Raw genomic sequence first — 72,089 nt, forward strand, 5'->3', positions numbered from 1 at the left:
CGAAGCCTGCATACGCATATTGACTCTTTTTGTTAGACTCCTGCGAAATTTACTAGATCCTCTATTCGGCTTTTCTTTCCGAACGCCAAACAGAGCATCAGGGGCTACTGTCTATGCGGTAATATTTTTATATATTTTTACTTACCTCGAAGCCTGTTAGAAGGCTAGCGCAAGCTTCAGTCAGTCCGCTCTTGGCGGACTGAACCTTCTGGATCACCGTACTCGCAATAGTACGATGCTCCTCGTCAATGGAGGCGCCTTCAAGCACCTCCAGCAGATTGTCCGGCGCCTCCGGTTGGACGGAGGCTGCCGGCTCAGAAGACTTGCTCCTCTTGGAAGGAGTTTGCCTACCGCAGTCCGGAACTGTTGAAGATTCCGGCGCGGTGTCCGGCATAAAGCCGGACTTGGAGCCCTGGGGGGGTCTTGTCCCCTTTACTCCTGGAGTCCGGGAGATCGCCTTGCGGCTCCTCCAGGACCACCTCCTCCTGCCCTCGAGCTCATTGCGACGCCACTTCGGCGTCATCTGCAGTGCGGGGGGAGACAACGGGCGGAATTGAGTTCACGTCCGATGAATCCAGGGAGCCGCTCGACGACTCGTTGAGTTCTGCCCGGGGCGGGCTGCATGATTATATTCGACATTAGGGAAAGATGTGCAACAAAAGGAATATCATGAGTTACTCTGGTATCCGAACACTTACGATTTCGCCGGACGCCTGGCCCTGTCCGGCCACTCCTCTTCGTCCTCGTCGGCGCCGGGGGCGTAGTCCGGCGGAGGGGTCTTCCTCTTCTTGGACCCTTCGGCCTTCCCCCTTGCGGCGGCCTTCCTTTTCTTTCCTCCCTCCGCTGGGGGGGGGGGGAATTTCTTCTTCCCCCTCCTCGTTTTTACAGGAGGAGGGCGTCTCGGACTCGTCGGATGACGAGTCCGACAACACCACGTTGCGGGTACTCTTTCGAGTCCCCGTGGTCTTCTTTTTCTTGGCCTTCTTTTCCGGCACCACATAAGGCGCCGGAGCCAACAGCTTCACTAGTAGAGCTGGGGCTGGGTCTTCGGGCAGCGGAGTCGGACAGTTAATCGGTCCGGATACCGCCCGCCAAGCCTGTCAAAGGTAAGGGAGTTTAGATCCCGCATGGAGTTAAACTATGAAAAAACTTAACATCCTGTAAAAGGTGAAAATAGCTTACCTCGCTGGCGTGACGCTGCGAGTTGTATCTGCGGTCCTCGGAAGCGGATGTGGGAGCCTCGGCGCCTTTGGTTAGCACCTTCCAGACATCTTTATACGTCGTGTCGAAGAGCCTGTTAAGGGTTTGGTGCTACGCCAGGACGAACTCCCACAGATTAAAATCCCGTTGTTGGCATGGGAGGATCCGGCGGACGAGCATAACCTGGATTACATTAACAAGCCGGATTGGCTTGTTCACCGGGGACTGGATGCATGTTTGCAATCCAGTCACCTCTTTTTCGTCACCCCATGATAGGCCCGTCTCTTTCCAGGACATAAGCCGTGTGGGGGGTCCGGATCGGAACTCGGGGGCTGCGGTCCATTTCAGATCGCGTGGCTCGGTGATGTAAAACCACCCGGATTGCCACCCCTTTAGGGTCTCCATGAAGGAGCCCTCAAGCCATAGGACGTTGGCCATCTTGCCCGCCATGGTGCCTCCGCACTCCGCCTGGCTGCCGCACACCACCTTGGGCTTGACGTTGAAGGTCTTGAGCCAGAGGCCGAAATGAGGGCGGACGCGAAGGAAAGCCTCACATACGACGATAAACACCGAGATATTGAGGATGAAGTTCGGGGCCAGATCGTGGAAATCCAGGCCGTAGTAGAACATGAGCCCCTGGACAAATGGGTGGAGTGGAAAACCCAGTCCGCGGAGGAAATGGGGAAGGAATACTACCCTCTCATGGGGCCTTGGGGTGGGAAGAAGCTGCCCCTCCTCGGGAAGCTGGTGCGCGATGTCTTTGGATAAGTATTCGGCCTTCCTTAGCTTTTTGACATGGCCCTCCATGATGGAGGAGACCATCCACTTGCCTCCCGCTCCGGACATTGCTGGAGAAGGTTGAAGTGGAAAGTGCGGGCTTGGGCGCTGGAGCTCGAGTGCGCAAGAGATGGGTAGGCAAAGGAGGAAGAAGGCGTAAGTAAAAAGGTGGATACTTATCCCCTTATATGGGCGGATGCGGTTGTGCGTCCCCACCTGCCTAATAAAACTCGCTTGCCTCCCGAGCGCCGTGGTAAATGGCGCGGTTAGGGTTACCCACGTCCGTATTGATGAGAAACCCGTAAAAAGGGCACGCGACCTCTGCTTTGACAAGACGTGCCAAGGAAACCGCCTCGCAAAACATGCTAAGGTGGAAAAGTAAAAACGATTCGAGTAAAGGACTTGTCCGTAGTGTGATAGTGCACTGCGGAATACGTCAGCAGATTTGATTTGTGTCAATATTATTCTCTCTATGGCAATATGTGGAAACTTATTTTGCAGAATCGGACACTACTCTTGGTGTTTACAAATCTTCTATGAATGACTTGGAGGAGGAACCCGCCTTGCAATGCCGAAGACAATTTGCGCGCCGGACTCGTCATCATTGAAGCCTGGTTCAGGGGCTACTGAGGGAGTCCTGGATTAGGGGGTGTTCGGGTAGCCAGACTATACCTTCAGCCGGACTCCTGGACTATGAAGATACAAGATTGAAGACTTCGTCCCATGTCCGGATGGGACTTTCCTTGGCGTGGAAGGAAAGCTTGGCGATGCGGATATTCAAGACCTCCTACCATTGTAACCAACTCTGTGTAACCCTAACCCTATCCGGTGTCTATATAAACCGGAGGGTTATAGTCCGTAGACAATCAACTCCATACATAACAATCATACCATAAGCTAGCTTCTAGGGTGTAGCCTCCTTGATCTCGTGGTAGATCTACTCTTGTACTACCCATATCATCAATATTAATCAAGCAGGAGTAGGGTATTACCTCCATCGAGAGGGCCCGAACCTGGGTAAAACAAAGTGTCCCCTGTCTCCTGTTACCATCCGGCCTAGACGCACAGTTCGGGACCCCCTACCCGAGATCCGCCTGTTTTGACACCGACAATCCTCATCTTGATTTTCATAGGAATTGGAAGAACATGCTTTAATAAAGGCATCTTTGGAAGCACGCATCCTAGCGGTTCTTTCTTTACACTCATCAATTGAAATTCTCATGGCTTTTAGAGACTCATTAATATCATGCTTAGGTGGAATAGAAGCATCAACATCAAGAGCAATTCTATCAACGTTCCTAGCCAAATCATCAATCTTAAGCAATTTTTCTTCAATCATAGCATTAAAATTCTTTCGCGAAGAAATAAATTCTTTAATATTATATTCAAAATCAGAGGGCATCTTATTATAATTTCCATAGGAGTTGTTGTAGGAATTCCCATAATTATTAGAAGGATTACTAGGACAAGGCCTAGGATTAAAATTCCCTCTATAAGCGTTGTTACCAAAATTGTTCCTACCAACAAAATTCACATCCATAGATTCATTGTTATTCTCAATAAAAGTAGACAAAGGCATATCATTAGGATCAGAAGAAACACTCTTAGTAGCAAATAATTTCATAAGTTCATCCATCTTTCCACTCAACACATTAATTTCTTCTATCGCATGCACTTTTTTATTAGAAGTTCTTTCAGTATGCCATTGAGAATTATTAACCATAATATTATCCAGGAGTTTAGTAGCATCTCCTAAAGTGATTTCCATAAAAGTGCCTCCCGCGGCTGAATCTAAAAGATTTCTAGAAGCAAAATTCAATCCGGCATAAAAGTTTTGTATAATCATCCACAAATTCAAACCATGAGTAGGGCAATTACGTATCATCAATTTCATTCTCTCCCAAGCTTGTGCAACATGTTCATGATCAAGTTGTTTAAAGTTCATTATATCGTTTCTAAGAGAGATAATCTAAGCGGGAGGAAAATACTTAGAGATAAAAGCATCTTTGCACTTGTTCCATGAATTAGTACTATTCTTAGGCAAAGACGAAAACCAAGCTTTAGCACGATCTCTAAGCGAAAAAGGAAATAGCTTCAATTTAACGACATCATTATTGACATCTTTTTTCTTTTGCATATCACATAAATCAACGAAGCTATTCAGATGAGTAACGGCATCTTCACTAGGAAGGCCGGCGAATTGATCTTTCATAACAAGATTCAACAAAGCAGTATTAATTTCACAAGATTCAGCATCGGTAAGAGGAGAAATCGAAGTTCTAAGGAAATCATTATTATTGGTATTGGTGAAGTCACACAATTTATTAGTATCTTGAGCCATCGTGACCAACAAGCAATCTAACACACGAGCAAACAAAAAGCAAACGGGCAAATAGAGAGGGAGGATAGAGAGAGGGCGAATAAAACGGCAAGGGTGAATTGGGGGAGAGGAAAACGAGAGGCAAATGGCAAATAATATAATGCGAGAGATAGTGATTGTGATGGGTACTTGGTATATTGACTTTTTGCGTAGACTCCCCGGCAACGGCACCAGAAATCCTTCTTGCTACGTCTTGAGCTTGTGTTGGTTTTCCCCGAAGAGGAAGGGATGATGCAGCAGAGTAGTGTAAGTATTTCCGCCAGTTTTCGAGAACCAAGGTATCAATCCAGTAGGAGCCCACGCTCATGTCCCTCGTACCTGCACAAAGCGATAGCTACTCGCAACCAACACGATTAGGGGTTGTCAAGCCCTTCACGGTCACTTACGAGAGTGAGATCTGATAGATATAGTATTTTTGGTATTTTTGATATAAAGATGCAAAGTAAAAAAGTAAAGGCAAAGTAAAAAGCAAAAAAAATATTAAAGTGATGGAGATTGATATGATGAGAATAGACCCGGGGGCCATAGGTTTCACTAGTGGCTTCTCTCAAGAGCATAAGTATTCTACGGTGGGTGAACAAATTACTGTTGAGCAATTGATAGAATTGAGCATAATTATGAGAATATCTAGGCATGATCATGTATATAGGCATCACGTCCGTGACAAGTAGATCGAAACGATTCTGCATCTACTACTATTACTCCACTCATCGACCGCTATCCAGCATGCATCTAGAGTATTAAGTTAAAAACAGAGTAACGCCTTAAGCAAGATGACATGATGTAGAGAGATAAATTCATGCAATATCAAATAAACCCCATCTTGTTATCCTCGATGGCAACGATACAATGCGTGCCTTGCTGCCCCTTCTGTCACTGGGTAAGGACACCACAAGATCGAACCCAAAGCTAAGCACTTCTCCCATGGCAAGAACTACCAATCTAGTTGGCCAAACCAAACGGATAATTCGAAGAGACTTGCAAAGATAACCAATCATACATAAAAGAATTTAGAGAAGATTCAAATATTATTCATAGATAGACTTGATCATAAACCCACAATTCATCGATCTCAACAAACACACCGCAAAAAGAAGATTACATCGAATAGATCTCCACGAGAGAGGGGGAGAACTTTGTATTGAGATTCAAAGAGAGAGAAGAAGCCATCTAGCTACTAACTATGGACCCGAAGGTCTGAGGTAAACTACTCACACTTCACCGGAGAGGCTATGATGATGTAGAAGCCCTCCGTGATGACGGCCCTCTTCCGGCGGAGCTCCGGAACAGGCCCCAAGATGGGATCTCGTGGATACAGAAAGTTGCGGTGGTGGAATTAGGTTTTTGGCTCCTGTTCTGATCGTTTGGGGGTACGTGTGTATATATAGGAGGAAGGAGTACGTCGGTGGAGCACCGAGGGGCCCACGAGGCAGGGGGCGCGCCCTAGCGGGGGCGCCCCCACCCTCGTGACCTCCTCTTTGATCCCTTGCAGTAGGGTCCAAGTCTCCTGGATCACGTTCGGTGCGAAAATCACGTTTCCGAAGATTTTATTCCGTTTGGACTCCGTTTGATATTCCGTTTATCCGAAGCACTGAAATAGGCAAAAAAATAGCAATTCTGGGCTGGGCCTCCGGTTAATAGGTTAGTCCCAAAAATAATATAAAAGTGGAAAATAAAGCCCAATATAGTCCAAAACAATAGATAATATAGCATGGAGCAATCAAAAATTATAGATACGTTGAAGACGTATCAGCTCTAAACAATGCATTGACGTCCAGTTTCTTTCCCAGTTCTGTCCATTCGTCGCTGATACGTGGATTATTTTGTGCGTTGTATACTCTGTAAAAGTTTGGTATTTGCAGCACCATATGGTGGATCATAGCAGGTAAAGGCTGTGTAGTTTTACACTCTACATTAGTTTATCTAGCTATTTACAGCTCACTCTGATCTAAGTAGGTAAATCTTGAACATAAGCCATCTACTCTTGATGTCCTGTTACACAAGGCATGATCTAATCAGATAAATCTTGAACATAAGCCTCCTACTGTTGATGTCCTATTGGACAAGGCAAATATCTCCTCCTTTCATCTTATATTTATTTGCAAATTCCCCCCACCCCTTGGTAATGGACATCAGTTCGCTCAACCGTTGAACCTTTAACCTGACATCAAACACAAACGTCTTCGCTTCGCCCTCTAGCTGAAGGCAGATGGGTCTTTTTCTTTCTTTTGCATGCGGAAAACTACACACCTTAGTATATTCCTTGCACAAGACCTACTCATAAATTCACAGATCCAGATCAATGGATGATTCAAAGAAAATAGTCCATATACTTCTAATAGGTCGTGCAATTTTTTAGATGAGCAATCAGCGCCGCGCCGCAATGCAATGCAAAAGTCGGTCTTGAAATTTCATTGCAAAATCCACCACAAATAATCTTTCTCTATAAATTATCTATCCAGGTCAGGCACATCTTATAACTAGGTCACTTCCACTGGATCTTTCTGTTAACAAGCAGCTAGACCCAAGGTACTAATGTCCAATCGCTCGATCATTTTGATATTTAGTATCTCAAGATTTCTTTTCATAGTTTATTATTCTTCAAGTTCCACTTTCATTTTACTCAGTCATGTCCAAATGCTTTTTCTATAAATCATTCTAAAACAAGGTGTGTTGCTGCTATGCTCTGATGTATACTTACGTGGTTCGTGCTTCTTATTTGTCCAGCGTGTGTGTATGATGCTGTTGGGTTGTTGACATGGCGTGTTGTCCGGTTGCGGCTCATGCTCAAGCCACGGTTGAGCCTGGTGGTCGTGGCCGTGGCAGTGGGCGGTCTGTTGGTCGTCGTGGACGAGCCACTGGCCGTGGAGGTTCTAATATAGTGTGTGCCCCTGTTTCTGATCATGTCGCTGCTTGCTGGGTTCCTGCCGCTGGAGGTGAGCCTCTTGACAGGCGTAGGGGTGTGAGTCGGCGGGTGCCTGCAGCTGGAGCTGAGCCCATACCCAGGCGTGGGCGTGGCGCTCGGCAGATGCCTGCTGCTGGGCGTGGCGCCATACCTCGGTCAAGTGGTAGGGGTGTTCGTGGCCGTGTCCCTGGTCGTGGTGCTGATTCTGGGCATGCAGCCGCTGCTATACATGTGTCTGCCCCTGGTCGTTCTGCTGGTCCTGGGTACGCTACCGCTCCTAGGCGTGTGTTGGTCCCTGAGATTGCTAGACGTTACGTGCCACGCCAGCCTGTTGGGGGTTCTCCTCGAAGCCGTACAAGTACGTGTGTATCCATTGTTCTTTTGTATTTTGTCTCCTAGGGTATTCTGTTGGGGTTGATGATAATTATTTCTTATTGTGTTGCGACGTCGTTAGGTGATGGCTGGTTTCCTTTTCTGAGCTCGACCGTGGCTGCGGTAAATCGCAGAAAACGGAAAATGTGCATTGAGTTTCGGCGCGCTAGATACGAAGGTGGGTGAAAGTTCTCAGTTTGTTGTTGGTTGTTGTTGTTGGTTGTGTGTTTTCTTACTTGGTTCTGCATGTCCTGTTAAGAACATGTCATTGATGGGCCTTTGCCGAAGGATTGACATGGTTTCTCGGTTTATGTCAGTGCGGAGGTGATCGGGGTAGACCGCAACAGACGGAAAAAACGGAAAGTGTCCATTAAATTGCGGCGTCCTGGATGCGAAGGTGTGAGATTTCTTGGTTTGTTGTTAGTTGTTGCTTTTTGCTATATGGTCTCTTAGTTGGTTTTACGTGCATTTTCAGAGATTGTTGTTCAAGGGCCTTTGCCAAAGGATTGTCAAGGTTTCTCAGTCAAGTTTGCCGAGTCCCTTAAAGGTTTCTCAGTCAAGTTTGCCAAGGCCTTTGTTGTTTTGGCTATGTGATTATTGTCTTCCTTTTATCCTTGGTTTGTGGCTGATAGTTTTCTATTTTCGTGCCCATTTAGCTTGCTATGCAGATAGGTCATACTACGGCCCTCCGGATTTCTTGTGCCAATACTATGGTGCCTCCTTTTGGTTTGCTGAGTGTTCAAAGTCCAGGTCACCCTGGACATAGCATAAGATGGTTTATAATCGCTGTTGTAAAGGCGCTAAGGTATATATCCCTCCCTTTAAGGATCCCCGGCCTATCTCCGGGAGCTCCTTCGATTCGATGGTACTTCTCGTGCTAAAAAATTCATCCGGACTATACGTGAGTACAACTGTATGTTCGCTTTCACTTCGATGGGTGCTACCATTGAACGCTCGTTTGGTGGCAGCCGTGCACCTAAGATTTTTAAGATCAGTGGTCAAGTGTCTCATCATATTGGTTCATTGGTGCCTAGCGGTGATGATACCCCTAAGTTTGTTGAGTTGTATATACACGACCCAGCTAATGAGATTAGACATAGGATGAATGCCTTAAATCTAGAGGATAAGCCTACTAGGGGTGTGGATGAGAGTATTGTGGTTGGTCTTAGAGACATGCTTAATGAGTTTAACCCATTGGTACAGACCTTTAGGGAGGCAAGTAAGATGATAGAGGATCATGGTGATGAACCAATCGAGGATATCTCGATTCGTATTATTGGACCTTCGGAGGGCGATAGTCCACAATTTAGTTTGCCTACAACCACTGGGCTTGCTGCTTTAGTTGTCGGTGGTGGCTTCACGTTAGAGGCATCTTCTTGGGATATTGTTGTTTGCAGTCGTTCTGACGGTTTGCAGCAGATATCTTCTCTGAACACTGCATTCATGCCTCTGCAATACCCATTGCTTTTCCCTTATGGAGAGAGAGGGTTCCAGGTGGATGTTCCTCACTTGATTGTTCCTGAAGAAGATGATGATGATGGACCTATAGATCCTAATCTTGCACCTGGAAGTCCGACCGTTGAGGCGTCCTCTTCATACCCTTATGCGGGTGGTGATGCTTCCACAAATAGTCAGAATAGGATGACCATGCAGGATTACTATCGTTTTATGTGCCATTACAAGGGTGATCAGCCCAATCCATATATATGTTATGGTCTCCTCTCCTCTCAGTCGGTTGTCGATGCACGTGCGTGCATCGATGAAAGTAGACTTTGGTATATCATAAGAAATCAGGACATGCTTAGATCAGAGCACATGCAGGGGATTACTGATGCGGTAGGTGATGGGTGTGTTGATGGTGATGCTCTTGGGAAGAGGACCATTGTACCTTCCAGTCACATAGGCGGTCATCGGTACTTCCATGAAAATTTCCATGATGGCCTTGCCGTTTGTCGGGTGCACGGTCCCCCTGACATATTTGCCACTTTCACTTGCAATCCCAAGTGGCCTGAGATCACCAGTGCATTGGAACCAGGTCAGACACCTTCTGATAGGGCATATATTGTTGTTAGGGTCTATCACATGAAGCTCATCGAGTACTTGGACGAGATTAAGTCAGGCCTAGCTTTTGGCCCCATTACGGCTGGTATTGCGACTGCTGTGCTATGTGTGTAGTCATTGTTTTTAATGATGTTTTACTTCTTCTGTTGGTTGGGCTGTCTAATTGAGCTTTTATGTCCTTTTTCAGTGATGTATACCGTTGAGTTCCGGAAGCGGGGACTGCCTCACGCGCATATACTTGTCTGGCGGAGAGGGGGTAACGGTGATATTGGTGTTGAAAATATTAATTCATTAATATCTGCTGAAATACTTGATGCATTGCTTGATCCTCTAGGATATGCTTTAGTTTCTGAGTTTATGATGCACGGTCCATGTGGTGAAATGAACGATAAATGTGTCTGCATGAAAAAGGGTGTTTGTTCTAAATATTTCCCAAAAGATTTTAGAGATACCACTGTCATTGATGATAATGGGTTTGCCTTATATCGACGTCGTCGTCGTGACGACGGTCGAAGGGTCTATAAAAATGGTCATTACCTTGACAATAGGCATGTTGTTCCTTATAATATGGCAATGCTCAAGAAATTTCAGGGACATATAAATGTAGAGTGGTGTAATAAGACACAGGTGATGAAATATCTCTTTAAGTATGTGACCAAAGGTGCTGACTACTCTAAGGTCATGTTAGAAAGGCTAAAAATAATTGACTAAATCTGGTTGTCGTACGGTAGACGAGGTTCAGGAGTATCTGATATGTCAGTATATATGTGAGTATGATGCATTGCGGCGCCTATTTGGGTTTGAAATACACTTTAAAATGCCGTCGGTTCAAAGGCTGGTCGTTCATATGCCTGGCATGAATACTGTCTACTATCGTGCTGGTGCTGACCTCACGAAAATTGTTGATTCTGACTTCTTGCGAAAGACTATGCTTACCGAATGGTTTGTTGCGAATGAGATGTTCGAAGAGGCCCGATCATTAACTTATTGCGATTTTCCAACTGCTTGGACCTGGGACGCTAAAAGTAATATCACTGCATATTGCATTCAGGTTGTATAAGACTGAATTTGTTTTTTTCTGTTCGGTTCCGCAGATGTCAGTGTGAATTGGTCACTGCTTTCGGAAAGTATAGGTCAGTGGGTTACATTTTAGAAGATAACACAATAAGATTGGTGATGCCTTATGGGCACATCGCTGTTAAGGATAATGCTTTTGCAATGAGTATTGACATTTCTGGTTGGTATAATGCAACACGGTGGAATCTCTTTGTAACATTGCAACTGAATATCTTGCGTGCAATTCAAGGTGTACAGTGATGTCGAGTGCACCGGGTTTGCAGAGCTGCCCCAAGTGCAAGCTCTACATTGACAGTGGATGCTTGCACCTTGCGCCTGCAGGTAGCTATTGGTTCCCCAAGTCTCCTTCCGACGTGTGGGCACTGTATTTGGTACTTGTGTGGATCCACAATTTCTAGGTTGTAGAAACTGCAGGACTACATGGTGATTTGTCAATGATCTTAAGTTGGCCGACTCTACTACATGGAAAGAATTAATTATGCAAATCCAAACTATTTCTGTATAAAGACTGGATACTACTGTTAATACTGATTTGGTTAACAACATTTAGCTCATGCAACTCTAATGCCAGTTTGGCCATCACTATCAGAAGTGACACCTATACAAGCTCTATTAGTAAACATCACAATTCATGAGTGTTGTTTGACATCACATTAGTGAGCTCCTCGCTCTTGTGATCCTGTGTTATGGAGTCATAACCATTTTCAGTTATTTTCATTCCAACACATTCGATGTTTTCTGTTTAATGTTAAATCATAACCATTAATTAGTACATCAATGTCTTTTAGTATGTGTTTTCACTGCAAAAGCTTAACCATTGCAGTTTCCTGTGTGCAGAAGCTTGTAGACAATTTTGTTAACTGATTTCTGTGATTTGTTTTCTGTATGCAGCCCCCACTTATGTGGATGGTTCGGCATATCCATATAAGCTTTGTCTTGCAATGATGGTCCAAAGTTTCAAAAAATATATTATATGAAGTTTCAAATTACTTTTTTAAAAGTTTGATGCATCTCAAGGACAGTTAGTGGTTGTGTCCCGTATCTAAGTAGCACACAATTGTTGAAGGGTCATGACAGAATTAGAATTTCCAGCATTCCTTTTCCAAGGTAGCATGGATTCGGCAACTTATTCATCAGACTAATTAGAGAATATTTTTACCAATCTAGGCCGGATAACGTGGTGGCTCGAGTGACTAGGGGCGGCGCGGCTGCTAGATGCAGAACAGCGGTGGATGCTGGAGCTTGAAGGGTCCAGATCCGTGCGCAGTAGGGGTTGGGGAGGCAGATCCAGAGATGGGCGACGAGGAGAGGGTCACTGGTGACGACGAGGAAGGCCGGAGCACGTCTTCCCAGGTGGATCCATGGCATCCGCGACTCCTGGGCAGAAAGGAGACATGGAGGTGAAGGACAGAAGGAGGCGCGGTGCGGCGACCTTACGTATTGAAAGTTCACTTCAGAAATCTGGAGAATTAGCTGTAACCCCCTTCTCATATCCTTGCACAGGTAAGCAACAAAGTTTGTTTTGGTGATTTTTGCCTTCTTTGATTGATACTTTTGAAGCATCTGATGGGTCTCATCTGTTTGTCAATTCGTCAGTTTACTGTAGCCTATATAGCTGTTGCCGACAGTAGACTATATTTGATTGACAAGCAACACATCATGCACTCCTACATACATGGATTCTGTTTGTACTTGACAGCAACAGACTACTCCAATGTATGAATATGTTTGTTTAAAAATGGCAGAATATGTATGAATATTAACTTCATACATGAAGTAAATTCGTAAAAGATGTATGGGATGAGTTTACTGATAAAAAAAGAATACAAAATGCCTGAATGACCCTAATGTACCTAGCTCTCACCGCCATATAGCTAGCACAAGAGCTTAAAAGCAAAGTGCCAGCATGCCTCATACATGTTCCAAGATAAACTAGAACATAGCTACAAATGTAGTGCATCAACAACGTTGTCTGCTACTCTGCTTCACGTACAGCGTCATTGCACATTCAGTTAGGTACGTGCAGGACCTTGCAACATTCAGTCAAGCAAGTAGCCGCTGTTGTTGGAACGCCGTTGTGTGGGCAGTGCTGAAGGAGTCGGCTCGTCCTCGGATTAGAGCAGTGCCGAGTCCGCCGGGTCGTCCTCGCAGCGGGGAAGTCCCGAGGCTGCCGGGTCGCAATCGAGTGCAGCAGCGCCGCGGCCATCGGGTCGCTGCCTGATAGAACAACACCAAGGCTACCAGGCCATCGTAGCGTCAAGCAGCGCCGAGGGCCCATCTTTTTTTATTTGTACTATAACAATATGAAGTTTGTATTTTAACAATCTTTGATTATTTTACATGTATTATGTCCAGCTTGCTGTTGCGAGTCCTTGTTTATTCTTGTGACAAATTTAACTATGATTTTCAGCTCATGGTGCAGTGGTCAATATTAAGATGAAGATAGAAAGATTTTCAACACTAAAATAAAAGGAGAAGTTCTAATAAAATATGCAATGCCCTTTTACTAGTTATATATTAAGAGTGCATTAAGGGCTAACCAAAAAAAGGAAAAATACTTTGAAAAGTCCCAACATCTAACCATTGATTTCTAAAGATAATTTCCATTAATAAATCTTGACCAACCAATTTCACAAATCCTATCCACCGCCACGGGGAGACTGCATAATGTGCCAATCGAAAAAATACCCCAAAACAAGCCGAAGCACCAATGGTAAAAACATCACAACTATGTCTCTTCCATATCCCCCGCAATAGCCAGCCATCGTCTCTATGGTTTTGCGGCAGCTTGCCCGGGCGATGGGGCCACAAGTGAGATCGATCGAGCCGCTCCTCTGATTGACCATATGTCTTCATCGTAGTAACATAGTTCTCCCCCCTGTGGCATCCCTTTGTTGTTGCCGTCCTCTGTACATATGCACGGGAATCTACCGGAGCTAACATTGGTTCTGCTTAGTGCTTACTACACATCAAAGTAAAAAAACCAAACTTTATATACCAAACTGAAAAACACTTACAGTAAAAAATTCATTAAATTACAATTATTATGGCAAATAGGCACATAAATAGCAAACGTTTTTGCCAAACATATCGATATAAAACTTACCTATGCGTACACCAAAACAATGAGAACTATTAAATTATTATATGAACAAAAATAACAAATCAACATGATAAAATGCAAGAAAAATAACATAAATATAATGTATGCGACACGACTGGTCGTAAAAAAATGATAATATGGTGTGCATAATTAGAAGGTAAATGATAAATGGATAACACATATATCTATATATCAATAAAAAATGGAACATACCTAAGAGAAAACTATGTTCGCAAAAGTATTATATTGCAAATGTCATCACATTTTGTTATAGTTCTTTTAGAAGATCAACTAATATGTTATCATCATTGAACTTCATAAAATTCAAGTCCGCGCATCGAGCAGCCACTTTGCTAGTTTTAAGATAATAACGGCGGTATGTATGTAGGAAGGATGGAGCTATGTGTACCCTTAGGGGGCTGTGCCCCCCCCCCCCCCCCCCCCCTCTGATATATAATCATAGAAGAAGAAAAAATATTTTAGAGTCTTAAATACGAGAAACTATAGTAACACCCGTCTGCTTGGCCATCACCGGCTTGCCGTACGCCTTGTAGCTGCTCAACCCTACAACCCTGTTGTACACCTGAGAAGCTGAGGACGGACTGTAGCTGCTCAACCCCACAACCCTGTTGTACCTGAGAAGCTGAGGATGGACGTGTCAAAATCAAAATATGCAGCCGGCCCAGGGGAGAAGAAGCAGCAGCAGCAGCTTGTGGCAGGCATTACCTCCTCAACTTGTAGGTAGTCCCTCCCTGTGATGAAGAGGTCAAAATTGATCTTGAGGTCGTCCCTGGGGATGCACCAAGGGTCGGCGTCGGCTGCAACACCGGTGGTGGCTCGCAGCAGCACGAGGATGAGGAGGAATGGAACTGAAACCATGGCGCCGGTCGTCATTGGGATGCCGGTCTAGGTACGTACCAACTGGAATAGAAACGAGCTCGAGAGTGGAACAGAAGAGAGTGCACCGAAACCACTATAGGAAGGCTCTGCTTTTATAGCCAGCCAGCAGCACAGCGTGTAGGTGCGTCGGTGCGAGGAGTGATCCCATTCACCCGTAAAAAAAAAAAAGGAGTGCTCTCGTGGCAAAAACGACAAATTTGACCCGTGGATGAAAAGAACTCACAACTGACTGTTTCTGAAAAAAAATCACTTCACTAACATTTTACGTAGCGCCTAACAGTGAGGCGTCATACTATACTATGCAGAGCCTGACTAACAGACACTACACCAACGTCGCATTCCGAACTGCTTAAAAATTACCAAGTCAGTGTTGTAACGGCCGAGAGCTAGTCCCTACACGTGCAGCGCCTAGCGTCTAGCCGCTACACGTGCAGGGATCGGGGGTTTTGATTTTGTTTCGCTGCGCTGCGCTGTCACAGGCCGACGAGAAGTGTCGCGGGTTTTAATACAGCGCGGGACAGGGGAGCTCACGGCAGGCAGTGGTCACGTTGTGCCGGAAGATGCATGCATGCTGACCCAGCTGGCCTGGCCAAAGACCGGATCATATTGAAAGTGCATGCAGCGGATCCTGCGTCTTCCCTGCAACACGCCACGTCGAAGAAAAGAAACCAGTGACGCAGGGCTGCTTGCCGGTGTGAGGGCGGAGTTCAGTGGATGGATTTGCATGCATATGTGTTGGGCCTCGTGACCCCGTGACATACGCTGGTCTCTAACCGTCATCACAGAGCGCGACAGGTCATCATGCATGTATCTCTCGTCGGCTCGGGACAGCGCAGCGAAGCAAAACCAATTCCTATTTACACATTGACTTAACAATTTTCAGGTAATCCGGTGAGCGATGCTGGTTAAATATGTAGCGTCTATCAGTCAGGCGCTGCACAATATAGTGTGACACCTGGCTGTCGTGCCCTACATAAAAGAGTCAGTAGAGTGAAATTTTTTCAAAGACAGTTCAACCTGTGAATTCTTTTCGTTCCAATACCAACTGGCCCGGCGTGAATTTATCTACACTCAGTAAAGAAGAGTTTTGGATTTCGGCCAAAATTCGGCCATTTTGTTCAGGCCCGGTACAAATAAAAATTCAGTAGGGAAAATTCGGCTAAAAAAATTCTTCCTTTGGACGCCTCCTCCTTTTCCGCCAGGAATCTCTGTCTGGTCACGCTGTCGTTCCAACAGATCGGGATTTCTTCTTCTCAAACTCAATCTTTTTGGAAAAAGCTTGGGTGCGGTGCGCCGGGCCGCCGACCGAACTTTCGGCCGGACGCGTCCACGCGCGCAGCGCTTCAGCCTTTCAGTTTGCGACACGTAAGAACAATGGACCCACCCACGTGCGAATCAAATCTCGTGACTTATCCCTTTCTCCTTTGTTCTTCTCCGCCCATTTCTTCCACCTCCAGCCGCCGTGGCTTTGCTCCTCCACAACCTCCTCACGTAGCTTGCGCACGTGTCGCTGAAGGGCACGAGGCGGAGCTCGCCGCAGTCGGCCTCCATCCCAGGCGACAGATCCTCGCAGGCCTCGGCCACGGCCGTGAGTAGCTGCTCCATTCCCTGTCGTGAGGCCACACGGATGCCGCTGTCACACATCTGCTCAGAGCTCGTCGGTGATCCTAGTAGCTGCGTGGCGACCACGGTGGCGCCTTGCATGGCGGATTTTTGGTACGAGCGAGTGCTGTTTTGGGGAATGCACGGCGATGATGCGGTCCTGGCACCCATGGTCGCCGCTGCCGGGGCGTCGTATCCCGGTGAACCTGCAGGCAAGTCATTGCAGAACCTGCTGCAAACCCCCGTGTGCTGCTACCGCTAAAAAAAGATTCAACCTCTAGATGAAAAAGCTTCAACCGCAAATACAGAAAGCTGCAAGCATTCAGTGCTACCGAGGAAAGCTACAACCGTCTACAGGAAATGCTACAACCTTCGACGAAAAAAGCTTCAACCGAACCATAGATGAAGATTTCACCCAGGCGCTGCTCAAAACGAAAAAAGTTTCAATCGTTTACAGAAAAGCTTCTACCGTAGAGGAAAAAAGCTTCAGCCTTTGAGACAGAAAGCTACAACCAGACTCTGCACAATCAGAGAAGTTGCAACCGTTCGACAGAGAAAGCTTTGAATCGAATGTGCGAAGAAAGTTTCAATCGTTTACAGAAAAGCTTCTACCATAGAGGAAAAAAGCTTCAACCTTTGAGACAGAAAGCTACAACTAGACTCCACAATCAGAGAAGTTGCAACCGTTCAACAGAGAAAGCTTTGAACCGAATGTGCGAAAAAAGTTTCAATCATTTACAGAGAAGCTTCTACCGTAGAGGAAAAAAGCTTCAACCTTTGAGACAGAAAGCTACAACCAGACTCTGCACAATCAGAGAAGTTGCAATTGTTCGACAAAGAAAGCATTGAATCGAATGTGCGAAAAAAGTTTCAATCGTTTACAGAAAAGCTTCTACCGTGGAGGAAAAAAGTTTCAACCTTTGAGAGAGAAAGTTACAACCAGACTCTGCACAATCAGGGAAGTTGCAACCGTTCGACAGAGAAAGCTTTGAAATCGAATGTGCGAAAAAAGTTTCAATCGTTTACAGAAAAGCTTCTACCGTAGAGGAAAAAAGCTTCAACCTTTGAGACAGAAAGCTACAACCAGACTTTGCACAATGAGAGAAGTTGCAACCGTTCGACAGAGAAAGATTTGAATCGAATGTGCGAAAAAAGTTTCAATCGTTTACAGAAAAGCTTCTACCGTAGAGGGAAAAACCTTCAACCTTTGAGACATAAAGCTACAACCAGACTCTGCACAATCAGAGAAGTTGCAACCGTTCGACAAAGAAAGCTTTGAATCGAATGTGCGAAAAAAGTTTCAATCGTTTACAAAAAAGCTTCTACCGTAGAGGAAGAAAGCTTCAACCTTTGAGAGAGAAAGCTACAACCAGACTCTACACAATCAGAGAAGTTGCAACCATTCGACAGAGAAAGCTTTGAATTGTATGTGCGAAAAAAGTTTCAATCGTTTACAGAAAAGCTTCTATACCATAAAGGAAAAAAGCTTCAACCTTTGAGACGGAAAGCTACAACCAAACTCTGCACAATCAGAGAATTTGCAACCGTTCGACAGGGAAAACTTTGAATCGAATGTGCGAAAAAAGTTTCAATCGTTTACAGAAAAGCATCTACCGTAGAGGAAAGAAGCTTCAACCTTTGAGACAGAAAGCTAGAACCGGACTCTACACAATCAGAGAAGTTGCAACCGTTCGACAGAGAAAGCTTTGAATCGAATGTGCGAAAAAAGTTTCTATCGTTTACAAAAAAGCTTCTACCATAGAGGAAAAAAGCTTCAACCTTTGAGAGAGAAAGCTACAACCAGACTCTGCACAATCAGAAAAGTTGCAACCGTTCGACAGAGAAAGCTTTGAACCGTATGTGTGAAAAAAGTTTCAATCGTTTACAGAAAAACTTCTATCGTAGAGGGAAAAAGCTTCAACCTTTGAGAGAGAAAGCTACAACCAGACTCTGCAGAATTAGAGAAGTTGTAACCATCGGGGCGCTGTGTCTGGCGAACCGTCGCCGCCGGAGTGTGGCCGTCGTGCACTGGAATCGCGAGCGGTGGCACCGGAGCTACAAGGCTGCAACCATGGGCGCACGCTGCTGCATCCACGAAGGTGAGAAACACATGAAGGCGACATAGGTGAGGGCGGCGACCGGCGATGAGGACGACTGGCGGTGATGAGGCGAGGCGAGGCGGTTGGCGCGTGCGGAGGCGTCGACGCGTGCGAGGCGGGCCTCTCCCTTTTCCGTGCGGGAGATTGAAGATGGAAGAGGTTGGGGACGAAGGGATCTAACGACTAGGGCTTGACCGGCCCAACGATTGGGCCGGTGCGCCGGCGCAGATCGCTGCCCTTTTTTTTTTTTGCGAGATCTTCTCAAACCAAATCACAGTCACAAACGTTTCGCTTCGGTTTTCGATCGGTTGCCCCAACCAAGTTATTGGGCACTGCATGCGTCTACTAGTCGATGCATGGCTTGTATTAACTCAATTCACACTGCCTAGTCTTTTAATCGGGTTCGTTTGTACTAACCAAAAATTATTATTTTGCTATGTTACATATAATAACCTACATAACAAGAAGAATATCAGAATTTAAGACTAGCTAGCTAGCTAGTATGCCATCATAACAAGTCAAAGTGATATCGCTAACTATGCAAGTGCTGCTGCTATTGGAACTTTCAACAACGGCTACAACCTTTCACCAATCGCCCATCATACATAAATTCACGACAAAACAATTACATCCTTTCTTATGTATGTTTGTTTGAGGCTTTTCCTTCCATTATGGAACCACCCAACATCCGAGCTAGTTACCCTTCATCCGAGCATCGCCTCCTCACAGAACCAACTCCTTGAACCGAGTTATGCAGTCCATTGCCCGCTGGAATTCACCACTGTCCAGAGCAAAGCTGAACCGGCAGTAGTCTTGTATCCCCGTCCATGAGCTGCTGCTTATGCAAAGCCCAGTGGACCTAAGAATGGTCTCCCTGATGTTGCACCCGTCGAGCTCCTCTTCGAAGCTGTCCACCTTGAACGGTTTCCCAATGTAGGCTGCCGGTTTCGCCAGCAGTGATATACCACCTTGACAGCCAGCAACATCCCAGCCACAGCTTTCAAGTGTCTGTTCAATTCATCAGAGAAAGATAATAAGAGCGGGGAAATTGCCACAAGGCATGCCTTGCAAACTACACAATGTTCAATTCAAAGCCCTTACAGCTGTGCAAAAAGTATGTCTAGCTAGTTGCAATTATTTATATATCTTTTTAATGTGATAGCAAGGATCAAACTAAAAGTTGGATACACTAACTGCCAACAAGAACTCAAGTCACTCAGATCTGGATATGGTTCTGTCAATCTTTGTCCATGAACTAAGTTTTAGACGGGATCAAACCTCACAAGTGAAATGAAGTACATATGGAGGTTCAGAATGTTACAAAAGACTAACCTTCATCAACTGGTTGGCCTGGTTCTTCAGTGTCTCCTTTTGCTCCACTATTAGATCAGAGAAATGCTCATCCATCTGGTTCTTAAGATCCAATAATTTTCTGAAAGTGTACTTTAATGTGCTATGTGGACGGCTCAAGCTTGGGAAACTATACTTAATCAAGTACGGGTTATGCAAAATTAGATATCCAAAGTCAAGACCAGCCGTAGCTAGCTCAAGGGACAGCTCTCCAAGTAGAAAAACGGTGAGTTTGGGATCTAAATCACAAAGAAACCAATCCAACTCCCACCGACTCCGACCATCAGTTTGGAACTCCAGACCAGAGAAAGAGGTATCTATCACTACTCTAGCTCCAGAACTAGCACAAAGAGAAAGCAAACTTTCTATCTCATTGTTACTGTACACGAAGACAGAAGGATTTGTTGTGGGACCAGATATATAAACCCATGACCGAGATGCGTTCACACTGCGAATTGCATCAGCCAGAGCCAATGGTTCAATTTTGAAGCCTGATTCCACGTTTGTTGGAATAGTGAGCGTACGTGCATTCATAAACTTTGCTGCCGAGACATAGTGACCATTGGTGCCCAAGGGGTATAGGAAAGTACCTCCTTCTTGCATGCAACAAAGAACAAGTTTGCGGAAGAGTGCAAGGCACTACCGGAATCGCCCCCTATGCCGACGGCCAGGGCCGTCGGCATAGGCCTGAGTCCCATCAGGATAGACCTATGCCGACAGCCCCCGTCGGCATAGGGCCGTCGGCAACATATGCGTCGGCACAGCCAGGGAGGCCGTCGGCATAGAAAAGCTGTCGGCGTATATGATACGCCGACGGGGGCCGTACATCTATGCCGACGGCCCCGGCCGTCGGCAACTATCACGCCTAACGGCGGCCGCCGTCAAGTCTGCCCAACGACTGGTCGCCACGTGGCATCCCTATGCCGACGGCCTAGCCGTCGGCTTAGTCAAAAACTATGCCGACGGCTCGACCGTCGGCATAGGTGTGCCACGTGGCGACCAGCCGCTGCTCGTGGACCAGGGGCCGTCGGCATCTCTGTGCACACACGGATCGATGACGTGGCGTGGCACACAGATCGTTGACATGGCAGAGGGGCCTATGCCGACGGCTGTGCCGTAGGCATACCTCTGCCACAGATATGCCGACGGTCGCCGTTACCGCCCGTCGGCGTAGGATCAACACCGTCAAATGGTCAGCGCTGACTGGGCAGGTGGGCCCGGGCTATGCTGACGGCCTATCCTATGCCGACGGGCCCCGTAGGCGTAGCTCGGGCGGTCCCGACGGCGTCGTCAATGCCGACGGCCCCGTCGGCATAGATGGATGTATGCCGACGGCTATTCTACGCCTACGGCCTATCCTTGGCCGTCGGCATAGGTCCATAGATGCCGACGGGGGCCGTCGGCATAGATTTGGCCGTCGGCAACCCCAGTTTTTCTGGTAGTGAGGGAGGTGTGGCCATATATAATTTCAGAACGATAGTTTGTTGGGAAACCATAGCTATCTTTCACTAGCTGTTCGATGCTGGAACGGACAACAGTTTCAGAATCAGTGACGTTCTGCCTAACAAAACTTTCAAAAATGGAGGCTTTCATTGCAGAAGGCACTGGCAAGAAGCTACGATCTAAATCCATATGAATGACGCCAGATTCCTTGGAATCAGGAACAAAAAAGTCAGCTTCTTTTAGGATAGAGATAGCTGAATTTGAAAATCCTACCATCTTGTCAGGTATCACTTCTGCAGGTCGTCTCTGAAAAAGATAAAAGAAAAGAAAACACAGGTCACACAATATTCCATAGGTCCCCATTTTCTGAAGTGGGATATCCCGTAGGTCATTCCACATTAATTCTACGCCAAATAAGAAATAAAGATGGAAATTATAAACCAAGCATTCCCATTAATACATTTAGCTGGTCCTCCTGACTAGGTGTTATCAAACTAAGAGATGGCTAATCCTGTTTACCTTTTGTTGTCGATGCCTCTCACCAATTTGAAAAGCCAGCAGCTCATGGACAAGACAGCCATAATAGTTCTGGCTGATTACAGAGGTACGCCCTTCCAATAGTTCAATAGTTTGTGATAGTGCCTTGCAGACAGCTCCATCTTCAGAAATGACAAAAGCAACTTCCAGATCAGGATATACCTGAAAGTTTTAATCGAAAATAAGATAAAGCAAATGCAAATGAAAACATCTGGAAATTGATTTAAAGCATATATGTAAGTATGCGCAGAAGTTCAAATACAGTTCCATTCAATGGAAATCAAATGATGTGGTTAAGTTACGGTTACCTGATTCTTTACTAAACTGCACAGTATAGCTGTATGGGAAGGTAGGGAGTTTCCAGCAAGATATTTCAATACACCATTAGATCTTGGCAGACTAGACAACTCCAGATGCTCTGATATATCTAGGAGTAACCGAGAACCAACATCTTTCGTTGCGCTTAGTAAATTCACAACAGCAGCACTGGTGATAGCCTCAAATTGAACCATGCCAGCAACAACAACCTGAGGCTTCAATTTCCTGATCAACTCGATCAGCAAATCTGATTGGCGTGGTGCCTCAATTACACCGATAGTGTCTTTACCGTCTGCTCTTTCCTGAAATTTCAAGAAGTAGCAGTAGCATCTACATTATTGTGTTATATAGAATGAGTGTCTTATCACCACCCACTCTTTTATCATAGAACGAACATGCCATTTCTACTGTCCCTCCGAGAAAGATTAAAAAGAAAATGAAAGGATGTGACACTATGAAGTACTAGAGACCTTGTTTTTACCGGAAAACTGTAGGGGAGACCCGACAGTACATTCTATTAAAAGAAGGGTCAATTATCCTTTTGCCCTCAGTGGTGTCCATGTGCTCAGTTTTGCCCTTAGATGCGAATTGTCCTCAGTTTTGCCCCTAGTCCGAGCACAGCAGCTATGACGAGGCCAAACGGCCATATTTGAGTCCATTCCGTCCGCCGGCGTTAGTGGTTGTGGGTCCGGAGCTTACACGTGGGACCGCGTGGACGTGGGTCCGGAGCTGACATGTAGGCCCGTGCAACTAAATCCCCAAATCATTCTAGCTCACACCCATCCGCCCGGTCGGCTGTCCTGCGCCGCCGCCGCCGCCACCTGCGCCGCGGCCAGCACCTGCCCCACCACCAGCTGCACGGCCTGCTCCGCCGCTACCTCCCTGCGCCTATGCTCCACAGCTACCTGTGACGCCCACCACCTTCCTGCGATGCCACAGGTGGGGCGCCCGCCACCTGCTCGATCCGCGGCGCGGCCTCCTTCCGTGCGCCCGGCCGGAGCGCTCAAAGGTGGGGGGCTGCTGGAGCTATTTAAACTAGGAGGAAGAACCCTAGGGAGAAATGGTGAGCAGCGGCGACCCCGGAGTATTTGGCGAGGCAGGCATCGGGCCGGAGATCCGCCGCGTCCACGACTGGGTTCCCGAGGGGTAAGTCTCGCCTCTTGTTTAGATTGAGCTTAGTTGTGCATTTGAACACTCGATTCGAGTAGGTTTGCCCAATTAGTGTGCTGATTGCGTCTCTGTTTTTTGCCGGTTAGGATGGAGTTGCGGTTTGCTTTCATGGTGCACATTAGAAGGGACCGGTACATGTTCGATGCAAAGGATAAGAAGAAATACCAAGGAGGTTTTGATTATCGGTTGCCAATGGCTAGTAATTGGAGTTTCAGACAATTTGGGGAGGTAATTTGTAGCCAATATCCTTGGGGTTTGCTTGATGAAGTGGTATACAAATACTATGATGGGAAAAAGAATTGGGTGACAGTTAGTAATGATGAAGAGCTAGCTACCATGTTTGTTAGGCATAAAGAGAAAGATAATTTTCATGTGAGGCTGCAAGTTGATGTGCTTGAGCAGGCATTTGGACCTAGGATGGCGGGTGCAACACCTCGGGGAGAACCAAGTCGTCGTAATGGCATCTCTAGTCAGAACAGTTCAGTTGGTGCACGACGACGTGGTGGCTCGACAAGTGTGGGCAATAGCAGTAGGGTCCCCCTTGAAATGGAGCCTGATGGCTACAATTCTGGGGTTGATGAAGAGAAGCTATATTCTGATGTTATTCGGAATTTACGACGGGCACCTCGGACTGAAAATCAAGATGAGGCTCACAATGCAGTCCCTGTGGATGATGACGCGATGGGTGAGGACGAAGACCTTGCAGCTGTTGAATGGGACCCTTTGAACCCTCATATGGAAGAAGGTACAATTTTTGCATCCATGAATGAGTGTAGAAATGCACTTGTGACATACTGCATCAAGGTAGAACATACTTTCAAAGTTGACAAGAGTGATCAAGTACGTTACAGAGTGCACTATCCGACTGAAGGTTGTCCATGGAGGCTGCTTGCATCTAAAATGCGGAATAGCACTAATGTTTAGGTCAAAGTGAACCCTTTTAATCACACATGCCAGGAATCAACCCTTAGGAAGGATACAATCAGTAGAGCCAAGTCAAGATGGGTGGCAGAAGAAGTAAAGAAGTGGGTGAAAGAAAACCAACAAGTGGGTCCAAAGAAATTACAGAAGAACATCAAAGATAAGTTCAAGATAGATTTACCCTATATGAGATTGTTCAATGGTAAACAACATGCTATGGATTCTATTTATGGTAACTGGCAGGAAAGTTTTCAATTGTTGTATTCATTCAAAGGTGAAGTGGAGAGGACAAGCCCAGGTAGTATTGTACATATTGATCACCACACCGTGGAGTACACATTCAGGGGAGTGACAAATACCAAGGAATGCTTTAGGAGGGTTTTTGTCTGCTTTGAGGCTTGTTGCCGGGGTTTTTTGACAGGCTGCAGGCCTTATTTGGCTATTGATGCCACTTTTCTCACAGGGAGGTTTAAAGGACAGTTAGTAGCAGCTTGTGCAGTTGATGCACATAGTTTTGTATTTCCAGTTGCCTATGGTGTACTGGAGACAGAGTCTGAGGAGAGCTGGACTTGGTTTTTGCATAATCTCCGCCAGGCTATTGCACATCCCAATGGGTTGGTCATTCATACAGATGCCTGCAAAGGTTTAGAAGTGGCCGTGGACAATGTGTTCCCTGGAGTAGAGCATAGGGAATGCATGCGTCACCTTGCTGCAAATTTCATGAAGAAATTCAAAGGAAAGGTATATACCGGCAATTTATGGCCAGCATCTTTGATATGCAGTGTGAAGAAGCACAACTACCACTTGAGGCAGTTATACATGAATCCCAAAGTGAAAGAATACTTGGAAACACACCACTCCAAGTTATGGGCCAGAAGCCAATTCAGTGAAGTGAGCAAAGTTGACTATGTGCACAATAATCTAGCAGAGTCTTTCAACCCAACGATCCGGAAACTAAAGGGTCATTATGTGGTGGATTTGCTTGACAGGATAAGGATAGAATACATGCAGAAATTTCATTATCGTGCAGGAACAGCCGAGGCAAAATTCATGGGCCACATTATCATCCCTGCCGTGATGAATGAACTGAAGCAGAAGACAACAGGCTTGAAAATGAACATGACTCTTTGCTCGGGTAACACAGCAGAGATATCATATTTGGATAAAGAGAAGAGGGAATGGAGATATCCAGTGGATTTAGAAGCTAGAACTTGCAGTTGTAGGCAATGGCAGATAACCGGGTTGCCATGCATTGATGCCTTGTTTTTCATCACTTCTCTCCTAGGTCCAGCAGGGAACATACAGCAGTATGTGCATGATTACTACTTTGTTGCAAGGTTCAAAGCCACATATGCTTATGCCTTGCCTGCTATGGAGGGAAAACAACAATGGGACATGGTGGACCCTGGATTCAAGCTTTGCGCTCCAATTCTGAAGAAAGCACCAGGTAGACCAAGGAAGAGTCGAATCAGACCTCGCAGCGAAGGAGCTGGACTTGGAGCGAGGAAGCGTAAGTACACAAGGTGTGGTGGGTCTGGTCATTTTGGTAAGTATTGTGCACAGTAGATCCAGCGTTCGGAGAGAGTTTCGATGAAGGCTTCGATGAAAATGTTGGTCAGCAGCCGGTTGCCTCAACAGATGATGAAAATGATGGTCAACAGTCGGTTGCATCAGATGAGGATTTTGACGAGGTTCCAAATGATGATGGTCAACAGCCGCATGATTTTGACGATGATCCAAAATATCCTCCAAATAATGATTCAAGTGAGGCTCCAAATGGTGATCCAAGTGAGGCTCTAAATGGTGGTGATGGTGATCCAAGTGAGGCTCCAAATGATGATCCAAGTGAGGCTCCAAATGGTGACCAACCTTCTGTTGTTATGAGTTCTGCTAGGTATGTAAATCTTGCAAGGGTCAAATACTACTGTACATCTATCACTTGACATGATCTCATTACCGTTTATGTTTTGCACAGCTCTATGGTAGGTTTGAAGAAGACGCGCAAGGTACCGACAACCAAGAGAAGAAGAGAAAAAACAATGAGCACAAGGTGCACGAGGAGCAAAGTGATGGCAAGAAGCTCAAGGAACAGACAGAAGCCCCAACGCTATCTATGAATAATTATGAAACATTATGAATAAGGGATGATGTTGTATTATGAAACATTTATCACTTGACATGTTGTATTTCTATTGGATGATGTTGGACCTATGTTAGAAGTATGTTTGACATGATGTTTAAATATCTGTTGGATGATGTTTGAATGAGCACATGGTTTTTCCTTTTTTTGATTTTTTTGAATTTTGTTTTGCTCATTTAAATTCTAGTCAAACCTAACTTTGACCAAGATTTAAACAAGTCTAAAATATCAAAATGAAAAACTAAGCCCGGATACTTCTTAGTCAATCCAAAATGAAGTTGTGGTGAGCTTTTTGAAATTTTCATGAAAAATGTGTTAAAAAGAGGGGTCCAAAGGTAGGGTAAACGGCCTCATTTCTAAGCAAAGTTTTTTTCGACCTTGTCTAAATCAGCCAAATAACTTTCCTACACATATATTCTATATGTACAGACAATGTGCGCTGGTTTTTCCATTTTTTGATTTTTTTAATTTGTTTTGCTCATTTGAATTCTGGCCAAACTTAACTTTGACCAAGATTTAAACAAGTGTAAAACATCAAAATGAAAAACTAAGCTTGGATCCTTCTTAGTCACTCCAAAATGAAGTTGTGATTAGTTTTTTGAAATTTTCATGTTCATTTCCCCAAAACACTTCTCTTCACTTCATACAAGAGAGTTTGAGATACTCGAGATATCATACAATACACATGAACTTATTGTTGGAAATATGCCCTAGAGGCAATAATAAAAGCATTATTATTATATTTCCTTGTTCATGATAATTGTCTTTATTCATGCTATAATTGTGTTATCCGGAAACCGTAATACATATGTGAATAACAGACACCAACATGTCCCTAGTGAGCCTCTAGTTGACTAGCTCGTTGATCAACAGATAGTCATGGTTTCCTGACTATGGACATTGGATGTCATTGATAACGAGATCACATCATTAGGAGAATGATGTGATGGACAAGACCCAATCCTAAACATAGCACAAGATCATATAGTTCGTTTGCTAGAGTTTTCCAATGTCAAGTATCTTTTCCTTAGACCATGAGATCGTGTAACTCCCGGATACCGTAGGAGTGCTTTGGGTGTGCCAAACGTCACAACGTAACTGGGTGACTATAAAGGTAGACTACGGGTATCTCCGAAAGTGTCTGTTGGGTTGACATGGATCAAGACTGGGATTTGTCACTCCGTATGACGGAGAGGTATCACTGGGCCCACTCGGTAATGCATCATCATATTGAGCTCAAAGGGACCAAGTGTCTGGTCACGGGATCATGCATTACGGTACGAGTAAAGTGACTTGCCGGTAACGAGATTGAACGAGGTATTGGGATACCGACGATCGAATCTCGGGCAAGTAACATATCGATTGACAAAGGGAATTGCATACGGGGTTGATTGAATCCTCGACATCGTGGTTCATCCGATGAGATCATCGTGGAGCATGTGGGAGCCAACATGGGTATCCAGATCCCGCTGTTGGTTATTGATTGGAGAGTCGTCTCGGTCATGTCTGCTTGTCTCCCGAACCCGTAGGGTCTACACACTTAAGGTTCGGTGACGCTAGGGTTGTGAAGATATGTATATGCAGAAACCCGAATGTTGTTCGGAGTCCCGGATGAGATCCCGGACGTCACGAGGAGTTCCGGAATGGTCCGGAGGTGAAGAATTATATATAGAAAGTGCTGTTTCGGGCATCGGGACAAGTTTCGGTGTTATCGGTATTGTACCGGGACCACCGGAAGGGTCCCGGGGGTCCACCGGGTGGGGCCACCTATCCCGGAGGGCCCCATGGGCTGAAATAGGAGGGAACCCAGCCCATAGTGGGCTGGGGCGCCAGCCCCTATAGGCCCATGCGCCTAGGGTTCCACCATGGAAGAGTCCATGTGGTGGAAGGCACCCCTAGGTGCCTTGGGGGGGAGGGTAACCTCCCCTTGGCCGCCGCCCCCCTCTAGTAGATCTCATCTACTAGGGCCGGCGCCCCCCCATGGCACCCCTATATATAGTGGGGGGAGAGGAGGGATTTCAGACCAGCCCCTGGCGCCTCCCTCTCTCCCCGTTACGTCTCCTTTTCGTAGTATAGGCGAAGCCCTGCTACTGTGACGCCCTGCATCCAACACCACGCCGTCGTGCTGCTGGATCTTCATCAACCTCTCCTTCCCCCTTGCTGGATCAAGAAGGAGGAGACGTCTCCCGTCCCGTACGTGTGTTGAACGCGGAGGTGCCGTCCGTTCGGCGCTGGTCATCGGTGATTTGGATCACGTCGAGTACGACTACATCATCACCGTTCTTTTGAACGCTTCCGCGCGCGATCTACAAAGGTATGTAGATGCATCCGATAGCTCGTTGCTAGTTGAACTCCTAGATGATCTTGGTGAAACGAGTAGGAAAATTTTTCTTTTCTGCAACGTTCCCCAACAGTGGCATCATGAGCTAGGTCTATGCGTAGTTCTTCTTGCGCGAGTAGAACACAATTAGTTGTGGGCGTGGATTTGTCAACTTTCTTGCCGTTACTAGTCTTTTCTTGCTTCAGCGGTATTGTGGGATGAAGCGGCCCGGACCAACCTTACACGTACGCTTACGTGAGACCGGTTCCACCGACTAACATGCACTAGTTGCATAAGGTGGCTGGCGGGTGTCTGTCTCTCCTACTTTAGTTGGAGCGGATTCGATGAACAGGGTCCTTATGAAGGGTAAATAGAAGTTGACAAATCACGTTGTGGCTTTAACGTAGGTAAGAAGACGTTCTTGCTAGAACCCTAAATCAGCCACGTAAAACTTGCAACAACAATTAGAGGACGTCTAACTTGTTTTTGCAGCAAGTGGTTTGTGATATGATATGGCCAAAGTTGTGATGAATGATGAATGATCTATATGTGATGTATGAGATGTTCATGCTATTGTAATAGGAATCACGACTTGCATGTCGATGAGTATGACAACCGGCAGGAGCCATAGGAGTTGTCTTTATTCTTTTATATGACCTGCGTGTCATTGAGAAACGCCATGTAAATTACTTTACTTTATTGCTAAACGCGTTAGCCATAGTAGTAGAAGTAATAGTTGGCGAGAAACTTCATGGAGACACGATGATGGAGATCATGATGATGGAGATCATGGTGTCAAGCCGGTGACAAGATGATCATGGAGCCCCAAGATGGAGATCAAAGGAGCTGTGTGATATTGGCCATATCATGTCACGTTTATTATTTGATTACATGTGATGTTTATCATGTTATGCATCTTGTTTACTTAGAACGACGGTAGTAAATAAGATGATCCCTCATAACAATTTCAAGAAGTGTTCTCCCCTAACTGTGCACCGTTGCTACAGTTCGTCGTTTCTAAGCACGCCGTGATGATCGGGTGTGATGGATCCTTACGTTCACATACAACGGGTGTAAGACAGTTTTACACATGCAAAACACTTAGGGTTAACTTGACGAGCCTAGCATGTGTATAGACATGGCCTCGGAACACAGAAGACCGAAAGGTCGAGCATGAGTCGTATAGAAGATACGATCAACATGAAGATGTTCACCGACGTTGACTAGTCCGTCTCACGTGATGATCGGACACGGCCTAGTTAACTCGGATCATGTAATACTTAGATGACTAGAGGGATGTCTAATCTAAGTGGGAGTTCATTAATAATTTGATTAGATGAACTTAATTATCATGAACTTAGTCTAAAATCTTTGCAATATGTCTTGTAGATCAAATGGCCAACGTAGTCCTCAACTTCAACGCGTTCCTAGAGAAAACCAAGCTGAAAGACGATGGCAGTAACTATACGGACTGGGTCCGGAACCTAAGGATCATCCTCATAGCTGCCAAGAAAGATTATGTCCTACAAGCACCGCTAGGTGATCCACCCGTCCCACAGAACCAAGACGTTATGAACGCTTGGTAGACACGTGCTGATGACTACTCCCTAGTTCAGTGCGGCATGCTTTACAGCTTAGAGCCGGGGCTCCAAAAACGTTTTGAGAGACATGGAGCATACGAGATGCTCGAAGAGCTGAAAATGGTTTTTCAAGCTCATGCCCGGATCGAGAGATATGAATTCTCCGATAAGTTCTTCAGCTGTAAGATGGAGGAAAATAGTTCTGTCTGTGAGCACATACTCACTATGTCTGGGTTACATAACCGCTTGTCTCAGCTGGGAGTTAATCTCCCGGATGATGCGGTCATTGACAGAATCCTCCAGTCGCTTCCACCAAGCTACAAGAGCTTCGTGATGAACTTCAACATGCAGGGGATGCAAAAGACCATTCCTGAGTTGTTCTCAATGCTGAAATCAGCGGAGGTAGAAGTCAAGAAGGAACATCAAGTGTTGATGGTCAATAAAACCACTAAGTTCAAGAAAGGCAAGGGTAAAAAGAACTTCAAGAAGGACGGCAAGGAAGTTGCCGCGCCCGGCAAGCAAGCTGCCGGGAAGAAGCCAAAGAATGGACCCAAGCCCGAGACTGAGTGCTTTTATTGCAAAGGGAAGGGTCACTGGAAGCGGAACTTCCCTAAATACTTAGCGGACAAGAAGGCCGGCAAAACAAAAGGTATATGTGATATACATGTAATTGATGTGTACCTAACCAGTACTCGTAGTGACTCCTGGGTATTTGATACCGGTGCCGTTGCTCATATTTGTAACTCACAGCAGGAGCTACGGAATAAACGGAGACTGGCGAAGGACGAGGTGACGATGCGCGTCGGGAATGGTTCCAAGGTCGATGTGATCGCCGTCGGCACGCTGCCTCTACATTTACCTACGGGATTAGTTTTAAACCTCAATAATTGTTATTTAGTGCCAGCTTTGAGCATGAACATTGTATCGGGATCTCGTTTAATTCGAGATGGCTACTCATTTAAATCTGAGAATAATGGTTGTTCCATTTATATGAGAGATATGTTTTATGGTCATGCTCCTATGGTAAATGGTTTATTCTTAATGAATCTCGAGCGTATTGCTACACATATTCATAGTGTGAGTACCAAAAGATGTAAAGTTGATAATGATAGTACCACATACTTGTGGCACTGCCGCCTTGGTCACATAGGTGTCAAACGCATGAAGAAGCTCCATGCAGATGGACTTTTGGAGTCTCTTGATTATGAATCATTTGACACATGCGAACCATGCCTTATGGGTAAAATGACCAAGACTCCGTTCTCAGGAACAATGGAGCGAGCAACCAACTTATTGGAAATCATACATACTGATGTGTGCGGTCCAATGAGTGTTGAGGCTCGCGGTGGCTATCGTTATGTTCTCACCCTCACTGATGACTTAAGTAGATATGGGTATGTCTACTTAATGAAACACAAGTCTGAAACCTTTGAAAAGTTCAAGGAATTTCAGAGTGAGGTTGAGAATCAACGTGACAGAAAAATCAAGTTTCTACGATCAGATCGTGGAGGAGAATACTTGAGTCACGAATTTGGCACACACTTAAGAAAAAGTGGAATAGTTTCACAACTCACGCCGCCTGGAACACCTCAGCGTAACGGTGTGTCCGAACGTCGTAATCGCACTCTATTGGATATGGTGCGGTCTATGATGTCTCTTACTGATTTACCGCTATCTTTTTGGGGCTATGCTTTAGAGACTGCCGCATTCACTTTAAATAGGGCTCCGTCGAAATCCATTGAGACGACACCGTTTGAATTATGGTTTGGTAAGAAACCTAAGTTGTCGTTTCTGAAAGTTTGGGGATGCGATGCTTATGTCAAGAAACTTCAACCTGAAAAGCTCGAACCCAAATCGGAAAAATGCGTGTTCATAGGATACCCAAAAGAAACTGTTGGGTACACCTTCTACCTCAGATCCGAAGGCAAGATCTTTGCTGCCAAGAATGGGTCCTTTCTAGAGAAAGAGTTTCTCTCGAAAGAAGTAAGTGGGAGGAAAGTAGAGCTTGATGAAGTATTACCTCTTGAACCGGAAAATGGCGCAACTCAAGAAAATGTTCTTGAGGTGCCAGCACCTACTAGAGAGGAAGTTAATGATAATGATCAAGATACTTCTGATCAAGCTCCTACTGAAATTCGAAGGTCCACTAGGACACGTTCCGCACCAGAGTGGTACGGCAACCCTGTCTTGGAAATCATGTTGTTAGACAACGGTGAACCTTCGAACTATGAAGAAGCAATGGCGAGCCCGGATTCCGACAAATGGCTAGAAGCCATGAAATCCGAGATAGGATCCATGTATGAAAATGAAGTATGGACTTTGACTGACTTGCCCGTTGAACGGCGAGCCATAGAAAATAAATGGATCTTTAAGAAGAAGACAGACGCGGATGGTAATGTGGCCATCTATAAAGCTCGGCTTGTCGCTAAAGGTTATCGACAAGTTCAAGGGGTTGACTACGATGAGACATTCTCACCGGTAGCGAAGCTGAAGTCCGTCCGAATCATGTTAGCGATTGCCGCATTCTATGATTATGAAATATGGCAAATGGACGTCAAAACGGCATTCCTTAATGGTTTCCTTAAGGAAGAATTGTATATGATGCAGCCGGAAGGTTTTGTCGATCCTAAGAATGCTGACAAAGTGTGCAAGCTCCAACGCTCGATTTATGGGCTGGTGCAAGCATCTCGGAGTTGGAACATTCGCTTTGATGAGATGATCAAAGCGTTTGGGTTTACGCAGACTTATGGAGAAGCCTGCGTTTACAAGAAAGTGAGTGGGAGCTCTGTAGCATTTCTCATATTATATGTAGATGACATACTTTTGATGGGAAATGATATAGAACTCTTGGACAGCATCAAGGCCTACTTGAATAAGAGTTTTTCAATGAAAGACCTTGGAGAAGCTGCTTATATATTAGGCATCAAAATCTATAGAGATAGATCGAGACGCCTCATAGGTCTTTCACAAAGCACATACCTTGATAAGATATTGAAGAAGTTCAATATGGATCATTCTAAGAAGGGGTTCTTACCTGTATTACAAGGTGTGAAATTGAGTTCAGCTCAATGTCCGACCACGGCAGAAGATATAGAAGAGATGAGTGTCATCCCCTATGCATCAGCCATAGGTTCTATTATGTATGCCATGCTGTGTACCAGACCTGATGTAAACCTTGCCGTAAGTTTGGTAGGAAGGTACCAAAGTAATCCCGGCAAGGAACACTGGACAGCGGTCAAGAATATCCTGAAGTACCTGAAAAGGACTAAGGAAATGTTTCTCGTTTATGGAGGTGACGAAGAGCTCGTCGTAAAGGGTTACGTCGACGCTAGCTTCGACACAGATCTGGATGACTCTAAGTCACAAACCGGATACGTGTATATTTTGAATGGTGGGGCAGTAAGCTGGTGCAGTTGCAAGCAAAGCGTCGTGGCGGGATCTACATGTGAAGCGGAGTACATGGCAGCCTCGGAGGCAGCACATGAAGCAATATGGGTGAAGGAGTTCATCACCGACCTAGGAGTCATAACCAATGCGTCGGGGCCGATCAAGCTCTTCTGTGACAACACTGGAGCTATTGCTCTTGCCAAGGAGCCCAGGTTTCACAAGAAGACAAGGCACATCAAGCGTCGCTTCAACTCCATTCGGGAAAATGTTCAAGATGGAGACATAGAGATTTGTAAAGTTCATACGGACCTGAATGTAGCAGATCCGTTGACTAAACCTCTCCCTAGGGCAAAACATGATCAACACCAGAATTCCATGGGTGTTCGATTCATCACAATGTAACTAGATTATTGACTCTAGTGCAAGTGGGAGACTGTTGGAAATATGCCCTAGAGGCAATAATAAAAGCATTATTATTATATTTCCTTGTTCATGATAATTGTCTTTATTCATGCTATAATTGTGTTATCCAGAAACCGTAATACATGTGTGAATAACAGACACCAACATGTCCCTAGTGAGCCTCTAGTTGACTAGCTCGTTGATCAACAGATATTCATGGTTTCCTGACTATGGACATTGGATGTCATTGATAACGAGATCACATCATTAGGAGAATGATGTGATGGACAAGACCCAATCCTAAACATAGCACAAGATCGTATAGTTCGTTTGCTAGAGTTTTCCAATGTCAAGTATCTTTTCCTTAGACCATGAGATCGTGTAACTCCCGGATACCGTAGGAGTGCTTTGGGTGTGCCAAACGTCACAACGTAACTGGGTGACTATAAAGGTAGACTACGGGTATCTCCGAAAGTGTCTGTTGGGTTGACATGGATCAAGACTGGGATTTGTCACTCCGTATGACGGAGAGGTATCACTGGGCCCACTCGGTAATGCATCATCATATTGAGCTCAAAGGGACCAAGTGTCTGGTCACGGGATCATGCATTACGGTACGAGTAAAGTGACTTGCCGGTAACGAGATTGAACGAGGTATTGGGATACCGACGATCGAATCTCGGGCAAGTAACATATCGATTGACAAAGGGAATTGCATACGGGGTTGATTGAATCCTCGACATCGTGGTTCATCCGATGAGATCATCGTGGAGCATGTGGGAGCCAACATGGGTATCCAGATCCCGCTGTTGGTTATTGACTGGAGAGTCGTCTCGGTCATGTCTGCTTGTCTCCCGAACCCGTAGGGTCTACACACTTAAGGTTCGGTGACGCTAGGGTTGTGAAGATATGTATATGCAGAAACCCGAATGTTGTTCGGAGTCCCGGATGAGATCCCGGACGTCACGAGGAGTTCCGGAATGGTCCGGAGGTGAAGAATTATATATAGAAAGTGCTGTTTCGGGCATCGGGACAAGTTTCGGGGTTATCGGTATTGTACCGGGACCACCGGAAGGGTCCCGGGGGTCCACCGGGTGGGGCCACCTATCCCGGAGGGCCCCATGGGCTGAAATAGGAGGGAACCCAGCCCATAGTGGGCTGGGGCGCCAGCCCCTATAGGCCCATGCGCCTAGGGTTCCACCATGGAAGAGTCCATGTGGTGGAAGGCACCCCTAGGTGCCTTGGGGGGGAGGGTAACCTCCCCTTGGCCGCCGCCCCCCTCTAGTAGATCTCATCTACTAGGGCCGGCGCCCCCCCATGGCACCCCTATATATAGTGGGGGGGAGAGGAGGGATTTCAGACCAGCCCCTGGCGCCTCCCTCTCTCCCCGTTACGTCTCCTTTTTGTAGTATAGGCGAAGCCCTGCTACTGTGACGCCCTGCATCCAACACCACGCCGTCGTGCTGCTGGATCTTCATCAACCTCTCCTTCCCCCTTGCTGGATCAAGAAGGAGGAGACGTCTCCCGTCCCGTACGTGTGTTGAACGCGGAGGTGCCGTCCGTTCGGCGCTGGTCATCGGTGATTTGGATCACGTCGAGTACGACTACATCATCACCGTTCTTTTGAACGCTTCCGCGCGCGATCTACAAAGGTATGTAGATGCATCCGATAGCTCGTTGCTAGTTGAACTCCTAGATGATCTTGGTGAAACGAGTAGGAAAATTTTTCTTTTCTGCAACGTTCCCCAACACTTATCATTTAAATGTATGTAAAGCTTGTTTATCAACTTAAATCGTTAGTATATGACATAAGAAGACTATGTGCGCAGGTTTTTTATTTTTCTGATTTTTATTTAATTTATTATGCTCATTTGAAATCTGGTCAAACATAGCTTTGACTGCTCCAAACCCCTCCCAAACCCCGCTAACCCTAGCGCTGAACAAGGACCGTTCATCTAACCCTAGTGGCAATCAAGGGCCATTGATCTAACCCTTCTAGAAGGAATCTGCGGGGAGGAGGGGGGCGATCCGCGAGATGCAATCTGATTAGCTGGGAGATTGTTTTTTTAACAAATACCCGGCATGCTGGATGGACCGTTGGGCCATCTCGTTGTCTGGGCCTGAGACCGCAGTAAATAGCCCGTCTCAGCCTTTCCAGGCCTTGCATGCATGGAGGCGGCGACGTGGGTTTGCATGCGCGGGAGGCGGCGACGTGGGTTTGCATGCGCGGGAGGCGAGCGAGGCGCGCTAGGCGAGCTAGGCTAGCGAGGCGAGCTAGGTGGTTCAGTGCAGTGGTTCAGGGCAGCGATTCACATGCACCGCCCGGTCAAAGAGCTATGCAGTGATTCAGATGCACGCACGCGCCCCATGCATCGTTTTCGTGCAAAAATTTAAGTGTGCAAAACGTAACGGATACACACATGCGTCCGGATTCACACACGCACCGTTCTCATCCTTTCTTTCTTCCTCTCCCGCCCACAGGCCTATAAATGGGGTGCCTCTTTTCCTCTCCCACCCACAAGCCAGATCTGATCCTCTCCAACTTCAAACACCCAAGCGACCGAGCCCTCCCCAAGGCGAGACCAAGTGAAGATGCAGTTCAACGGGCCGACCTTCAACCGTCCGCCTGTTGTGCCGGAGCTGCGCTACCCATCGGGCGTGCTCGTGGAGAGGGAGCTCCGTGTGTGGGATATTTCAAGGTGGAGGGGTTCCGTCGAACTCACCCGCGCCTTCCTCAGAGCCGGCTATGCCCACCTCCCACGGGGCTCGCCGAGGATGTTCACCCTCAACGAGGTTTGTGACCGCAGCGGCATCCTCCTACTGCTCACGGTCACCTTCACCAACCCGTTTGACGCGCGCGAGCTCCTCGGCCAAGTCTTTTGGTGCGGCTGCGAGGTCATCTTCTTCACCGTCTACAACATCTACACCAACTACGGGCGCATCTTCCCCGTTCCGAGCCAGATGCACTCCCTTCCCTACGACGAGGAGGAGGAGGTGTGAAGATGAAGACGGTGTTGAAGGGGCGCGCGCGGCCAAGGTGGAAGAAGAAGGTCAAGATGAAGATGTTCAAGCCCGGAGTCAAGCTCGTCATGTTTCGTTTTTTATTTTGTTGCTTTTCTATGTCGTGTCGTGTCGTGTCATGTTTCGTCATGTGTCTGTGAACTGTCCGTGAACTTATCTAAGTTATTGCAATGGTACGGTGTGTTCCATCTTATCTAAGTTATTAGGGTTTATTATATGTGTTAAAAAATGTCCCAAACATATCATTTCTTCCCTAAACAAGTCATGAAGTTCGAGAACTTGTGGTTTTCATTAATGAAAATCGGAGGGGGTGAGAAGCCCTCTGTTTCATTCAAACAAAAAGTCATGAACTAACATGCAAATTTATTCCCTTTAAATCCTAAACCAAGTGCCACTCTAACCCTAAACCAAGTGCCACTCTGACCAAAATCATGTGGTAGTGCAACATACATTTTCAACCTTCCAACCCTCCAAAATTTAAGTGCAAAACAATGGAAAACCACTCTCACGCGTGTGCAAACATTCACGGTCTCACTATTTTTTTTAAAAAAAATTCACAGTCTCACTATGTATACCTTCCTTCCCTACCCATGTTAAAATCTTACCATCTGTCCTAGTGGTTACCAGCGCAGCCCTAAACACCACAAACCCACGCGGTCCTAGGTTCGAGTCCCCAGCCGCACCAATTTTTTGTGCATTTTCCACCCTTCATTTTTTAGACAAATTATGTTTTTCTCAATGTAATGCCCTTAAAAAATGTTCATTTATTTTGGCACCTGGCGTAAACCTCTACCAGAGCTGAGGCACATTTTCCATGACATTTTGGTCTTTGATTTAAATCACGGTGTATTTGAATTGGATTAATTAACAGCTCCAAAAAATTTCTAACCTTAATTGTTTGGGTCCGGAATAATTCAATTAGCTTCCACAAAAAGTTTCAGCATTATGATTTACTGCCTAAATTAAATCAGAAAAGAAAACAGAAAAATACGCAAGAGAACCTCCGAATGGGCCTAATTGGATGCAGTTGGCCCATTAGTCTAGCCTGCACTTGGCTCTACGCTCTGAATTTGGCCCAAGAGCAACCTTTTTTTTTTGGACAGAAAGGTAGAGCAGAGATCTGCATTTCATTGATCAAAAGTTTCTAAATTCCTAATTTCTTCTCTTTTTTCCAACATATTTAAATGTTGGTCACTTCTTCTCTTTTTGTTTCAACATTTAAACAACTTTAACCAATATTTAAACTAGGTGAATTTCTCAAACAATTTAAAGATTATAAATTCCTCCATAATTCATGCCTTTCCATACATTTTCAATATTACAACCAGTGCGATTACAATACCTACAAATGCCCAAAAGTATTTGTAAATGGGTATTGGTAGTGCTTGATCTTCAAGCTTCCTAACCTTCTTCTTCAACATCCTAAGCTCAACAGCTAGCTCTCTGTCAGTGCGTGCTTCGCCCTCCATCTCTTCTTCCGGAGCTCGTGGTGCGGCCATTGCCGTTCGTGGCAGCATGCGCAACCATTCTTCATGCTCTTCTTGCAGTTCATTCATCAGAGTCTTGCCCAGAGCATCGACCCAAAGAAAGAAGCATGTCACCTGCATGAACACCAAACAGATCAACCCATTGCTCAAAGATCCCGACCATGAAAATGGTGCAATTGCCCCGATTCTTATCCCATTCTCGCTACACACGTAGAACGGACGATTCTGGTTCCTCGGTGTCTGAGAAACCCTCCGATCAACGCCCGCCCGGCACCGCGGACAGACGAAGACAGGCATGTCCACACGCACCCGGCTCTGCATCCGCAAGGTGGCGTGGGAGCTTGAGGAAGACATGGAGCTCGGAGCCGAAGGGGATCTCAACGCCGTCGTGCCCTCCACTGCTAGCTTCCCACCGCCGCGCCCTCCACAGCTAGCTTCCCGCCACCGTGCTCTCTCTCGCCGTGGTCACTGCCGTGCTCTCTGTCGCCGTGGTCATTGCAGCTGTCGCCCGCTTATATAGCACACCCGCCAACGGCTCTCTGCTCAACGGCTCTCTGCTGGGTCCCACAAGCCATGCGTGCAACGGTCTGAATAAAATTGGCCGTCTCTGCCGCCTGGTCCCACCTGTAAGGGCCGAGTCAAAAGGTTGACCTGACGGAGACGGCAGAGTTCACGAAACGAGTCGGTGCGCACGGACTAGGTGCAAAACTGAGCACAATTCGCATCTGAGGGCAAAACTGAGTACATGGACACCACTGAGGGCAAAAGGATAATTAACCCTTAAAAGAAAGCATATGTACACGGGGAAACATATATACAAAGAGCGGAAGGTGGATGTATAACAGGAGGGGAAGAAAGAGGAAAATAAACTAGACTAGAGGACTCATCCAGCTAGTACAGAACTAGAGATCAGATCTTGCACAAAGGAAAGGTGGTAGCATGACACACGCAAAGGCACAGATGGATGATTGCATATCATGTGTCTGAATGGGAAGATCAATGCTCATAGACGGAGAGAAATGTACCTCAATCGCTAAAGATCTTAACCACTGCTTCGGCAAATGTCTGGTCAGATGTTCATCAACAATTGCAAGGGCCGGTGAGAACAATTGAAGAGCATTTTCTATTGCCACAGCATGGGAAGGGAATACAACAACATTCTAGTGACCAGAACAGAAAAAGGGTATCAGATAGATCTTATGAATTTCTAGTAAGCGAAGATAATTGTAAACAGGCAACAAATACCATATCTTACTTCTTACATCAGATGTCAGTGAGATGTGGTGGTAGCACTTCATAAATCCAGCAACAAGATTCCGGAAGTTTAGACATCCAGCTAGAGGCTCACAAGGATTGGTTTTATTATCTTTCAAAAAACTAGCTAGGTATGCTAGGAAGGGAATATTTTCATCAGCAACAGAATCGTCATCGAAGGACAAATCAAGGGAACTGCTGACTTCATGAAATCCATCTTTAAGAAACTCAAATATTTTCTTCACCTGAAAGTTTTCTTTTAGTTACTACTATTACATCTCTGTGTTATTTCTTTTATATACTCTTTCCGTCCCATGATGTAAGACGTTTTTTGACACTACACTAGAGTCAAAAAACGTCTTACATTATGGGACGGAGGGAGTATAATATAAAGAACAGAAAGAAACCTGGTTGGGATTGCAAAGTTGACAGCTGTACACAGATAAAGAATGTGAACTGTGGCCACCAGATTTCATTTATGCCCAGGCTGTACGTGCACAGACAGGCTGATCCCCAACTAGATCCATGAAGAACTCAAATCGATGTGGGCTATTCTCCTCAATTTCAACTAAAGATGAAATATCAGTGTCGGCAGCCTGCAAAGAATCCAACTAGTTGTTCAACATGGCAAACAAAAATGGCATTGCAACATATAACCACAGCTTCGGCAAATGTCGAGCAATATTTAGGCCCAGCTGAATGTTGTTGTTCGACTCAAAGTGAATAATGTTGACCAAATCAGGACATAATACTGGTACGAAGACGATCTGATTATTTAATATTTGTTCGTCACAGCAAGACTACCTGCATAATTTTTGTTTGCCAGAGCTTCTTGATGTGAAATCCACGGCGTAGAAATACGCGCTCACAGACACCTTGTCCTGGTCGACCACCAATGTTGAATACCATAATACCCATAGGCTTTATGACAGCTATCCCTTCTTCAACTGCACGAGCAATCAATCCAAGGCCAAACTCGTCCTCAACAAAACCCTGGATACAGTAAGGTATGGTAAGTTCACAAACATAACAAGTGAACAGAAGGAGACTGCCAATCATGACCGTACTTCTTACAAACCATCTCGAGTTAAATTGATTGTACAGATGGAACTAAGTTCTCAGTAAACCATCATGCATTATCACCCAAAAGATATATCAGGAGTAGAGACAAAAGCCTATAAGGAAATGATATATGTTCAAACACAATGTTTTCCTAAGATGGTCATGAACAAAGCTAAGCATTGAAGATAGATCACTATTAGTATTAGGTAATGTTGTGGACGTTAGCACAATACATCAAAGTAGCACTACTTGCATTACAGCCGGTCGGATAGCAAGAAGACCAGGATGGTCATATTGCAGCAGGAGATGGTCATGCGTTTGGCAAAGACTTGCAGCAGCAAGTAAAAGAGGAGAGTCCTTTAGAAAAGTATACGATTAAGATAGAGTTGACTTATATAAGGAAAGAGCTAATAAGTCCAAAATCGTATTAGGAGTGGTCAAGGGTGCCATGTATCTATGTTTGAGCCAAGCAAAAAGAACCAATCTATTCTCTGCCAAGTTATTCTCTATAGTCTCAACCTATGTCTACCCAATTTCTCGCAGCCACGTCATCTGACTATCAGCAGGGTAGTTATCCCGTTGTGAATTAAGGTTCACAATAGTTCGTATCAGAGCCAACCACCATGGCTTTTGCTGCTGAAAAGCCGTCATGACAGATACTGCATGTCATGATTCAGCAAGTGGTCTAACCATCAGTCTATCACAGAGAATTTGTTTCATCGAGTCTTCAATCCTATGGAGTGGTGGGGACCATTGAAATTTTGCCAGGAGGATAATAAATCATGGCCTTCATCAAATATGGCTTAGATCATGATGCTGCACAAGCTCGCCGAAATATCTATGATTGTTGTTTTCAGCTAGGCATCCAGTTAATCTCTACTCCAATCCGTACATCATTATTTTCAGGGCCTTCCATGTTGACAATAGCAACAAACTTGTCAACAGTCAAAGCAAGAAATATCATTGTTGGTGGCTCGACAAGAAGCAGCAGTGCCAGAGGCACATGAAGAAGTACAAGCAGTTACGACGAGACATACAGATGCAGTGGTGGTGGAGCCACAGCTAGCGCTGGAGGCAAACAGCTCAGCAAGCAATACCAGTGATGATGGTGTGAAAGCATGCACCAGTCGCCTGGGTGCTTGCTCACCATGACCTAAACCTTAACCTCACCAATAGACTCTCCCACTCCGCTGAACATGAACTGATTGCTATGTGCATTATTATGGCTTCGATTAACTTGAACTCGCAGGTGGCTGACAAAAGAATTACTAGGCAAGGGGGCAAGGCCCTAACCACCAAGCTAGCATAAAGAGCGGCCTGGAGTCTTCAACCGACGGATTGCCTGGTCGCTGCTATCTGGAAAAAGTTTGCGCCAAACAAATGCAGAATCTTCTTTTGGCTGGCGCACAAGGACCGCCTGCACACCAACGAGAGGCACTTCCGCCGAACCATTGCTACCTCTGATGTTCTTGCCCTTTTTGCAACCAATGCGAGAGCATCGACCATCTTCTGTTCAATTCTCAACTGCTAAAACCACATTGGGATGAGCTTGGCAGCTTACATGATGGCACCCCTCAAAATCTGCAACTCTTATGGCGTGATGCTCTGTCCGATAAAACTGGAACAACGGTGATTTTGGCCACCCTTTGGAATATTTGGAAACCCAAAAGTTTTTAGGAATGAAGCACAAGGCCTAAACACTGTTGCTAGAGCTGCAGCTGATGATCTCGAACTGTGAGCCAACAGATGCAGCAAACATAGTCAGATGCAGAACCTGCTCTGTAATTGGGGTACAATGTTGTTTCATTTAACCGGGAGATTGTGATGTATTAGCGAGATTGTACTGTAATAACTCCTTTTTCATTTTACCAACACCCTCCCCCCCCCCCCCCCCCGGTGTACCTCAGTTTCCTTGTTGTACTGCTCGGTTTTGCTTGAGTAATAAAGTGGTTCAGGCCGGTGTAAGCCCGCCGTTGACGCGTCAAAAAAAGCGTGAAAGCAGCTGATCGCAGTGGAGTCAAGGGTGCACATACACGTAACAGTGGCTGGAGGTGCATACGTGGCGGAGATGAACGCAGCCAAAGGTTCAAGATCGGTGGAGCTGGGCACAACAGTAGGGGCAGCGGCGGCAGCGGTAGCCCTAACAAAGTTTTCTTTGTTCTCTGACAGACAGAGGACGGCCTGTTCTAATCTGGGCCTCAGCATATGAGGGGTAGCGAGGAGCTATACATGCACACATTAGTTTGTGAATTGTGACTGATCCTGGATTAGAAAAGGAACTCAATCTCCAAGTTGAAGTTGAAGCTATTTACACACTTCTCGCGGACAGATGGAGAGGAGATCATAGGAACCAAGAGGACAATACAGGATGCTGGTTTGGAAGAACCGATGTATATGCATATCTGCTTTTTTATGGTCCAGGTGGATACAAACTAAAGAGGTTTGGGAAGAACCAGCACAGCCACAAGAAAGCAGGAGCACAACACTGCCGCCGCTGCTATGCTTATCCTAGTAGGAATCTCCACGACGCCTGTGTTAAACATATGCGTATACTTGAAGCCCAAGTCTACATGGTGTTAGTTGCACAGGATATAGATAGGTTGTTTGAGTTGATCTTATCTCTGTAACCGAACCTTCCTTTCTTGTATCTTACGTTTGTAATCTCAATCATCATGTACGCATATCCCAGGGATCAGCTCCTGGCTATTTAACACGAAACTGTCGCCCTCGGTAGGGTAAGACGTTCTCGCAGTTTCCACATGGTATACAGAGCCATCCTTTTCCATCTCATCTAGCCCGCATCCACCACCACGCCGCCATGTCCTCCTCCTCCTCAAGCTTCTCCCAGACCAGCCTTAGCGGCCAGATCACCGAGAAGCTTACCCGCACAAACTATGTGCTCTGGCGGACGCAGATCACGCCATAGCTCCGAGGTGCGGGGTTCTTCGGCTATGTCGGTGGAACCATGAAGGAGCCCGCACAGACTGTCACCACCAAGACAACAGATGGGAAGGAAGAGACATCGCCGAACCCCCTGCATCCTATCTGGGTCAGGGAGGAACAGCAGGTATTGGGCTATCTGCTGAATAATTTGTCGAAGGAAGTGCTTGTGCAGGTCACCTCCATTGTCCACGCGCATGATCTCTGGACAGCGTTGGCCAACATGTTCTCCTTGACCTCTCTGTCCCGCATCAACAACATACGCATAGCTCTTGCTAATGCGCAGAAGGGGCAGCAGTCTGTGGCGACGTACTTCGCACAGATGCGATCGCTGGCGGACGAGCTCGCGGCGGCAGGAAAGCCGTTGGACGACAATCAGCTGATCTCGCACATCCTCGCCGGCCTCAACATGGAGTATCAACCGCTGGTCTCGGTGCTCGATGCTTGCACCATCCCTGTCACGCTCGATGAGCTCTTTGCTCAGATGAGCAATTTTGACCAGAGGGTGGCGCTCTACCAGGGCACGGGCACCGGCTTCAAGTCCTCTGCAAACGGCGCATCACGTGGTCCCGGGGGTGGTGGATCCTCTCGCGACCGCGGGCCGCCATGCAAAGGAAGGAACGCCGCCAACACCAACTCGCGCGGCGGCCACAACACCAGCGGCGGCAACAACGGCGGGCGGCCCTCCTACAACAACACCAAGGGTCGCCGCACCGGCAACAACACCAAATCACGCCCGGATACTGTCAAGTGCCAGATCTGTGGCAAACTGGGTCACTCAGCGAAGGACTGCTGGTACCGGTTTGAGGAAGATGAAGATTCCTCCCAAGATGAAAAGGTAGCTGGCCGCGCTGAGGGCTCGTACGGCGTTGACACAAACTGGTACATGGATAGTGGTGCTACAAACCACATCACAGGTGAACTTGAGAAAGTCACCACGAGGGAGAAGTACCGCGGATCCATCCAGATTCACGCTGCAAACGGAGAAGGTATGAGGATCCGTCACGTTGGTCATTCAATTATTAAAACCCCTCACCGAAAAATTCATCTTCGAAAAATCTTGCATGTCCCTAAAGCCTCCATGAACCTACTTTATGTTCATCGTATAGCCCTTGATAATCATGTCTTTATTGAATTTCACCCGTTCTTCTTTTTTATCAAGGATCAGGCCACGAGGAAAATCCTATATCGAGGTAGATGTGTTCGAGGGCTCTATCCGTTGATTCCTGAGCTTAGGAGGCAGAATAAACAAGCTTGTGGTGCTATCAAGCTTTCATCATCTCAGTGGCATGATCGTTTAGGGCATGCATCTTTTTCTTTAGTTGAGAAATTACTTAGGAAAAATAAGCTCTCATATGAAGAGCGTGACAATGAAACAATTTGTGATTCATGTCAAAAGGCTAAAAGCCATCAATTACCTTATCCAATTTCTACAAGTATCTCTACCAAACCATTGCAACTTGTCTTTTTCTGATGTGTGGGGTCCGGCCTCCTCCTCTGTTGGTAGACATACTTATTACGTCAGTTTCATTGATGACTATAGAAAATATTCATGGATCTATCTTCTTAAGAAAGATCCGACGTTTTCCAAGTTTTTCAAAACTTCCAAGCTCTAGTTGAACGCAAGTTTGATAGTAAAATAATTGCAGTTCAATCATATTGGGGAAGGGAGTACGAAAAATTAAACTCCTTCTTCCAAACACTTGGCGTATCTCACCAAGTCTCTTGCCCACACGCCCACCAACAAAATGGGTCGGCTGAACGCAAGCACCGTCACATTGTTGAAGTGGGGCTTGCCCTTCTTGCACGTTCATCTATGCCTCTTAAATTCTAGGATGAGGCCTTTCTTACTGTTGTGCATCTCATAAACATGTTACCTAGCCGAGTTCTTAACTTTGAAACTCCTCTTGAAAAACTCTTTCACACCAAACCAGAGTACAACTCCCTTCGTGTCTTTGGATGTGCGTGTTGGCCAAATCTACAGCCTTACAACAACCGGAAACTCATGTTCCGGTCCAAACAGTGTGTGTTTATTGGGTATAGTCCCCAACACAAAGGCGTAAAATGCCTTGATGTGTCCACCGGTCGCGTCTACATATCACGTGACGTCGTCTTCGATGAAACTAATTTTCCCTTTCGTGATCTCCACCCAAATGCCGGAGCACTTCTTCGTCAAGAAATCCTTCTTCTGCCCTCACATCTTATCAATGGTGATCACGTGGAAAATAATTGCAATGCACCACTGTTGACTAACCCTCATCCTCGTGTGCATGAGTCCTCTGGTGATGCAGGTGAAAATTCTGACGAAAATGCTGAAGAAATTGTGCAAAACGGTGCGGCACATGAGGCACATTTTATGTGTCCATTCCCGGGGAGCAAATCCCCCTCGGGATCAGCGATGCAGCACCCTGGCAGCGAATCTGCTGCGGGATTCGAGCCGCTGGCGCACCGCAGCGCGTCAGAATCTGCGGCCTGTGACAGCGACGGCCGTAGCCTCCCAGGCGCGGACGCGCGGTCGCCTGTGATCCGCCCCACGGGGCAACGCGCGCCTGGCGAGTCCCCATCCGACACGTGCCCTCCTCCGATTCGGTGGCCAACCGATGCGAGCCGGTGCTACACTCGTTGACAGACTCGCCGCCCGACCGACTCTGACCTGACTGCGGGGCCCGGGGCCCTGGCTCATCATTGCGGAATGAAGCCGTGTCGGGGAGATCTGACCCTGGATCGTCTGTGCCCGCTTCTTCACCTGTGCATCGACCAGCAGCCACAAAGGATCCCAGCGCGCCGCCATCTCCTGTAGCTCGATCCCCTTCGGGATCTGGCGCTGCAGGGGGAGAATCTGGATCCTCTGCGCTGGATGTTGCTGCTATGTCTCCTACGCCACGCCGGACACGACTTCAACAAGGGGTAATCAAACCTATTAATTATAAAAACATTACAAAGTTTGGTTTGGCATGCTCTGCAGGTGAACCTTCTACACTCCAAGAAGCATTAGGAAATGCAACATGGAAAAAGGCCATGGATGAAGAATTCATGGCTCTTTAGAAAAACAAAACATGGCACCTAGTTCCCCCAAAGCAAGGTAAAAATTTAATTGATTGTAAATGGGTCTTCAGGATAAAACAAAACTCTGATGGAACTATAGATCGTTACAAGGCTAGACTAGTTGCAAAAGGATTCAAGCAACGTTATGGTCTAGACTATGAGGATACCTTTAGTCGTAAAAGCTGCCACGATTCGTCTTGTTTTGTCTATTGCTATGTCCAGGGGATGGATTCTCCGTCAGCTAGATGTCAAGAATGCGTTCCTCCATGGCGTTCTGGAAGAGGATGTTTACATGAAGCAACCTCCTGGGTTTGAGGACAAAATGTTACCCTCTCATGTTTGCAAACTTGATAAAGCAATATATGGGTTAAAACAAGCCCCCAGAGCTTGGTAGTCACGTCTTAGTCACAAACTACAAGCACTTGGGTTTACTCCTTCCAAGGCTGACACCTCATTATTTATTTACAACAAGTTGAATACGTCCATGTTCTTGCTCATCTATGTTGATGATATTATTGTGGCCAGTTCATCTAATGAGGCAGGGGCAGGATTGTTGAAAGATCTAAGTGCTGAGTTTTCCCTCAAAGATCTAGGAGATCTACACTATTTCTTGGGTATTGAGGTAAAGAAATTTGGTGATGACCTTCATCTTACTCAGGAAAAATATGCAACTGATCTTGCAAAGCGAGCTGGATTGCAAGGATGCAAACCATCACCAACTCCACTGTCTAGTTCTGACAAATTGTCTCTCACTGAAGGAGATCCCTTGAATCAAGAGGATAGCACTAACTACAGAAGCTTGGTAGGTGCACTTCAGTACTTGACTCTCACGAGACCTGATATTTCATTTGCTGTTAACAAAGTATGTCAGTTTCTTCATGCACCCACCACAGCTCATTGGACTACTGCCAAACGAATTGTCAGATATGTCAAAAATACTTTGAACACTAGTCTTACTTTTAGCAAGTCATCCTCTAAACTTGTTAGTGCTTTCACTGATTCTGATTGGGCAGGATGCTTAGATGACAGACACTCAACAGGTGGTTTTGCAGTGTTCTATGGACCAAATCTCATTTCATGGTGTGCAAAGAAACAAGCTACTGTTTCTAGGTCAAGTATAGAGGCAGAGTATAAAGCACTTGCAAATGCAACTGTAGAAATCATTTGGGTTCAGTACTTGCTAAAGGAACTTGGTATAAAGTGCATTCAAGCTCCATGTCCGTGGTGTGACAATCTTGGTGCCACATACTTGTCAGCTAACCCTGTTTTTCATGCTAGAACAAAGCACATTGAAATTGATTTTCACTTTGTCAAAGAAAGAGTTGCTAACAAGCAACTGGACATTCGGTTCATTCATTCCAAAGATCAAGTTGCAGATGGGTTTACAAAAGCATTGCCCACAATAGCTTTTGAAGAATTCAAGCGTAATCTCAACATGTCCATATTGTGATTAAGGGAGAGTGTTAAACATATGAGTATACTTGAAGCCCAAGTCTACATGGTGTTAGTTGCGCAGGATATAGACAGGTTGTTTGAGTTGATCTTATCTCTGTAACCGAACATTCCTTTCTTGTATCTTACATTTGTAATTTCAACCATCATGTACGCATATCCCAGGGATCAGCTCCTGGCTATTTAACACGAAACCGTCGCCGTCGGTAGGGTAAGACGTTCTCGCAGTTTCCACAGCCTCGACCCCCTGTGCTCTTCCACCATCGCCGAACACCAGAGGAGCCGATGCCATGGGGCGCCGCCGACAACCAGAGAAGCCCATGCCTCTGGCCCTGCCCCTTCGTGGCTCAAACTCCATGCACGGGACAGCAGCACCAACACCGTGCACTACACAGGGCCGCTGGCATTACCAATCGAGCTCCTCTGCAAGGATGGCTACACACTAGGAGCCAGCGACCACCATCAGAGTCCGGCAGAGCCAGTAGATCGGAGCAATGGAAACCTCATATCAGTGCGTAACGGCCAGTGCAAGCCCAACGCCGGTCACCCCCATGCATAGGAATGCGTCCATGACTCCCTATCAGTGACCAGGACGAAGCTACCATGGAAGCCGGCCTTGCTGGCGATGGCAGCAAGGTGAGACAACGGCGAATATTTGGGGCCAAGAGTGAGAAGGATACTGTCCAAATAGAATTTTTACGGATGTGTTTCCATTCGCTGGTTTTTCTTGTGCATGGTAGAACACCCCTGTACACTGTTAGAGGTGGAAATAACAGAGTTACCAAGCAGAGCCAGAGTGTTATACAAGGTCTAATAGGTCCAATAGTATTAGGACAGGTAAAGGATCCAAGCGTTTCCTATTTAAGGATGCCATGTATCTATATTCAAGACAAGCAAGAACAATCAATCTATTCTCTACAGTCTGAACCCATGTCTACCCAATCCTCGCACCCACGCCGCCTGAATATCTCCAGTATGGTAGGTATCCCGTTATGAATGAAGGTCCACAGCAGGTAAAGTGAATGGCTTAAGTCTAATGCATGAGAATACATTTTCATTTAAGTGATAAACGTGTTGAAGATGTTTCTCGTCTTACCTGAAGAGAACAGTAGTTGCTCAAAGAGTACAAGAACTCCTCACTTGAAATTTCAGTTATAATCCTTGACATTGCCTCTAGATTGGGGTTAAGAATCTGGAAAGTATATTTGAGGAGTTATGCATTTTCATTCACATCGGGTGTACTGTAATTCTTTCACCAAATAAGGTAGCAACAGATCATACCTGTGGTATGCATCCAACAATTCGATCCAGTTCTAGCTTGTTGTCTCTACAGTAAGACAGAAGATCGGATTCGTAGAACTCAACTCTATCAAGCAACGTTTTCCCCTCCCCATCGCAGATTGTGTGACCATCGTCATCAAGCGCATTCAAGTAAAGGTTTATCCGTGCAATCTTGATAGCTCTTGGGTTTATATCCAGACCATAGACCTACAAAGAAACAAACAATGCTCAGGTTGGATTCTGACAAATACCGTAGGCTGGACTATTACCATAATGTCGATTTGAATGCCCACAAATTTGATATACAGATATGTGCGTCTCAAACTACTACGGTGCATTTTTTTTCCTTTTCAAAGGACAAGACTGTTCACCATGGTTGGAACAAATATGTGGTATTTGACCAGAGCTATGTTCAGTACTTGGGAGCAACATGCTCGTGGATATTGTTTCCTGAGAGCTACCAAGCAAGTTAGACCTCCGCGTCGCCTCCCCTGGCGGCGGCGGGGGAACCCTAGCCGCGCTGCCGCGGCCCCCTCCCCACCTCGTCCCACCTCCTCGCCGCCGCCTGAGGCAGCCGCCGGGCAAGCCCGGGGCGCCAAGGATGGTGGCGGCGGGGCCTCGGTTGCCCTGCTTTTGCGTGGGGAACCCCGGATCTGGTGCGGCGGCTCCATTGGCAAGGCACGACCGGCTAGCAGTCGTGCGGGCGGTGGATCTGGTGTCCCTGCCGCGGAGGCGGCGGGATCCGATGGTCGTTGGCGGCCGGCGGCGGCTTCTGTGGCGGCCGGTGCGCGCGATCTGGCGCCTCCCCTCCTCCCCTGTTCGGCGTGTGAGCCAGCCTGGTCAGGCCGCGCTTCCTCTTGGTCGCCGGTTCTGTACAGGAGACGCTGCTGGTGCCGGGGATCAAGTTCGGGCAAAATCCCTGGCCGGCCTTGACCGGCCGCGCCGATGACGACGCCTGAGGGCGTCGTTCCCCTCCTTGGAGGCGTCGGTATGCACTGATCTCCTCACTTCACCTTCCCCTAGGTCTCCCAAGCGAAAGCCCTATCTTCTTGAAGGCGCCGCTTTGGAAACCTTGGGGTTGGGTGGCGCTTGTGGGTGGTGGGCGACGGCGGTGGTGCGGCCCTATCCTAACATGGATTCACGTCTGTTGCTTGGAGATGGACTCGCGTAGGTGGAGGTCGTCGGCTGGCGTCGTGGTGGCGTCAATGGCGGAGGACCTGCCAAGGCTCGCGTAGGTGGACGTCGTCGTTTGGCGTCGTGGTGGCGTCGATGGCGGAGGACCTGCCAAGGTTTTCACCTTAATATGCTCTGAAGATGGACCAGTGGAAGACGACGGCGACGACACATGTCAGTGCGTCGGACCGGTTTGAGCCCCGGACCTGGCAGATGGCTCGGTCGGGGCCTCCGTCTTTAGATGTTAGGCTTAGGTGAGAGGTCTGGGTATGTGGCCCAGCTTGCACCCCTTCATCATTTGAATAGGAGTAGGGGCAGATGTTGTCAAGATGGCGGATTCAGCCATATTGTTGTTCTATTTTGTAAGGTCCTCGAAAATAAATAATAAAATGGCCGCATGTATCTCCCAAATGCAGAGGTCGGAGGTCATCCTCCGTTTCCAAAAAAAAAAACCAAGCAAGTTAGACTATCAGTGGATTACCAAAAAGTCTGAAAGGTGTTATACATCATGTAACCTGGTTACGCATCTAATTGCTGCAGCTCCCACTTCTGTAACAACGATGATAAAATAAAATATCCACCGAACAAGAGAAGACAAGTTAACCTTCAAAGGTAGCCACTTTCCTACAAGCGCAATGGATATCCAACCATTCCCACATCCCAGCTCTGCTACTGTCTTATCTCATGGTGGACGACACGAGCAAGCTTTTCAGCCCGCTCGTGGCCCGCTCGGTCCGAGCCGGCTCGGTCCTGGCCCGGTAAAGAAATCAGCCGGTTCGGGCTGTAGATTTTGGCCCGAAACTTCGTCGGTCCTGTCCGGTCTTTAACCGGGACCACTCGCACGACCGAGAAACTGCTGCATCTTCGGCTCTTCCCACGCCGCCGTTATCTCCTCTGCACGCGCCGCCGTCGTCTCCAAGGTCCTCACGCGGCCTGCTCTCCAAGGCCACCCCCACTCCAGCACGGCTGGTGCACGCATGCACCAGTCACATGCAGCACCAGCGCGTAAGGGCATCTCCAGCTGCGTCTCTAGGAAGGTCTTCCCAGATGATTTTTTCATGTCGGCGCCAAAAAAGGCCTAATCGCGTCCTCAGGAGCTCGATTTTCGCCGGCCTGGGCCGAAAACAGTGCCGGCGGACCCAGGCGGAACCCGGCGCGCTGGGGGACGCCCGGGGGCACCGGGGCGAACTGTTTTGGCGCGAAACAGCCGCGGGCCCACCGCGTCAGCGACACGGCGCCTCGTCTTCCCCCAACGGCCTCGGTTCCCGCGGGGAATCAATGGCAAGGCTGCCGCCGGTCAGCCTTGCCATTGATTCCTCACGGGCGGCGCGTCACGGGCGACGCGCCGACGCCTCCCCTCCCTCGCACGCGTACACACGGGTGCGGCGCGGCTATATAGCCGGTGGCCTGCACTCGCCTGTGCCTACACCAGCCCCGCCCCTCGCCGCCGCCCAGCTCCTCCCTCTCCCTACCTCTCCCGAGCGCCGCCGCCCAGCCCCTCCCTCTATCTCTCTACCTCTCCCGAGCCCGTCGCCATGGCGGAACGCTACCCCGGAGACGAGGCGGCGGCCAACGGCTTCGGCCGCCGTTCGCTCCGCGAACAGGAGTCTTGGCTCCTGTTCCAGGCGAACATCCCGGCGCCGCCGGACATGCGCGCCGGGCCGACGGGGTGGAGGCTCAACGCTGGGGGAGTGCCCATTCCCCCGTTGCCCGACGCCGTGGCGAAGCCGAAGTACTTCGCCGAGGAAGTCGAGGTCGTGCGCGCCTCCCTCACCGACGCCCAACTCTCCCTCCCCCAGTACGCCGCCGACAACCACGCGGCTTGGGCGGCGTATTTCGAGCGCCGCCAGCTGCAGCGCTTGGCGTCCACCAACGGCGCGCCGGTGGTCGGCGACCGGCAGAACAGCAAGGGGCGCCACCTGTGGCGGGGCGTCCCCGGCCGCACACTCGAGGGCGTGCTAACGTACCTCGAGGGCGGCAACGACCCGCCGTTGGCGTACCCAGCGAGGGCGGCCGCCCCGGCGCAGCACCGACGCGCCGGGCCATGGGCGCCAAGGAAGTTCGGGTCCTCCTCCTCTTCTTCCTCCTCCCGATCTTCATCGCACTCCTCCGACACTCCGGCCCTGCTCGGCGTCAAGGCCGAGCCCGCGGCGGAGACGCCGCTCGGCCGGCGCACAGCGCCGGCATTGTCATCAACGAGGGCGGCCGGCGCTCCTACTCGTCGGCTCCTCCTCCGCGCTTCGTCAAGCCAAAAACGGAGCCGGGGCTCGCGCCGGTGAAGAAGGAGCCGGCCGCGCCGGTGACGACGGAGCTCGACGACAACGACGCGGCCCTGAAATGGGCGCGCAGGGACTCCATAGCGATGGAGAAGGAGCGCCTGGAGAAGGCGAAGGAGCGCCAGCGCGCTGCCCTGCTTCGCTTCGCGGAGCGTCGACGCGGCCGTGACGAAGGCGGAGTCGTCGTCATCTGCGACAGCGACGACGATGCGCCGCCACCAGTCCGCCATGGCGACGCCGGGCAGGGGTCCAGCAGGAGCGCCCGCGTCAAGGAGGAGAAGGCCGACGATGATGATGGCGGCGACGGCGGCGACTTCAACCAGTTTTTTCTTTAGATTAGTTTATGTATATGTGCTATGTAATGAAAATCCGCGAACTTCGCCGAAATATGGAAATTTATCGTGTTTGGCCCAAATTTATTGTGTTTGGCCGAATTTTATCGTGTTTAAGCCGAACTTCGCCGAACTTCTTTTATTTTAAAACGTGCCTGGGGGCGGCCCTGGGGCCAGCGGCTGGGGACCAACTCGCCCCCAGGCCCAATTTTTGCGCCGGCTCACCCCCAGGCGGCGATTTTAGGCGCCCCCTAGGGGGCCACGGTTGGAGATGCCCTAACACCAGCGCACGCAGCACTAGCGCGCACACGCACAGCACCACCGCATAGCACCCATGGTCACTGGCCTCCCCGCGCAAGGAATCGGCCGGATTCGTCCTGAAGCCGACACCATGGTCCTCCTTCCCCGACTCCGGCCGCCGGCGTTCTTCGTCGATTACGTCGCCATTGCTGCTTTCACGGCCTCCGCGACGCCTGCATCGACTTCGCCGTGAGTTACCACCCCTTTCCCCTCTGCCTCCGCATCTGATTAGGTCCCCCAGCCATCTCTCGCTGACGCCATGGTCACCACCTCGCCGCCGGTGGTTGCTGAGCGGTCCTCTCGGTCCGGCTCGGGCTTCGCCATCACCGGTCCGGTCCGTGAAAATAGGACCGCCAGGCTGCTCGGTCCGGTCCGGTCCAGACCGCTGGCGGCCGGTCCAAACGTCGACTCAGTGAGGGACCGGACCGGCCCGGACCATGTCCACCCTGAGTCTTATCCCTGAAAATGGAATCTGGATGCCGACTGAGGCCCTCATAGAAAGTGAAGGACCAATCCTCAGGACTGAAAATGCTAGGTATCTCCATCATCGTTAGTTTCTTTGTTTGCCGGGATCCTAGAAGCAGTTGATAAACTTGTCACACAATGAAAATCAAATGATAGATACTAAAATAGGGCAAAGTTTACCTAAATAAGAGAACAAGAAAAAAAAATGTGTATTAGTGGTTTGGATAGCTTTTAGCATTACACCAACTATAGGCAGCAGTTTGTACTTTATACTCACAAATAGTGACAGAGAAGTCATGACTTCGGATAATGTAAGAATCTTGTAAATTACTGCTGTTCCAGTATAAATGCTACTTCTATAAATAATATGGACTAAAGATATGGTGTACATACATTGTATTTTATTTGTTATTGCAAATAACTTCATCAGGCTGGTTTGTTGACTTTTATTCGTATGCTAATATGTTGGAAATATTTTCCGACCTAAGAGGGAAAAGGTTACAGAAAATGTTTCCCACAACAATAGCACTGCCTAGAGACCATCAAAATAGTGTTCTAAATGAATCATTTGATCAATGCCTTCATGTGTTCTCACCTCATGCGAAATTACCTTTGTCCATTCTGATAAATAACCTCCACAGGCCAATAAATTAGTATGTGTCATGACAAGTTTGCAACAAGACAATATAATGTGGTCAAATTGAAGCCTACAATATAATGTACTCTTCTAAATGGATCATTTTAGAATTTTCTTGATATTTTCTCATCTCATATTTGAATGCAAATAGACTACTATCCTCAGTGTATATGACAGGACCTAAAAGCTATTTTTCATTCACCTTCTTGGTTCTTGCTCACCTTAGCTCTGGCTCAAATTATGCCGAGACAAATTCTGGTGGAAGCCTAATACCTATCCATCAAGTAATAATGAGCCAAATGTGTCAAAGAGATCAACAAAGGCATTTCCTGTTATATACAGAAGCCAAACAGCGAAACTAAATTAGTCAAGAACCGAGACAAACGGTTTCCTGAACACAGAGCACGCACGAGAAATCAAATCTTTGAACAATTACAGGTACAGCAGTCAACAGTATCATGCGGTGGGCGCTCCAGAACACAACACTCACAGGGCTACCCAGATTCCAGAACATCAGATGGAGGCCACTGCCGTGTAGGGTGCACAGGCACACATGATTTTTCAATGGGTGGCTTAGTCAAAATTAGAGCATTGCCGCACTGGTTAGCTAGTCAAAAAAAATTAACCAGTACTAATAATAGACCAAAGGTTATCATGGAATTACTGACGGCAGTAATTTTACCAAGCCGCTACGCATGTCTGAAAAAGCAGATCGCGCAATTTGCGAAGGTAAATAGGTCCACGGGGAAAATAAGGTGGGATAGGGGACCTTGGAGGTGGAGGTCGAGATGACGTCGTGGATGCGGAAGTGAAAGGTTCGGAAGCAGTCCTGGCCGGCGGCGGGGTCGGCGAAGCGGCGGCGGACGGAACCGAGGAGGCGTCGGGCCTCGGCGCGGGAGGCGGGGGCCTGGAGGCGCTCGAGAACGGCCTTGGCTGCGCCGTACGCGGTGTCGCCGGACTCGGCGCACGACGCCAGGAAGGCATCCACGGCCTTGTTGTCGTCGGTCGCCGCCATTCCCTCTGGGTTCCCAGGCTAGGTCGTCAGATGGTTCGAGTGAAGATTGGGTGGCGAGTAATGGCGAGGCGGCGTAAGCGGAGTGTGCTGCGATTAGGCGTGGGGAGACGAAAATGGACCGGCGAAGACGAAAAGGGGGTAGGTAATGACTCAACAGACACGTATCTTTTGGCACGTATTCATCACACCAACTGGCCAGTGCTGTTTCCAGCTTTTTTTTACGTCAGCTTGTGGTTATTTTTTAACACAGTATAGTGCTCATAACACTCACACGCACACCCTATCCCTATGAGCATCTTCAGAAGAGTGAACCGACATATCATTTTGAGATTGATGAAGTCGACGGAAATATCTCCTCCCACTGAACGCGCTTCGCTGAAAATCACGAAATATATTCAGAAAAATGCGAGCACCAGGAGGAGATCCGCCTTGTCCGCCCGCGAGATCCTCCTTGCCCGTTGGCAGTACCGGCAGCGGGTGGCAGCTGCCGGCAAGGAGTGCGACGACAACCCGGGCGAGACGTTGTTCGGCGACACCGACGAGGAGGACATCACCGAGATCGCACCCCGGCGCCACGACCACCAAGAAAGCCGGCCTGTCCGCGGGCGCCGCCGACAGTGAGGAAGAGTAGTGCACGGTATATCCATGCCGCTCCTATCCCAGGAAGGCCACCGCTCCTCTCCTCGCATCGACACCAAGCTTAGTGGGCTCAACATCTTCGGATGATTAGTCGCTTGGCGGCAACGTGGAGGCAGACAACTACAGTTTCCGGCGGAGGCAGAGCTGGAAAAGGCGAAGATTCCGTTCTCTTTGTTCATGGTCGGACACAGGGAACGGGTGCCGGTGATCTTTTAGATTCAATATTAATTATAACTGTAGAGCCGAACTAGCACCGGTTTGATGTAAATGTAATGAAATACGTCATGTTTATATGAAATCCGGACTTATTTGGACAAATTTCGTTTAGTTAGTTTGAATTGTTTTTAAAATATACGCGGCTAGTGTTGGATGGCTGTCTTCCATATTTGTATCTGTAGACTGGTCCCTTATTCGTGGATGGATGCGGGAGGATTTTTGCGGATTGCCCTTGGAGATGCTGGCTTCTTTTAAGAAGGGACATCACGATGTAAAAGGTGGGCACCGGCTTGTGGCTTGGAACAAAGTGTGCACACATTGAAAAATTGGGTGTTGGATGATTCTTACAAGTACCCCCTCCGTTCCATAATATAGGATGTTTTTACAAGCTATATTAGTTTGCAAAAACGTTTTATATTATGGAACGGAGGGAGTAGTAGATAGCAAATATGTTGTAGCCGCGTGTGGCTTTGTACCGACTCTCTTGCCCCCCTTTCTATGTTTCCGATATATCTTTCCATGACACGTGTCCTTGAAAAAAAAAGCAACCAATCGATCGATGATTTTGGAAAGGACTATATCCATTTGATCAAAGTAAACCACTCTGAAGCAAAAGAAACTGACCGATACTGTGATTGCTACGTACCCGTCTCGCATGATGATAACTCTAAATCCTAAATCCTATATACTTCCTCCGTCCCAAAATTTTTGTCTTAAATTTGTCTAGATATGAATGTATCTAATACTAAAACATGACTTGATACATCCGTATTTAGACAAATCTAAGACAGGAATGTTGGGACGGAGAGAGTACTTAGCAAGTTGGTTTCCACCAAGCCATCATGAATGGGAAAAGAGTAGACACACCTTAAACATGCATAATGTATGCTACTCATATTCAATATATATTTTAAAATTATGCAATAATCCAATGAAGTAATTATGTGCACTAAATTTACAAATTCTGAATCCAAATACTAATATTTCATACAACCAAATCGAAATAAAATAATTACAAACAATTCATGCAGCAAGGCACAGGGTATCATCTTTGGTTTTAACAAGTTCACCGGCTCATCACTGGTACGCTTCACCATCTATTAACATATGTATATGTTGTGTCTCGCCGAGCCTAGAACAAACACGGGCAGTGGTTTCTTCGCTCAATCATGGGTCAACCAAGACTGTTTGATTGTTCTGCGGTACAACACCTAACGAAATGCCAAGATAAAAGGCGTTAAATGCCACATGCCTTAGCGCTGGGGTGAAGAAAATAAATGCCATCACGGGTGGGGTTTAGTACAGGCTAAGAGAAAATGTGAACCATTTTGAAAGCTATATGCGGGGGCAGGGGCATTCACCCGCGTTTAGTTAGCACATGTAAACACCAGACAATGCACATGTAAACACCAGACAATGCGGTGTTTGACTTTGCCATGACGGCGAATCTCTAGCTCATGGTGCGAGCGACTAGCTCGGCTAGGCCATTGTACATGACACCGTGCAAGTACATTTCATGGAGGGTGATCCTTCCTCTTGGATGATTCTAGCTCCCAGTAATGGGGTCACTAGCTCTTGATCGGAAAATCAAGCTAGCGTAGAATCTTGGTAGTCTAGCTGTGGCAGAGGATGCAGTGGGTTTTCGCAAAGACCAGCGAGATGGATACGGATAAAAGGCCAGTTAAAATAAAGGAAGCTCCAACTAGTCTTCCGCGAAATATCAATCAGTTTGGTCTCATCCTTCCATGGCAAGAAAGCTGGTTTGACCACTTCTCCCGATGTCTTGTATTCCCATGTGCTCTCGTATCTTCCATCTTCTTCTCAGACGTGACCCTTCTCTTTGATCTTACTATGTCACTATGACATATTTGATACACAAGGTAGTGCAACCAACATGTCGAAACAGAGTGAGACGATGGATCTGTTCTGTTGAAAACGGAATGGTCTATATAAGAAGAGAACATAATTCGCATAAATAAAGGTTGGTGGGTAATAGATAATGAAAGGATTGTATACCCAGCCGGAGCTTGTCGATGTAGTACTCTTTATATCATAGATATTTTACATGTGCAATGCACGTTTTTTCTACATACAATATATGAGCTAAAATAACCTAACATTCCCATTTGTAAAGCTCTCCATCCCCTCCTAAAAACAAATATCAGCAACGGTTAGTTGGGAACTATGCCACAAACACATTTGTCAGATACCTTACGAATAAATAAAACAAGGATAAAAATTGCAGGGGTAACTTTTAACTGAGATCAGAGCCAGTGGAACATAATGAACCATTGTTTTGTTATATTACATGATCCTAGATCCCTGTACAGCAGTGAGGTATGCAATTTACTACGGTATACTCATTGATAAAAAAATCTAGGGACAACGCACCTACTAAACAGTGTGCTTGTTACTCCCAGATTGCGCTCACTGCCACTATGTTGGCAGCAACAGCGGCCATGCCTCCGATCACAAGTGTACTTCCAGATACTGAAATAGTCTCCATACACAGCTTTGGCAACAAATTTCTATTTTCTGTATCAAAACCTAGAAGTATAGGTTGAATCTATTCTTCAAGACAAATCTAACCAAATTATTTCTTTTAGACTAACCAAAATAATGATACAGAATACAGTCAGAATAATTTTACTGCACGCATTCTATGGTGACATCTATCCCCACATGGAGGTTTTTTAGTAGACAAACAAAGAGCGAAATTCTGGCCTTCACGAAGCAAATCGTGAGGCAGGGATTTCTCTCATCAAACAAGCTTCCTGCTTCACAGGTCGGACACATCGGCCGGCGACCGGCGAGGAAGAGGGCGGAGATGAGATTGGAAAGGTAGTACTTTGGGGTGGTGGGTGTCCGACGCGTCGAAGTGGAAGGACCAGCCGTGGAGGTAGGGGAAGGCGGGGGCGGCGGGGGCGGCGAGCAACTCAACGCAGGAGGCGGCGGAGGAGTGGAGGGACTGCAGCCTCGACGGGGCCGGCACGGCCAGGCGAGGGGAGCCGGCATCGTCCACGCCGCCGCCGCCGCGCCACTGGAGCGCGAACGCGAGGAGGGCGAGCGCGAGTAGTTGGGCGGTGAGGAGGAGCAGCAGGTGGCGCCATGCCGCGGCGCCGCCGCCGAGGCGGTGGAGGACGGCATCCGAAGATCGGGCCGAGGGCGACGCGCCGATGCCAGAGAAGAGCACAACCCTAGAGTGGCGGGGGCGAACGTAAGGAGGAAACGCTCGGCGGCTCAGGGACCAATTCCCCCACCCTGGTTTTTTTTGGTGGGTTTATTTTTGTAGATTTTATTTTCTAGGCGTTTTTTTGTCGATCAACAGTGTGGGAGGACGAAATCGACGTTCGAAATAGGACGGGTTTACTGTTACGTACGAGGTGGGATTGAGGACGAAAATAAACCAGGGAAGGTGGGACGAAAATTAACCGACGGAGAACTGCTTCATTAGAAATAAAGATGAGCCGTACAGAAATACCATAAATACCATGAGTATATCACCGAAGGCCACTGGATTAAATACCAAGCTCAAAACGTGGCATAGCCATTTATTCCCAACTATATGCATACGGACATTTGGCAGGAGACAAAAAACATAACAGATCAAGCGAACAGAAACCCATCTACTACCAGATTGACTAAACCCAAAACACACAATTAATCTTGAATCGTGAGTCATGATCGATGTTTGTCCCAGATCGAGGCGAAGCAAGCGGGTGGATTTGGTGTTTCACATGTGTGATCAGACTTGGAGTGTGACCTATGCAAGTTTCGAACTTCTGATGGAGTGCAGTGAGGCCGACAGTGTCCACGCGTAGGCGTCATGTTGCCTCGCGATGCTCATGCGCAGCTGACGAGGCTCGAGATGTGAATACAAGCGGTGGCCGATGGCGTCCGGAGGGGCTGCGGGTGAAAGGGAGCCGAAGAAAGGCTGTCAATGCAGCACCCGTTCATCAGTTCACATCATCCCTACTTGAACCCCCGGCCGCAAGTGAGGTGGATGATGGAGGAGGAGGAGCCTGTGGCGAGGGAGTGCGCACGGTCATGGGCGGCTAGAGGAGAGGATGCGGCGGGAAAAGGTAGGGGAGGAGCCAGGATGAAAGTTTGCGGCTGCCCGCCAAACAGCAGAGCGGAACATTGCGGCAATTGCGGGTGTTTGCGGCTAGGATTAGCGCGGGTCAGTGCGGCAGCCTGCATCAGCCCGCTCATGAGCCAATTTGACAAAGAATTAGTGCAGCCGAATTAGTGCATGAGCCAAAGTAGTGCAGCCGAATTTAAGAGGGAACTAGTGCAGCCCACATAGGACACACACCACTAGAATTGGTTCAGCCGATGATGCTTGTTTACTTTTCAGTTACAGACAGACACAGACTACTGCATGTCGGTCGATGATCACTAGCTAGGGCACAGAATGGCACAAGAAGTAAACTCAGCGTTTTGCTTGGTTTCGTATAAACACGATGATATTCATTACATTTCGGATATATTTTAACTAAAAGCGGAGCTTGCCCGACTCTAGAGGTATAAATTCGGACATACTTCTATTCTAAACCTAAACTAACTGATCGCCGGTGTCCATTCCCTATGTTCGGCCATGAGCCCCGAGAACTAAAGCTTCGCCTTCCCACATCCGCCTCGGCGTTCTTTAACTCCGCCTCCGTAACGTCCATCTCCGGAGCCCCAGGAAGCGAAGCTGTCAGCCTTCATGTCACCGACAAGCGGCTAATCAGCCAATGATTTTCAACCCACCAGGCCTGGCTTTAACTGTAGGGGCAGGACTGGTGGCCTTCTTGAGACCCGAGCAGCGGCGACCTTTCACGCACTACTCTTCCTCATTGTCAGTGCCCGCGGACGTGCCAGCTTCGTGGTCGTGGTGGCGGGGGTGGCCTCGGTGATGTCCTCCGCTTCATATTCGGTCTTGCACCACACCTTCCGCCGCCTTTGTCAAACTCCTTGTAAGTGGCCTCTAGTTCCGCCTGCCTCGGATCTCATAGGCGGAGCGGTAGGACTCGAGCAGCGCCACCTACGTCCGCATCCGGCGTGATCTCCCTGCCGGCGTTGAGCTGCTCCTCCACCGGAGGTTGCAATTTATATAGCGGGCGGATGGCAATGGTGGGTGGCAGAGGGACGGACGGGTGGAGCCGGAGTGGGTTCCTCGGCAACCGCGCGGTACTAATGTGAGCGGAAGATGAACGGTCGTGGTGTCGGTTGAACGCGGAGTAGCCGCGTGCAGAAGAGGCGCAGGTGGCGCTCTCTCTGCCGACACACTGCTTCAATGCCACCGCGGCGACAATCGTTTCGGATGGGAAGCACGCGCGGGTAAGGGAGGATTTTGGGTGGGCCAGGATGGTCAGAAGTGGACGTGGGTGCTGTCCGGATGAAAGCGTAACGCCGGAAATCCTGAAATACATTCAGGAATAATGCGAGCACCAGGATTTGAACCCTGGTGGGTTGAGGATACCACTGTCCACCTAACCAACTCAACCACAGGTTGATTGGCTCCTGTTGTTTTGCTCTTGACCTAGCACAAAACAGAATTAGGTGATCGGGCTTTTTCACTCGTAGGTGCGGGGTGTGAGTTGGATTCTTGGGGGATATCGCACTGACGCCGCTGCATCTATAGCTTGTATGTTGGTGGAGGAAGAGCATCACGCTGATGGCGCCGTCGTGGGAACTTTTTCAGAGGGATGTGATATTTTTATTCGGAGAAGAGGAAACGAGGTTTGCAGGATATGCGGGTAGTCCACCAGACAGAAGCGGCGCGTCCGCTTGAGCCGCTAGAGATATGCGGGTAGTCCAATAGCGTTCTGCGGGATATTTTTTGCGGGGCAGCGCAACGGCTTTGCGGGATGTCCCATCCACCTTGCAACCTGAGATAAAACAAAGGAGAGATGAAAACCCCACCGCCCGATTAGGCCCGATCAACGTCGGGTCCCCGAGCAATCCTACAGCTACGGCATTTTTGCACGGAAGAAGACCTACAGGCAGAGCTGGCCTCATCTAATTTGGGGGAAGGAGGCCCCACCCTGCAAATCAGGGTGGGAGGGGTGGATTAGGAGGCAGCACGTCTGTCCGTAGGACTCTGGGCGTAGATTGAGTCTGTAAGTGAAGCATTTTCGCGGGTCCCCTAAGTCTGCCTCCGGAGCATCAGCCCAAGGAAGTTGGTCTTGCCGTGACGTCCTGCATAGCGGTTGAAAATGGTTTCAAAGCGCTAGTAGGATGGTGGAGCAATCTGGTACGTACGTCACTGGATCCGAGGGTAGTGTAAAAAACGCTCTTATATTACACTAGTAGAAAAATGCCAATTTGTCCCGATTCATAAGTGCCATTTGTCTCGGTTTAGGAACCGGGATTAAATGGTCGGTACTAAAGCCCAACACCTTTAGTCCCGGTTCTTATACGAACCGGGACAGATGAGGCTCCACGTGGTCGCTGCGGCTTGCCTAGGCAGGAGGGTCTTGTTGCTAGCACCAATCGAAACTAAAAGGCATCCACGCGTCAGCAGTTCAGGGGCTGGGATTTTTGATTTTTTTGTGAAAAGGGGTGGGGTTTAGGGGGTTTTGTAGGGTTAATCTAGGGGTTTCATATATTGTATTAGCTAGCTAATAGAGAGAAGTGTCCTCTCTTATCTCCGTGCTTAGTCGACACGCTAGCTAGCTAGTAAGCAAATGAAGGAAACCATTAAGTACAAAAGATCGTCATGAACATATACAGAGAGAAGTGATCGTCCTCTCCTTCTCCGAGATATTGGTCGAACAACAAGTTTTCGTATATCTATCCGACGCTACTGGCTACATATATACAATATAAGATCTCTTACAATCCCCTAACATCTGAACTCAAGTTCCACATGATATTCTCCGTCTTTATTGATGACGTGGTCAAGAAAGAATCCCGCCAATTCCACTTGAATCGCTCGTATACGATCTTCTGGTAGGAGTTCATCCCGCAGCTGAAACATCTAATTTAAAGAAGGGGGTCAATACATATATATGAATGAAACTCAACACAAATGATGGTAATAAAATAAAATTGTGAATATTATTGCTTACGCACTTCATATTGTTTTTTAGAGTAGCCCCGCTCACAGATCATGTGGCAGATGAACTCGCAGACGTAGTATCCACATTAATTATTTCCGGGTTCCTGCCACAACCACTTTACAAGAAATAGAGGTCAATCAAACTGATAAGCAAGCATGCTAAATGGTATTGATGAAACTAGCTAGAATCACTAGGAGATGCGCGGAACTAGCTAGTAGTACTTTCTTTCGGGTGTGTACTCCCCGGCAGTCCCGGAGCTTATGCGGTGAAATTTTTCCAAACCCTGCCAGACAAAGAAAACAATTACTTGATATCAGGAAATGAACAAAGTTGCCGATATGGTGCGATAATGATCAATTGAACTTACTTCTTGAGCATTGTAGTCATGGCCGCATACTCCTCGGGATCTTTTCGTCTCGAGTCTATGGCGGTTACTAGTCCCTGCTCAAGCTTAATCTCTAGCAGAATAAAGTGGAAACTGTGCACGCATGCATAACTCATCAATTACATTACTATAACCTCGAGTAATAATTTGGAAACCGAATATGCACAAGACAGTAACACTCACTTGAAGTTGTAAGGAAAGAGTATTTTATCTTTGTTTTGATTTTGAAGCAACGATCATACCAAGTTGGCCTCGGTTTGTTTGGCATCATATATAACATTCCATTCATCTATGAGATTTGTGTTAATGAACCCAATATCAACGATTTGTCTTTTCTTGCATTCGGCGATCTTCAATCTGCATAATATAGTGAGGATAATTATATATACATGCAATGAAAGAGCTGAGCTATATATAGAGACTTAATTACAGAAGTAGTACTTACAGACAGTAGCAAGTGATGATTATTTTATCGAGGGCCTTTTGATTACAAAACTGAAAGAACTCCTCAAATGGAACAGACAACAAATCAATTCCAACGAGATTGTGCTCCTCTTTAACTCTCAGCGTCAATGTATCCTTCCTAGACTTGCTGCAGGTGTCCATGTACCAATCATGGAATCTTCGCATCATCGTTGTTAGAGGAGGATGACCATGTTTGACGAGAGGCTTCCCGTGCCAGTATTTGAATTCGTCCACCTCCATTGTATCAAAATGTGCATCGTCGGGCAGGTAATCTCCAGGATTGGTACCAGGAAACATCCCCGGATGATTAGCGGCGATATCGCTAGACACCTTGAGCGGGGGGCACGATTGGTTCGCTTGTTCGCCGAGCTGGGGAATTTTTTTCCCACTTCTTCGTTCTGCTAACCTTCGATCACTGCAAATACTTCCCGACCGGGACGCTTCCTTATATGAACTTTCAATAATGCGATCATAGTTGCTTTGCGGCGGAGACGGTGGTGGTCGCTTCAGGGCATCCAAAGTGCGCTGAACTTTCACCTTATCTATCTTCTCCTCCGGAGGTGGATGTTTCTTAGCTCTTTGCGTTTCAAAGAAGTCCTTCACTTGGGCTTTACAGATCTTCGCGTTTTCCTCCTCGGTCATCTCGTATGATAACTTCTCTAGAGGCTTGAGAGATGAACCGAATCTGTATTGCCTCCTGATGACCCACAAGTATAGGGGATCTATCATAGTCCTTTCGATAAGTAAGAGTGTCAAACCCAACGAGGAGCAGAAGGAAATGATAAGCGGTTTTCAGCAAGGTATTCTCAGCAAGTACTGAAACAAGTGGTAACAGATAGTTTTGTGACAAGATAATTTGTAACGAGCAACAAATAACAAAAGTAAATAAAGTGCAGCAAGGTGGCCCAATCCTTTTTGTAGCAAAGGACAAGCCGGAACAAACTCTTATAATAGGAAAAGCGCTCCCGAGGACACATGGGAATATCGTCAAGCTAGTTTTCATCACGTTCATATGATTCGCGTTCGGTACTTTGATAATTTGATATGTGGGTGGACCGGTGCTTGGGTGTTGTTCTTACTTGAACAAGCATCCCACTTATGATTAACCTCTATTGCAAGCATCCGCAACTACAACAAAAGTATTAAGGTAAACCTAACCATAGCATGAAACATATGGATCCAAATCAGCCCCTTACGAAGCAACGCATAAACTAGGGTTTAACCTTCTGTCACTCTAGCAACCCATCATCTACTTATTACTTCCCAATGCCTTCCTCTAGGCCCAAATAATGGTGAAGTGTTATGTAGTCGACGTTCACATAAGACCACTAGAGGCTAGACAACATACATCTTATCAAAATATCGAACGAATACCAAATTCACATGACTACTAATAGCAAGACTTCTCCCTTGTCCTCAGGAACAAACATAATTACTCACAAAGCATATTCATGTTCATAATCAGAGGTGTAATGCATATAGGATCTGAACATATGATCTTCCACCAAATAAACCAACTAGCATCAACTACAAGGAGTAATCAACACTACTAGCAACCTACTAGCACCAATCTCGGACTTTGAGACAAGAATTGGATACAAGAGATGAACTAGGGTTTGGAGATGAGATGGTGCTGGTGAACATGTTGATGGAGATTGCCCTCTCCCGATGAGAGGAGCGTTGGTGATGACGATGGTGATGATTCCCCCCTCCCGGAGGGAAGTATCCCCGGCAGAACAGCTCTGCCGGAGCTCTAGATTGGTTCCGCCAAGGTTCCGCCTCGTGGCGGCGGAGTTTCGTCCCGAAAGGTTCCTCTGATTTTTTCTCATCGAAAGACTTCATATAGGAGAAGATGGGCGTCGGAGACCCACCAGGGGGCCCACGAGGTAGGGGGCGCACCCTAGGAGGGGGGGCGCCCCCCACCCTCGTGAGCAGGGTGTGGGCCCCCTGGACTTCATCTTTGGTGAGGATTTTTCTTTATTTCTTTTAAGATATTCCGTGGAGTTTCAGGACTTTTGGAGTTGCGCAGAATAGGTCTCTAATATTTGCTCCTTTTCCAGCCCAGAATTCCCGCTGCCGGCATTCTCCCTCCTTATGTAAACCTTGTAAAATAAGAGAGAATAGCCATAAGTAATGTGACATAATGTGAAATAATAGCCCCATAATGCAATAAATATCGATATAAAAGCATGATGCAAAATGGACGTATCAACTCTCCCAAGCTTAGACCTTGCTTGTCCTCAAGCGAAAAGCCGATAACAATAAATATGTTCTCATGTTTAGAGGTAGAGGCGTTGATAAAAATAAAATACGGACATGAATGCATCATGATTATTCTCATAACAGCAACATATATAGATTTTGTCATATGCTTACTTATATTCAAGTGATGATCAATTCACAATGCAAAAGTATGAATCAGAAACCTTATTGAGCACCAACAAACTATAACCTTAGTCATTGAAGCAATTGCAATTTATCATAACATCGGAAAGAGTCTGTGTCAGAGCTAAAAAGCAAGTCCACATACTCAACTATCATCTAGTCCTTCATAATTGCTAACACTCACGCAATACTTGTGATTACGGAGTTTTAATCGGACACAGAGAAAGATAGGGGCTTATAGTTTTGCCCCACAACCTTTTACCTCAAGGGTAATGTCAACAATAATAATTCATGCTCCCCTACATCCAATTAGATATATATATCATGTTCTTTCCAACATGCTGGGCTTGCCAAAGGATAAAATGAAAAAGGAAAGGTGAAGATCACCATGACTCTTGCATAAGGTAGAAGATAATAATGAAAGATAGGCCCTTCGCAGAGGGAAGCAGAGGTTGCCATGCGCTTTTATGGTTGGATGCACAAAATCTCAATGCGAAAGAACGTCACTTTATATTGCCCCTTGTGATATGAACCTTTATTATGCAGTCCGTCGCTTTTATTACTTCCACATCACAAGATCGTATAAAGCTTATTTCTCCCACACCAATAAATCATACATATTTAGAGAAATTTTTATTGCTTTGCACCGATGACAACTTACTTGAAGGATCTTACTCAATCCATAGGTAGATATGGTGGACTCTCATGGCAAAACTGGTTTAAGGGTATTTGGAAGCACAAGTAGTATTTCTACTCGGTGCTGAGAATTTGGCTAGCATGAGGGGGAAAGGCAAGCTCAACATGTTAGAGGATCCATGACAACATACTTTATCTCAGATATAATAAAAACATAACTCATTACATTGTCTTCCTTGTCCAACATCAACTCTTTAGCATGTCATATTTTAATGAGTGCTCCCAATCATAAAAGATGTCGATGATAATATATCTATATGTGAAACCTCTCTTTCCTTATTATTTCCTATTAATTGCAACGATGACCAAAGCTATGTCTGCCAACTCCCAACAACTTTAAATCATCATACTCTTTCTTTGTGAAGCCATTACTCATAATAAGATCAATATGAACTCTTTGTTTCTTTTTATTCTTTTCTTCTTTCTTTTTTATTCACCCAAGATCATGGTAAAACAATCAAGTCCTTGACTCAACATTAATCTTTATTATACATAGCTCACGAACTCGATTACATAGAGAGATCATAAAGCAAAACTCAAAACTAGATCATGCCATAAACTTTATTCTACTAGATCAAGATACTACTAATAGGATCGAACTAAGAAAAACGGTAAAGATAGGAGTTATGATTGTGATACGATACAGGGGCACCTCCCCCAAGCTTGGCAGTTGCCAAGGGGAGTGCCCATACCCATGTGATTATGTCTCCTTGGTTGGCGAAGAAGGTGGTGGTGATGGATAATCGCACATAGAGTGTAAGAGGTCCTCCAGCTTGCGGATAATGCCCTTGAGTGTGATAATATGCTCCTTCAAGAAAATATTTTCATGGGTGAGATACTTATTCTATATACGGGCTAACTCAATCATCTTGAAAGCTTCGATCTCAGTTGGGGTAAGAAGATTGTGGTCAAGTTGAAGGATGTCTTCTACTGCCGGAGCTTGATTCTTCGTGGCCTTCTTGATCCCTTCATCCTTGTTGATCTCCATGGGCTCTTCCCTCTTCAGCTCTATCTTCATTAGCCAAGCATCTTTGTCACCATTGTAGGAGGAGGGGGACGACATGATGCCTGGCCTTGACAACCCTGACAGAAAACAGCTCGAAACAAGAATAGAGGAGATTTGCGTGATACGGGAGTCAAAACCTTCGGGAGAATATATAGTGAATTTTTACCGACCAAAATACGTATCGTGCAAGAAAACGGAGTCCGGAAGGCACACGAGGTGCTCACGAGGTAGGGGGCACGCCTAGAGGGGTAGGGCGCGCCCACCACCCTCGTGTCCTTCCCAGACTGGTACTTATTTTTCTATTTTTCTAAATATTCCAAAACGGAGAAATATTGCCTTAAAAATTATTTTGGAGTCGGTTTACTTACCGTACCACATACCTATTCCTTTTCGGAGTCTGAAACGGTCTAGAAGGTGTCCCTTATTTATTCCTCTGGGGTTACGGTTTCAATAATATTGGTTTCAACATTTATGGGATTACCTAAGACATAATGTTTAATTCTTTGACCGTTTACCACCTTCAGATTCGTACCTTCAAAGTTGTTGATCTTTATGGCACCAGAACAATAGACCTCCTTGATAACATAGGGGCCTTCCCATTTAGAGAGAAGTTTCCCTGCAAAAAATCTTAAACGAGAGTTGTATAGCAATACATAATCACCTACATTAAACTCACGCTTTTGTATCCTTTTGTCATGCCATCTTTTAACTTTTTATTTAAACAACTTGGCATTTTCATAAGTTTGGGTTCTCCATTCATCAAGTGAGCTAATATCAAATAACCTCTTCTCACCGGCAAGTTTGAAATCATAGTTGAGCTCTTTAATAGCCCAATATGCCTTATGTTCTAGTTCGAGAGGTAAGTGACATGCTTTTCCATAAACCATTTTATACGTAGACATACCCATAGGACTTTTATATGCAGTTCTATAAGCCCATAATGCATCATCAAGTTTCTTGGGCCAATTCTTTCTAGACCTATTAACAGTCTTTTGCAAAATTAAATTTGAGCTCTCTATTGCTCAATTCTACTTGACCACTAGACTGAGGGTGATAAGGAGATGCAATTCTATGATTAACATCATACTTAGCAAGCATTTTACGGAAAGCAACATGAATAAAGTGTGAACCACCATCAGTCATTAAATATCTAGGGACTCCAAACCTCAGAAAATTAACTTCTTTAAGCATTTTAATAGAAGTGTTATGATTAGCACTACTAGTTGGAATAGCTTCTACCCACTTAGTAACGTAATCAACAGAAACTAAAATATGTGTATATCCATTAGAAGCAGGAAAAGTCCCATATATCAAAGCCCCAAACATCAAATGGTTCAATAACAAGTGAATAATTCATAGGCATTTCTTGACGTCTACTAATATTACCAATTCTTTGACATTCATCACAAGATAGGACAAACTTACGGGCATCCTTGAAGAGAGTTGGCCAATAAAAACTGGATTGCAATACCTTATGTGCAGTTCTATCTCCAGCGTGGTGTCCTCCGTAAGCTTCGAAGTGACACTTGCGTAGGATCTGTTCCTGTTCATGCTCAGGTACACAACGTATAATAACACCATCTACTCCTTCTTTATAAAGATGTGGGTCATCCCAAAAGTAATGTCTCAAATCATAGAAAAACTTTTTCTTTTGTTGGTATGTGAAACTAGGTGGTATGAACTTAGCAACAATATACCATGGAGTACTACGAGAAGTACTTATAACATTTAATTGTTCATCAGGGAAGTTATCATTGATAGGTAGTGGGTCATCAAGAACATTCTCTAACCTAGACAAGTTGTCTGCAACGGGGTTCTTAGCTCCTTTTCTATCAACAATATGCAAATCAAATTCTTGTAGCAAGAGAACCCATCTCATAAGTCTAGGTTTAGCATCCTTCTTTTCCATAAGATATTTAATAGCAGCATGATTAGTGTGAATAGTTACTTTAGAATCAACAATATAAGGTCTGAACTTATCACAAGCAAATACAACTGCTAAAAGTTCTTTTTCAGTAGTAGCATAATTTCTTTGAGCATTGTCTAGAGTCTTACTATCATAATGGATAACATTTAATTTCTTATCAACTCTTTGCCCTAGAACAGCACCTATAGCGTAATCACTAGCATCACACATAATTTCAAAGGGTAAATTCCAATCAGGCGGTTGAACAACAGGTGCAGAGACTAATGCTTTCTTAAGTACTTCAAATGCTTCTACACAATCATCATCAAAGACAAATGGTATATCTTTTTGCAATAAATTCGTCAGAGGCCGAGAAATTTTTGAGAAGTCCTTAATGAACCTTCTATAAAATCTGGCGTGACCAATGAAACTTCTTATACCTTTGATGTCCTTGGGACATGGCATCTTTTCAATAGCATCAACCTTGGCTTTATCAACTTCAATACCTCTTTTAGAAACTTTATGCCCCAAGACAATACCTTCATTAACCATAAAGTGGCACTTTTCCCAATTCAAGACAAGATTAGTTTCTTCGCATCTCTGCAAAACTCGATCAAGATTGCTCAAGCAATCATCAAAAGAGGAACCATAGACGGAAAAGTCGTCCATGAAAACCTCAGAAATCTTTTCACAAAAGTCAGAGAATATAGCCATCATGCATCTTTGAAAGATAGCAGGTGCATTACATAAACCAAAAGTCATACGTCTATAAGCAAAAGTACCAAAAGGGCATGTAAAAGTAGTATTCGATTGATCTTTAGCCGACACAGGTATTTGAGAGAAACCAGAATAACCATCTAGGAAGCAGTAATGTGTATGTTTGCATAATCTTTCTAGCATTTGATTGATAAAAGGTAAGGGGTAATGATCTTTCTTAGTAGCTTTATTTAATTTGCGGAAATCAATTACCATCCTATAACCTGTGATAATTCTTTGTGGAATCAATTCATCTTTATCATTAGGAACAACAGTGATACCTCCCTTCTTAGGGACACAATGGACAGGACTTACCCATTGACTATCAGCAACGGGATAAATTATACCTGCCTCCAAAAGCTTGAGTATTTATTTTCTTACCACTTCTTTCATTTTAGGATTCAAACGTCGTTGAGGATCACGAACTGGTTTGGCATCAGCTTCCAAATTTATTTTATGTTGACATAGAGTGGGACTAATGCCCTTAAGATCATCAAGAGTATATCCAATAGCAGCACGGTGCTTCTTCAGAGTTTTCAATAATTTTTCTTCTTCATGCTCTGAAAGGTTAGCACTAATAATAACATGATATATCTTCTTTTCATCAAGATAAGCATATTTAAGATTATCAGGCAACGGTTTAAGCTCAAACACGGGATCACCCTTGGGTGGAGGAGGATCCCCTAAAATTTCAACAGACAAATTGTGTTGCAGAATAGGTTCCTGTTTAAAATATACTTCATCTATTTCCCTTCTTTCATTCATGAACATATCATTTTCATGGTCTAGCAAATAGTCTTCTAAA

General features: G+C 46.5%; 2 protein-coding genes and 2 pseudogenes across 2 annotated transcripts; 3 read left to right on the forward strand and 1 right to left on the reverse strand.

Annotated features, from left to right (window-relative positions):
* The first annotated feature begins 8,735 nt into the window (after nucleotides 1–8,735).
* Nucleotides 8,736–10,801, forward strand: LOC147981666 (uncharacterized). The gene is made up of 3 exons (XM_087516037.1): nucleotides 8,736–9,780; nucleotides 9,883–10,091; nucleotides 10,790–10,801. The coding sequence occupies exons 1-3, from the start codon at nucleotides 8,736–8,738 to the stop codon at nucleotides 10,799–10,801; spliced, it is 1,266 nt and encodes a 421-aa protein (XP_087372163.1).
* Nucleotides 10,802–21,667: 10,866 nt separating this feature from the next.
* Nucleotides 21,668–40,048, reverse strand: LOC125547213 (methionine S-methyltransferase-like). Its single transcript, XM_087516038.1, has 5 exons — nucleotides 39,815–40,048; nucleotides 39,578–39,712; nucleotides 22,115–22,426; nucleotides 21,789–21,968; nucleotides 21,668–21,673 (listed from the first exon to the last, which is right to left on the reverse strand). The coding sequence occupies exons 1-5, from the start codon at nucleotides 39,848–39,850 to the stop codon at nucleotides 21,668–21,670; spliced, it is 669 nt and encodes a 222-aa protein (XP_087372164.1). The 5' UTR covers nucleotides 39,851–40,048.
* LOC147981667 (uncharacterized) lies at nucleotides 23,386–26,352 on the forward strand (annotated as a pseudogene).
* A 4,120-nt stretch (nucleotides 40,049–44,168) lies between the features above and the next one.
* Nucleotides 44,169–44,308, forward strand: LOC125549682 (small nucleolar RNA Z247; annotated as a pseudogene).
* The last annotated feature ends 27,781 nt before the right edge of the window (nucleotides 44,309–72,089 follow it).

The sequence above is a fragment of the Triticum urartu genome, chromosome 3A (genome assembly GCF_056163025.1).
Source record: "Triticum urartu cultivar PI428250 chromosome 3A, HENAU_Tu73, whole genome shotgun sequence".
In the NCBI taxonomy this organism is placed as follows: Eukaryota; Viridiplantae; Streptophyta; class Magnoliopsida; order Poales; family Poaceae; genus Triticum; species Triticum urartu.

Bases quoted from the DNA above. Each gene is read 5' to 3' on its own strand.
- LOC147981666 (XM_087516037.1), top strand. From the start codon at position 8,736: ATGAATGCCTTAAATCTAGAGGATAAGCCTACTAGGGGTGTGGATGAG. The intron at 9,781-9,882 runs GTATTGCGACTG...GTCCTTTTTCAG, and splicing joins TTTTGGCCCCATTACGGCTG to TGATGTATACCGTTGAGTTC.
- LOC125547213 (XM_087516038.1), bottom strand. From the start codon at position 39,850: ATGAAGTGCTACCACCACATCTCACTGACATCTGAT. The intron at 39,713-39,814 runs GTAAGAAGTAAG...TCTGGTCACTAG, and splicing joins ACATCTCACTGACATCTGAT to AATGTTGTTGTATTCCCTTC. The intron at 21,969-22,114 runs GTAACCGTAACT...TAAAACTTTCAG, and splicing joins GCAGTTTAGTAAAGAATCAG to GTATATCCTGATCTGGAAGT.